Raw genomic sequence first — 69,965 nt, 5'->3', positions numbered from 1 at the left:
GGCTCATTCTAATTGGAAGGGTAGAGCATATTTTCCTCGTTTCCCAGTCTTTTAACATGCAGCTGTTCACACACAGTAACCAGCACCTCTCGTCTCTCCGGCTGCAGCTCCTTCGGTGGCGCCTCAGTTGATCAAGGTGTCAGCCGTGTCTCCCTCCACCCTCGAAGTGACCTGGGACATGCCGCCCCTGGAGACCCAGAATGGACTCATCCAAGGCTACAAGGTGAGAAACAAGCACAAACACACAGGGAACAAATACAACATGTCTGCCAGGGGAAAGGCAAAGTGAGACTCAAACACACACTTAAATAAACGCTTAAAATAAGTGTCTACATCAAGCCTGCTGAAGGAGGGTTAATGCTGCTGTGTCTTCAAGTATCTAAGAGACAAGAAAAAAAGAATTACATATGAAAGAAAATCTGAAAATTCCTTAATGGTTTCAGTATGATTTCTTTGTCCGTCCTCCATCTCTTACTCTAGGCACTTCAGACGCAAGGTTATCTGTCCTTGAGACACTGGTGTGTGTCAGAGTTAAGGACAGAAATGTTAAAGAAAGGAGTGTAATATTTGCAGAGCAAAGGAATGAGACGTAAAAGTGGTTCCCCTAGAATCCAGATCAGAGAAGAAGATGGAGGGATGGTGTTTAAACTGCCGGATGGGCGGGTTTAGGTTTGAGGAGCAGGTTGTAAAGCACTGGAGGGGGGTAAGAGATTAAGATGAAAGAACAAGAGCAAAGAAAGAATAATAAATGAATTTAGAGGTTGTGACTTCTTTTACTGTTTGATGAATAGCTCAGACAACAGGATGGTAACACACAAAGAGGAAAGGCGACAGCTTGGCTGGTTCTACCTGTGATTCTTAGGAGGTTTTGATTTCAGAACAAATTGTCTCTCTGTTTTGTTGAATTCTTGTCTTTGTTGGGTTAATCTGGGTTTTTTAAGCTCCTGTTGGATATTTCTGCTTTTGGTTCAGTCAGTATTCTGCACAACTGTCTCTCCTGCTCTCAGTCTCTGATCAACAACCTGATCTTCATGGCTCCTGTGCTCCCTCATGATGCAAGTTTTTTGTTTTTCTTTGTTCAGTGCCAGATTCTCTTTGTTCCTCCTTTCTGTCTGGTGGATTTTTTACCCACCATGCCAAGTCAGCTTCTGCACATTTTTCCTTGGCAGTGAGCTTGTTTAGTTTTGTGCTTATCAAAGATTAGTGGTTGTACCACCTGCCAGTCTTCATTCTGGCTCTGATGCATTCAGGGCCTAAACCTCTGAACCATATATAATGATAATACACAGCTGTGTTTAGTCTTCAGGTACCATTTAACCTTTGTTGTGAGAGGCACCAAGTTGTTAAATGCCTGGTCTATCATTTGCACCAGAACAGTGCTAGAACCAAGAAAAAGTCTTACGGTTGTAGTTTCTTCTTGTGCAAAGCAGGGTGAACATGTTATTGGGCCATATTTTAACCCTTGGTAAGCCAGTACCCAGAACAATCAAATAATCAAACAAATGTGTATGAGTGGTGCTATAGAAAACTTGCCTTTCCAGGTTTATTTTTTTTACATACTCATATTCATTAAATTTGTTAGTTATTACAATTTTATAGTTTATAGAAAAGCTCACTTTTCTCAGTAACACAGTGTTTATTTATGTTAGTTATGCAGCTATTCTGTTATAATTGCAGCTAAAGAAGACACATTTAAGATTAGGATATTATATCAGACACATAAAAAACATTTTTATTATGTAAATGTGAGACTAATGAGAAGTATGTTGAATTCCTTCTTAAAGTTTATTTTCAAAAGGTGCCTTGTCTGATAAATGAACTTTGATCACTTCTTCTAATTTATTTGATATTCATATAGATACTGAGCTTTCATACCGACCTATGTTGATTTCAGATAGCTTTTTTCTTTAAGAAGTACAATCTTGATTTGAAATCTGAGTCATAATTACTGAGGTTATTCTATGACAAAATAACGTTAATTTTGTTTACATACATGCATGTACTGTATGTAAACAAAAATACATACATGTATGTAAACAAAATTGACTTTACTTTGTCATAAAATAACCTCAGTTATTATGACTCAAATTTCAAATCTAGATTGTACTTCTTAAAGAAAAAAAGCTATCTGAAATCAACGTAGGTTGGTATGAAAGTTCAGTTGCCACTTTTGCTAAATCTCAAAGGTTCACTATTATGTAAAATTCACTTTTTGAACATTTCTGTACTCATCTCCTGCTTCTAGGAACAGTCCAAGAGCTTTTTTTTGGTTTCTGCAAAGCACCCTGTTTCAAAAGCCTCTAAATTGTTGCGTCACAATTTTCTTACCTAGCAGATCCAAGCAATGTCCAGCCCCTCATCTGGCAACACAAGTGGAGCTCCACCCACTTCATTACAATACAACACTGGTTGTTCTGCTGGATTTATGCTGCTGCACAATGGCTGTTGGATATGGAACATATTTTGCTGTTGGCTGCAATACAGAGCAGGTGTCCAGTCACATAGAACAAAGCTGTGTGGCTTCATTTTATGTTTTGTTTGCAATGTCCCTTGTGATGTTGCCAGAGAAAGTTGTAGTTTGTGCAGATCAGTTTAGGAAGGAGTTCTTTGAAAACTACTAACAAGATTTACCAAAAGACTTGGTAGCAGGTTTTGTTCCTGCTGTTCATCACAAATGTGCAGATGATGGCATACATAATGGTTTCTTTTGTATTGTTGTTCAGGATGAACATGATTTGTCATTTAGCACAAGCTAACACTGAATGATAGCTTCTGCTAGATCCACTAGTCATCTCCATTTAATGTTGGAATTGTAGTAAACTGAAAGGGATAGTTTATATTGAGAAGATGCAATTTGTGACAGTATGTCAGGCACTCAGACATACTGACATTGTCTGTGTTTTTTTTTGTTGTTGTTGTTGTTTTACATATAGAGGTAATTGCTTCTCCTCTAACCCTGCAAAGGTAATTTTTTTTAAAAAAAAGGTTGCATTTGCGGAAAAAGATATTTTTGTGGTGAGTTATTGTGCTTCCGCATTAGCAGGAGCTAATGAAAACAGTGAGTTGAGAGGACTTGGCCAGCAGCAGCTAATTTGCATAATCATGATGTAGCTTTAAACAACGCATTCCGCAAAACAAGCAGAACTGATTGAGTGAAATCTCAATATCCGAGAATGATTTTGTATATTAAATGTAATGAGCATGTGTGGTATACCTCAAAGACCTATCCTATAGCAAGAATAAATAAGATTAATGTCTTGATATTTATCTGTCTGGAAAGAGTTAAAAGGCAGCTTGTAAGGCTTTGGGACTCCAGTGAACCACACATGGAGAAAACATGGAACAATATTGGCCCTTTTCCATTAGTGGGCAGCTTAAAAAAGTACATGAAACTAACACAGCAATTCAGAAACAGACCATCACACAATATTCAAAATGATTTTTTTTTTCTTTTTGATCATCTGAAACATGTTCAGTGACAAAAATACAAAAACAGTGAAAGTCTTTTTGGGAAGACTACTAAATCAATTCTCAACAGTTGAAAAATTTAAATAACATTTTTATACAGTAAAAATAATCATCTATGATAGATAAAAAGTTTGTTTTTAATTGTCCTGAAAATTCCAACTACAAAGTCTGATTCTTTGAACAACAATGGAGGAAATTACAAAGTGAGTTCAACTTTTATTTTGCAGTTCTCACTAAATACAGCAAGGCATATCATTCTGTTTAAATGGAACTTCCCCCTGTGAGCTGAAGGTAATATATACTATGATTTTTAGCTGATTGTATCAATGAGTTATTGTGTATTTCATTACAGTAAGAACTCCTAGAAGAAAAGATACGGTCAAATGCTGCCCTCAAGTGCTGCTCAGAAGCTGCTACCTTCAGCTTTGAAAGCACTAAATATGGATTATGGTGCTCCATAGTGCTATATATTCTGAATAACAAGAAAATTGATCCATTTGTATACCTCTCTGCTGCAGTTTTATTTCCCAACTGCAAGATAGTGCGTTCACCCAAAAATATATTTCAACGTCAGTTTTTATGACAAATTAAAAAATGTAGAGCATTTATTAAATATACCAGTCTTATTTTGCTATTTGAAAAGTTATTGGCATATTAGCAAAGTATCAGATCTTATCTACAACTGAGTGAACACTTTATTCAGGTGTTCTCAGACAACAAATACATCTTGTATTAATTATTACACTGTGCTGTTCAGCACATCATTATGATTATATGTGCATGTTTGTTTTTGTGGTTTCTTGGTACTCTATTCTTTGTGTACGCCTTTCTGAACCATTCTCTTTAACAGAAGACTGGCTCTGGATCAGTCTCTATAAACACCACAATATTACCTTCTGACTGCAGATCAGACAATAATGAGTTTGTTGTTCCTGTATCGTTTATCTGTTTAAAAAAAAGGTGCTAAAGTGTTCAAAGACAAAATTGACTCAACACATAAAGGCAGGCTTCAGAAAAGTTACATGAGTCAAAGAAAATCTTCAGTGACACCAAAACTACCAGAAATATATTTAGATCTATTTTTCTTGTCATTAAGGTGGAAAGTATATGCTTTTTATCATAATTTTCAACAAATATTAATCTAAAAACATACAACAGTTGTATCTTTTTCATTATTTGAAACCCAAAAAACATAAATAATTTGTTGGTTTCTTAAAAATGACCAAAAATGTTCCTAAAGCAGATGTCATCCCCCGAGCTCTCACATCAATAGTTCATTGATTTGATCAAAGATTTCCTGCAGTGCTGAGGCATCTTCTGCTGTTTTTTGGTTTAGCTAAGTAGGACGGATGGCCGCTCCAAGATGGCTGCCATATTTCCTGCGCCCGAGCACCCAATGCGAGATCTACTTTTTGTTATGTCTGTTTAGTACCTATTCTAGATACTCTCCTGTTTAGTCGTACTCCTAGCGTTGTGTTGTCACCCTGTGGATTTTATACCATAAGGAAAGGATGAAGGGTCTCTGAGATCTATCAGGGCAGTGTAAACACAATAACAAATGTAAATGTTTTATCACTTAATATATAGTTAGTTGTTCCTCTTCAAGTTTCCAGATGATGGATTGAGTTGAGCTGTGTTCTATGTTTAAAGCTTTGGATATTCTGGGTGTGCCGTGGTGGCGTACAGGATAGCGCGACCCATGTTTGGAGGCCTTGAGTCCTTGATGCGGCCGTCGCGGGTTCGACTCCTGGACCCGACGATATTTGCCGCATGTCTTCCCCCCTTTCCTGTCAGCCTACTTTCATATAAGGGACACTAGAGCCTACAAAAGACCCCCTGAAGGGGTAAAAGAAAAAAAGCTTTGGATATTCTCTTACAACTTTCTCTGACCTGCTGTGTTTCTTCATGCTGTTCATTCACTGAAGTTCTTTAAGTAACCTTCACTGTACAGTTGGATTTGTCCTTAAAACTAGATTACACACAGATTTACAATTTATGTGAATTTTAAAGGACTTGGTTGCACTGGGTTATATTTAAAGTTTTCAGTTTGAATGAGGCTGAATACAAGGTTTTTATGGAATGGCAACAGTATGAATCTTTTGTTCACTGTGTACCAGATTCATTACTGGGAAAGAGACAACCAGAACCAGACTGAGAAGATGAAGGTGATTTTTGTCCCAGATACCCGGGTTCACCTCACAAACCTGACCAGCTACACACCATATATGGTCACACTGACTGCCTTTAACACTGCTGGGGATGGACCTCCCAGTGACCCCCGTGGGACCCGGACTCTGCAGTCTGGTAGGAAGTTCGTTACAACTCAGTTCCCTGAAAACTAAACCATCAGGCAGCGTGTCTTCTGATCTCCTTGGTCTGTTTGTTCCGCAGCGCCCAGCCAGCCGAGCTACCTGACCTTCTCTGAAGTGATGGGGGGGAGCGTCAACGTGTCCTGGGGAGCTCCACTCACTCCCAATGGACAAGTGGAAGGCTACCGGGTCATCTATCAGCCCACCGCTCCTGTACAAGGTATGCACAAACACAGACACTCACTCACTAAAGGGCATGTCTGCTGTTACAAAGTGCTTTCTCCTCAAAAATCTGCAGGAGTGAGTAAAGTGGTGACAGTTGATGTGAAAGGGAGCTGGCAGCGATGGCTAAAAGTTCGAGACCTGATCAAAGGAGCAACATATATGTTTGGGGTTCAAGCTCTCACAGTCAGCTACGGATCAGCAGTGGAAGCAAACATCACAGCTCAACCTGTGAAAGGTGGGCAGAGCTGACAGAAATCTCTACATGTTGTCACTTTAGACTTTGCTTCAACTCAAATGATTTTATTTAGAGTATTAAACATTCAAAGTGTCTTTTGGTGTTTTGTTTAGCAAAGATTTAGATATCCCCAGCTGAAAATTAAAAAAGAAATTAAGATTTGATTTGACCTTCTAAAGTATTTCTTTTTAGCAAAATACAGGTATGAAGTTTACATACAAGTAACCTTTAAATACAGGTCCCAGTTTATACAGTTAAGCCCAAAATTATTCATACCCTCAACAGATTGTATTTTAAATTTATTTTTACTTAACTAAGAAGCTTGTCTAACAGAGGATAATGGGACTATTGTTACATCTCTGCTCTCAGTTTTTATTTTTATTTTTTACGTTTTTTATACCCATCTAAATATTCAATGGAAAATTTGTCATTTGCATTTCAGCAGTCACAACTGCTGAAAGGCTTTTTTTCTATTCCTCTGGTTTAATTCCTTTACGGTTGAAGACCTCCTTGCCATCACCCTAAACGTTAGCTTCCTCCTTGGATTCTTCTTCAGATTCAAATCTGGACTCTCCCAAAAGTTTTCATTACTTCACACAAGAAATTAAGTATAATTGGATATTTGACATCGAGAGAAGCCAGTTATAGTGGCTCAGGCATCTGGTTAGGATGCCTCCTGGATGGCTCCTTGGTGAGGTGTTCCGGGCACAACCCACTGGTAGGAGGCCCCGGGGAAGACCCAGGACACGCTGGAGGGACTATGTTTCTCGACTGGCCTGGGAACGCCTCGGGATTCCCCCGGAGGAGCTGGAACAAGTGGCTGGGGAGAGCCTTCTTAGGCTGCTACCCCCGTGACCAGACCCCGGATAAGCGGAAGAAGATGGATGGATGGATATTTGACCACTCTTCTTGGTAGAAATGGTCGCTCATTTAAACTGGTCCCTGCACTGCTCCTTGTTTTCAGCATTCCTTACAAATTTCCAACAAGCTTTTTGCCAGTACAATTAATAATTCACTATATTTATATACTGGCAGTTTACAACAAATGTCATCTCAAGGCATTTTACAAAATATTATTTCAATTCAATCACACTTACATTCCAATTGATCCTAGGTATCAAACAGTGCAGTATGCTCAATTAATCACTCAATGTGTTAAAAGGTTTCTATCTAAGGAAACCCAGGATAATGTATTGAATTGTATTGAACCAAACATGAAGTACCAACCTCTACCCCTTCCCCTCCTGACACAAATGGAAACAAAAATGGAAATTAATACTTATTGTTATTATCAAGCCAGTTTTTTTTATCGAACCAATACTGATATGTTAAAAAATGACTAATACCAGTCGATACTGATGTTAGTGCCAATGTATTGTGCATTGCTAATAAATTATAGGTAGGATTAAACTAATTTCTGTGGGTTGATTCCCAGGAAAACAACACAAATCAGTACCATGTCTACATGTGAATGTGTTCCTCTGATACTGAAGGGTCCCCGGGGCCGCCGGTGGAAATGTCCATCACCAAGACATCCTCTGCCCTCACTATCCACTGGTCAGAGGGAGACATGGGTGCAACTCCTGTTACTGGTTACGTTGTGGAGGCGCGTCCCTCAGGTGAGCTCTGTTACTCATTGCTCCGACCTTTGTACTGTCTGTACTGATTATTTTACTTACTCACACTAAACTGTTCTGAGTGCAAGTCTCTGCATTGTGCAAAATCAAGTCAGGCACAATTAAATACCAGTGTGTGTGCGTGTCTGTGTGTGGGGGTGGGCGTGCGTGGGCATGTGTGTCATACAGGAAAGGAAACAGCTTCAGCACTCTGCAGGAGAGCAATTGTAGTCTTTGATTTAATTTTTCTTCTGCTAACAATGAATAAGCCTCTTTATTAAAAGTCGTAACAGCAATTACTGTCTCCACCACAATATTTTACCCATCTAAAATGTGTCCTTCTTACTCACAGCTACTAATTATATCCATCCACTTGTGTTAATGAAACTTGTATTCCTGTAGACGAGGGAGTCTGGGATTCCTTCATCCGACTCCTCCCTCCAGCCAGCAGGTCCATCTCCGTGCCACTGGAGCGTCTGAGGTCAGGGGTCAGCTATGAGTTCAGAGTCATTGCTGTGAATCGCTATGGTTACGGACAGCCAAGCGCACCCTCCGTGGCTCTTGCTGGTAAACACACACAGATGTGCAAACCACTGGAGATAAAGCTGGGGAAGTTTAGACAGTAGTTTAGACATATTGTCTGCCTGATGGATGCAACATAGAGGAGGAAGATACTGAGGTGATTGGGCTTTTGCTGCCACCTAAAGGCAGAACTGCTTCAGCTACAGCCTGTGTAAAAGGTCAAACATAAATCTAAACTCAGATACTTATCAGTTAGCTTTAAACATTTTTTTAGCACTTCTAATGAACAGATCAGAGGAACAGACACTTAGAGCTGTCTTTATTTTCAAAGGATTTGCTGCAACATTTTACTTTTCGTATTCTAAATGCACAATATGCTGAATGAGTGTAAAATTAAAAAACACTACTGTGCTGTTAAACGGGCAATGTTATGTAAAATCAGTGACTTTTTTAAGCTTTACATCAGGTTATAATGTTTTTCCTTCATTAAAAACATACCGGAAGTGTTGTCTTCTTTCATCTATGTTTAAGAAATCCTTCAGTCTCCCATGGCAACCATTCAACTATGTATGCAGTTGAATGGAATAGTACCTCCTCAAAGAGCAGACCTCCCTGCAACTTCCTCCTTCAGACTAGCTAGCAGCAATTAGTAAACACCAGATGGAACTGTGCATCTGCAAAGTCTGATTTCATTTGGCAAAACCTTTGTTAGAGGGTTAATAGAGGAGCCATGTTGTGATGAGTTCCTGAGTTTCAGAAAGAGCAGGAGTTTTTAAAGAGACAAAGATCCAATTTCAAGGCGTTAAATTATGAAGTTGAATTTCTTTTAAGTCATATTTGATATGCATAGCATTTTTATAACAAGTGAAGGCAGCATAGTTCTTTGATTGTGCCATGAAATGGCACTATGCCTGGAAAATACACAATACTGCCCTTTTAAAAAATGTTCCCCCTGACATTTTCTTTTTTTTTTCTTTTTTGTCGCACTAATGTGTTTCAGACCATTAAGCAAATTTTAATGTCAGAAAAGGACATTTAGAGTAAATAGAAAATACCTATTTATGCTGGAGCAGCAAAAGCCCTGATGTTGGTATCCATTGCTATTAAAGTGGTTTGGAGTCACTTGGATCTTTAATGTAAGTATATTATTAGCACAATGATCTGTTTGAATAATTTGGGGAAAAAAAAAAACATCATTGTGTTTTTTTTGTTTGTTTGTTTGTTTGTTTGTTTGTTTTTTACAAATCACAAAGCATCTTCTGCTATGATGTTTGGACAGTCAATGACATAGCAGTCCAAACAATGTTTGGACTGCTATGTCCAAACAATGGACATAAGAAAATAGAAAGAAAATTTGTATTTTCTTGTGCTCAAAAGAAAATACAAATTGACAGAATTGATGAGAAATTATCTGAAATGTTTTTGCAATCATCATATATTATGGAGAGTGGTATTTAAATAATTTCTTGAGTGTGGCTGGGGAATTTTCCATCTTTATTTTACCCCAGGAGGTATAGCTTTTTATTTTTTGTCTGTTTTACAGATGACCAAGTTGGTTTATACGGAGCCCTTTAGGGGACATGGGGAATTTTTTTTCTTTTGCTTTCCCTCGCAATAATGTACTGATCAGTTCACGCGGCATAACTGAATACTGTAAGCCGTTCTTACGGTGGCCATTGTACTTTTTGCTATAAGGCTTTCGCGAGGTTTTTCCATGCATATTAATATCTTGTTGTGAAATATCTGAAGTTGTATATCTTTTTCTTTAGGATAGAAATGCACCACAAACCGAATATGAACAGAAACTTTCTGTAAGAAGGAAAGAAGTAAAAATTACATCCAAACTATTTGGACTATTTCTGTCTCCTTGTGTTGGTAATCTGGATAGTTTAAAGCAGGGGTGCTCAAGTCCAATCCTCGAGAGCTACCATTCTTACTCCAACAGACCGAGATCGGCTCTGAACAGGCCTGGTAATGAGCCATTCATTTGATTCAGGTTTGTTGGAGCAGGGAATCATCTGAAAGCTGCAGGGTGGCGGCTGTCGAGGAGTGAACCTGAGCAGCCCTGCTTTAAAGGGATGATTTCATGTGCAGTTCCATCTGAACCTTACACAGACAGACATAAACATGCAGTGAATAAATCGATTTTCAATCACTTTTTTACACCAAAGAGTTTAGAATAAACACTGAGGCTCTTTAAATGTATATACGTTTGAAATTTTAAATTGACATTTGTGACTGTATACAAAATAGACCAGCAAATATTGCAGCATGCATATTGTTAAATTCACTTTTGTAGCACTATATGTTCAATAGAATCAAGAATAAACCCGACATGTTTAATGTCCTAATCCATCTCTCTGCATGCAGCGCTGTCGGAGCGTCCTTTTTATGAAGAGTGGTGGTTCCTGCTGGTGATGGCTCTGGTGGGCCTCATCCTCATCCTGGTCCTGGTCTTTACTCTGCTCTTGCATGGACACAGCACCAAGTACAAGGCCTGTGGTACAGGTCTGTGCTTCTCTTATTCAACCCTTCAGTCTTTCAGGTGCCACAATTGTATAGATGATGTTTCTCCATTTATTTTTATTCTTCAGACAAAAACGTTTCAGCTTAAATAGCATCATTTATCTTTACCTGAACATAGAGATTCAGAATAGTCTGTTTTTATGACACTGAAAAGTTGAGACACTTTTGGGGCACCTATCCACGTGTTTGTTTGTAAAACTGCCTCCAGCCGCTTGTTGAGCTGAGAGGTGTAACCTTGTTCCTTCACTCTGATGAATCGGGACAGAGCCCACTCCCAAGTGTCTGACTGGATTTTTCTTTTCCTCACTTTAATTTATTATTCTCAAATGGTTTTATTTTAGTACAGAAATCTACTCAGCTTTTTGTAGTTGCGGCACTAGCTACATCATTTGCACTTTTAATATTTAATTTTCCTTTTAAGAGATCAATAAGGTATTTTGAATTGAACCAAAGCCAAATAAATGATGAAGATCAGTTGAACCTAACTCCATTTGCTTCATTTCTCCAATACTGAGCTTTAGAGATTTCGTTTCTGTTCCATCCTCCTCTTTGAAAAGGTGGAAAGCTGACTTTTGCTCCTCCTCTAGTCTTATTTGTCACAGCTCCTGTTATTTTAACATATTTAATTGCTGTACTATGTTAATATATTCATTATAATTACTATATTTAACTGTAAATTTAGCCACTTCTGAAAATCAACACACATTTCCCTGTTCCAGAATGCCATTTGGCTCTTTGCTGCACCACATTTATAGCCCTAAGAAATAGAAAGGCATGGATTATTGATTAACATCTAATCAACATAAATAGCTTGATAATTAAACTAATAGATGCACAAAATGACTTAACTTGAATTTTCTTAGTATTGTTAGGGTGCCACTTGTGAATTATTTCTTTATGTTGAAATTTTTGATTGATTAATTGACTTTCCGACATAATAGCAGATGAGAGTAAATTATCATAATTATTGCATTTGCTTAACAGAAAGAAGAAAAGTTTTCTCCTTAATCGTCCTCCGCCTTAAAAGGATCCATGTTTAGTTGTAACAATAGACTAATTGAGAAATATTTATTTTAGATGTAAAAGCAATACAGCAATAATACTGTAGGCTGTTTAGTTTCTATAATTTTTAATAAAATTTGTCAAACAGATGATTACATTATGTGATAAGAAATCATGACTGGGGGATTTATTCAACTTTTTTTTTATTCTGTTTACTTTTGTTGGAATGAGTCTGCTCACAGATAATCTGTGAAAAGATTGATCTCCTCCACCTCCTCCCTGAGCTGCTGTTGCTACAGGAAGGCCTTAGTGCTGTCAGTCAATGCTGCTAATGCATTCATGACATTCCCTGAGAGCTGCAGCATAGCAAAGAGCAAGGGGGATGAGCAGCGCTATATGAGATTGTGACTGACTGCGTTAAGCCCCTCCTCCTGCCTCTGATTGGTTATTTCTAGTTAGCACTGGGAGCACTGAAAGGAGGCAGAGGAGCTTGATTTTTTTCTCACTGATTTTCTGTCTCATACCATACTGTCAGGACATGGTGACAGTTTCAACACATATGTAAAAAAAATAGCTGAGTAGTGGAGGTAGAATTAAAAAAAACAAGATGTCCTGCTGTATAGTAACAGTAATCTACTGGACCAGCTTCTTCAAACGTCCTTCTCCTTTTTTCTATTTCCGCAGGAAAGCACATTACTCCAGGGGAGGAGTCTGTAACCCTCGACAACGGTGGTTTTACTTCTCTGGAGCTAAACAGCAGAACACTCAACACCAAGAACTCCTTCCTCAAAAAGAATGGGACCAGGTTAGCTCTCCCAGAGGATTACACAGCACTAATCCTCATTGGACGAAAAGTAACAGTTTCATCATCCAAATTTGTGTCCAGATCTCCACCCAGGCCCAGTCCAGGTGGACTCCACTATTCTGATGAAGATATCTGTAACAACTATAATGGAGCCGTGCTCACTGAAAGCACCACACTCACAGAGAAACCCACTGAGGTCTCTGAATCAGAGGTATCTGTGTTTTCTAGTCTGTCTTTATGGATGTGGCTTCCCAATGTTTGCCTCAGTTTAAGTTCCTCCTGTTTCTGTTTGGTGTAACTTCATCTCAGTTTGTGTCACAATTTTACACCCGTGTGTCTGACTTATGAAGATCAGTTGGTCAGTGTAGAATTCCACCTCCATGTGTGATCACTAGTTTTATCTACAGGTTGTGTGGGTTAATGCCTCAGAGTTTATGTTTCTACTGTTGTTAGGAAAGGATCAAACTAATACCTGTATAGTGAGAAAGATTAATCCTTCACATTGTGCCTCAATCAGTTTCAGTTCTGGACAGAGTTCATGAAGCTGAATCCATAATTTGATATAAAATATTCTAACAAGTCTTGAAAAGCAGGGCATTTATTTTTTCAGTTTGGGAAAATATTTGGTTTTTCCGACTTTATTCCAAATTCTGTTCTCTAAATTCATTTATCTATCCATCCCTTTACCCTGAATTTGTCAAACCATTTGTCCATCTATTTTTCTACTTTCTTTTCATCCTTCCTTCCTTTTCTTGCTTTTTTTTTCTGGCTTACATCAACTGTTAATGTATCTGCCATAAATTCACTTGTCATTTGTGTTCATACTTTCAAAGTGACCAAAACACAAATTAACTGAAAATTCTGGAACCACTGTCACATGTCACCAAACAATTGTGATTGATTTGATCCTTGCAATTCAGAAGCATGTTACATTTGGAAGAAGAAAATCTGTCTGATATTGTCTGAGGTGTACAGTCAAAAAAAGTGACAAGTATTTTCAGTCTTCAGTTTGTGTAACATGTCTCCTGTCAAAAAAGCTAAAAAGAGAAACATAGATTCATGACTGATCTAACTTATTATGGTCCTCAAAGGGTTAGCCTGCAAAACAACATAAAGCTCTGCTAACAGGCTCTGACTCGTACAAAGCTTTTAGTCCATCAGAGGAAGCTGAAAAGAGCCAGGTTAATCTCAGTGGATATAGATGCTCTAAGAAGGCTTTTTAAGATATTTGTTGTGGTATTACATCGCTGTGCTGTAACTTTGGTTTTATAGAATAGAATAGAATAGATTAGAATAGGTCTCTGATCGTTGTATATAATAAAATGAAATTCCAGATAAAAAGGACTACAAAGAATAACAAAGAAATCTAAACATTACTATATTAGACAAATACAGCATAATGAAAATAGTGTGTATGTACTGATTATATTGCATCTTTTACAAATACTGTATGTATCATATTACACAGGTCTCACACTTTAGTACCTAGTGAATTTGTGTCTTACAAAAATAGTCACATGCCTGGAACCTTGACATGCCATAAACTTTCACTTATTTTGCTTGAGATGTACAGTTGAAACCAGAAGTTTACATCCACAGAATACATTCATTTACATTCATGTACATACATTTACATTCACACATGCACCATTTTGTTTCTGAAGCTAAACCACTTTGTCTGAATGCTTTGCGCCATTGTTAATTTGGAAATCCAATTTTTATCTTCCGGACTGATGTCTTTAAATGTTTCCATCCAAATGTAATGATGCTCATTATGTCCAGATCAGGACATGACTCCAAAAATGGAAGTTACTGTTCTTGTGTGCATTTTCAAACTGCAATATGGTTTTTTAATGTTTCTTTTGAAGTCATAATTTCCTCCTCACTGAGTGGCCTCACAGACCATGTTGGTGCAGAACTCCAAGTTTGGTCTCATGTGACTAGAGAACATTCTCCCACATTGTTTGCTGTGTCCCAATATGACTTGTGGCCAGTAACATATTAATGTAATCCAGTTATTTTTTTCAAGTAAAATAAGGAACTACAGTTTTTAAAAAAAAGTCATCAAATTACTGTTACTCCACGCAAGCAGACTGTGATTTTGTTTGTGATCCTGTCATGACAATCATGTCTTTGCGTCGTCACTGGTCATGGTAACAGACCAAAGCGTAAATCAGCAGCAAACAGTACAGAGTGCAGCAGAACAATGTAGTGTTTAATGCTTGGAAGCGCCGTCATTAGCTCAGCTCAGTGATGAAAACATTAGCATGCGCTGTTCGCTCTGTGTGGGAAGAAAACTTATCTCTAGTGAAAACTCTACTTCAGATTTGAACAGTAAGCTGCAGAAACCCCCAGACCCTCTGACTGACTTGACCAATGCAGCTACCACATTGATTCCACCGGGCAAACCTCTGACAGCCCCTCTCCTGCTAAACAGGTGAAAAGATGGAAATGGTACTAATTCAGAGGACAGTCAGGAGACATCGATTTAAATTATATTATATTATCATTATTTTGAATGAAAGAATGCAAACACAAAAATAATTGTGCTTTGTATGGTTAGGAAGAAATATAGTTTAACAGTAGAGAGACATGATTTTCTTCATGGAATGTGCAGAAAAAATTCTTCAAATCAGACTTGCATTTCATGACATTTTTTGTGGTGAAATGTATATGAAGTTACAAGCCAAACAAAAACAAGTAACTAAATAAAGTAATTAAAGTAACTAAATACTTTTAAAATAAATAATCAGTAAAGTATTAACTAGATTATTTTCTTGGGGAAGTAATCAGTAATTAGTTTTGAATTACTACTTCAGGTAAGTTGACCAACACTCCTTGTGCCAAACCTCAATCTTAACTTCTGCTGTTACAATCCATCCTCCCCCCAGTGGGTGAAATTGATGCTGACTTTCTAAATGGACTGAATAACTTCTTTGGGAGGTTCGAGGCACTGAGCAGTACCCCGGCAAAGAAAACTGTTCCCCACCAGGAAGAGGAGGCACTCTGCCTGGACACAGCCGATGTGTTGAAGACTCTGAAAAGAGTCAACCCACGGAAGGCCCCAGGCCCCGACAACATACCTGGGCGGGTGTTCAGGGAATGCGCAGGTCAGCTGGCTGGTGTCCTAACAGACATTTTTAACACCTCACTGGACCAAGCCACAGTGCCAGCCTGTCTCAAAACTGCCTCCATCATTCCGGTGCCAAAGAAACCTCAAGTCACCTCTTTCAACGATTACCGGCCTGTGGCACTGACTCCCATCATGATGAAGTGCTTTGAAAGGCTGGTAAAAGAACACATCGTCTCCAGACTCCCCTCCACATTCGACCCGTTCCAGTTTGCCTACCGCCGAAACCACTCCACTGAGGACGCCATCTCCTCCACCCTACACCTGAGCCTGGCTCACCTGGAAGAGAAGAACACTCATGTGCGGATGTTGTTCCTGGACTTCAGCTCAGCGTTCAACACAATCATCCCACAGCATCTGGCAGAAAAACTGGGACACCTGGGCTTCAGCACCCCCCTGTGAAACTGGCTGCTAGACTTCCTCACCGACAGACCTCAGTCAGTCCGGATCGGACAACACACCTCCGATGTCATCACCCTCAGCACAGGCTCCTCTCAGGGCTGAGTCCTGAGCCCTCTGCTGTTCACTCTGATGACACACGACTGCGCCCCCAGGTTCTCCACCAACCACATCGTGAAGTTCGCGGACGACACAACGGTGGTGGGCCTCATCAGAGACGACAACGACCTGGACTACAGAGAGGAGGTGGAGCAGCTGGTGGACTGGTGCAGAGACAACAGCCTGATCCTGAACGTTGACAAGACGAAGTAGATGATCGTCAACTTCAGGAAGAACCGGCCCAGCCACGCTCCAATGCTCATCAACAGCTCGGCTGTGGAGGTGGTCAGCAGCACCAAATTCTTGGGGGTGCACATCACAAACGACTTCACCTGGACTGTGAACACCGCGTCTCTGGTCAAGAGGGCACAGAAGCGCTTGTATTTCCTGCGGAGGATGAGAAGAGCACACCTGCCCCCGCCCATCCTGAAGACGTTCTACAGATGCACCATAGAGATCATTCTGACCAGCTGCCTCTCTGTGTGGTGTGGAGGCTGCAGCGCCTCCGACTGGAAGAACGTGAGGAGAGTGGTGCGGACAGCAGAGAGGATCATTGGGGCCCCCCTTCCCTCCATTCAGGACATTTCATCCCAGCGCTGCGTGTCCCGAGGCCGAAACATCATCAGTGACCCCTCACACCCCCACCATGGACTGTTCGCCCTGCTGCCCTCTGGAAAGAGGTTCCGCAGCATCCGGTGCAGGTCCACCAGGTTCCAAAATAGCTTTTTCCCACTTGCCATCAGACTGCTGAACTCTTAACTGGACTGCACTCAAAATTCTGGTCTCCACTTCATACCTTGCAAATGTACAGAGCTAAGTAACTCCATTTTACTGTCAGTCCTGCACTTTATATTTTATATTCATATTTATATTCATATTTTATACTGTATTTTATTTTATTCTGGAGTAACCTCACAACATTGGAACCTCAAAACACTGTCCTGAGCCGTATGCAACGAAATTTCATTCTGTATACACCCTGTGCATGCAAAATGACAATAAAGTCAGTCTACGTCTAAGTCTAAGTCTCTTTCTTTCAATCCTGACTTTATTCTATCCATCTTGCATGAAGGCCAGAATTGCAGAATGAACAATCATTCTGTAAACGATAATTCACCTGAGCTGTGGATGTAAAGATATGATAGAAAACTTTACCAGTTTGAAATATAGGCTCAAGTTGACTGCATTGCTTGGTGACAAGGGTCAATTAGAATGTATGTATGATTGGATTGAGGTGACATGTTGTGAATTGCCACTAGTTGTATAAATAAACCACTTATGTAACTTTTTGTTGTTTTATTTTATTTTATTTTATTTATTTTTTTATCTTTTTTATACGTTTTAAACTCAGATAGTTGTCCTGGATGTTATCTACAGATGTTAGATGAAAGAGTGATCCCACTTTTAATTCTTTATATTAACTTCAAAATTAAGCACAACTTTGTGTTGGTTTGTCACACAGAATCTCTGTATAATACAATGAAGTTTGTTGTGGTAATGTAATAAAAAGTAGTTAAACAGAGACTTCATGCTTTATGTTGAAAGTCTGTTTGAAGAGACAGACTGAGATGATTGAGATCAACATGTTTATGACTTTGAAGGGACAAAAGTTTCTTCTTCATTTTTAGATTTTAACAGCAGCTTGTAACCATTATTTGGACAAAAGTTTTCTGAGTTGGTTTGCCTTTGTTTTAATTAGCCTCTAGCGCCCTCCAGAGGGCAGCAGCTCAGACGTGTTGAGAGGGAGTTTATTCTTCACTTTTTCTTTGAGCCAATGATCCGCTCAACTTATTTGGAAGCCTGCTTTTTATAGAGATTCAAATATGTTTTAAAATAGCAAGAAAATATAAAAGAATAGTATTTTTTCTGTACCAGTAATTTAGTTTTCCTGTCTTACTCTTGTTCCTGTAATAACTGGTAAGTTGAAAAGCATCCTGTTGTTTGTGTGCAGTTAACGGACAGCGACTACGAGGATGAACAGCCTAAGCACTCCTTTGTCAACCACTACATGAGCGACCCCACCTACTACAACTCCTGGAAGCGGCAGCCCAAGGGCCTCAAAGGGACAGGGAGTCCTTTTGCCTACGAGGAGTGTGCCACCGCTGACACGGAGCCCTACTATCAGACGGTGGTGACGCAGCACAGCACAGGGGGAGCTTACACACCCACAGGGCAGCCCGCGCACACACACATCAACCCCAGCGCCAACCCGCCGGGGTCACGCACTCCTGTGACCGGGTTTTCTTCCTTCGTTTGACTCTAGAGACAGCATTTGCACAAAGATGCACAAACACACACACACACACACGCACTCATATGGAAGAAAGGGGTGCTGCCATGTGTTTGGGCTGAAGGAACTGGGAACAAAGGAGCCGTCACGCCCCAAAGAACTAATCTCACACTCCTTACTCGCCTTCGTCTCTGCTCATGAAGACCCTGTGTTCAGTGTGTGCTCTTTTTCTGAGTGTGCTTAAACGCACCATTACCATCCTCATTTTCCACAAATTCTCACCAGCTTATTTAACCAGGTACTCCTGTCTACTCCAGAGACTCTCCACAGAGAGCTGTAACGACTGTATTTATGTGTTGAGCCCATTAATGTCTTGCTAAGACCCCCCTGGAGCTGGAGGAAGCTGGAACTTCTGCACAAAACTTCTCGTCTGTTTTCTGTACCTACACTTAAGTGCATAAGTCCCCACTTAACGCACTTTCTGATGGGCTATTTCAGCATCTCCAGCTGAGAGACGGGAACTTAAAGGCTGTGGGGGAAAAAAACTGCACACAAGTTTTTTCACAGACTGGTTCATGCACACAAACACAGCGCTGCCAGCTTTCAGATACCACAGCAGACAAGAGAAGAAAGGAGAAAAATGTTTGATAATCACAGCTTTTTGAATCTGAAATGGACAGAGAGTGAGCATGAGCAGATGTTTTTCAGCACTTACCTGAAATGTCAGAGTGTTGAGCAGTTTGGGAGAGCGATGTTTGAATTGGAATACAGTACTTTAAAATATGTTCACATTTTATCACATTGCAACCTCAAAATTCAGCTTGTATTATTAGGATTTTATATGATAGACTATTACAAAGTGGTGCATACTTGGAAAGTTGGAAAAAAAATGATAATTTGCAAACTTCCCAAAGAAAAACAAAGTGTGCTACACGTTTGTATTCAGTCTCCTTGCATCAGAACTTTTGTTGCAGCCACAGCTGCACAACTTGCAAATCTACAGATTAAATGTTTGCCAATTTTTATTTGCAAAACAGCTGCTGCTCAGACAGGATGGAGAGCAGATGTGAACATCCTTTTCAAGTCTTGGATTAAATTTACATGTGGACTTTGACTGAGCCATTCATGATCAGACATGATCATTTGTTGTAGCTCTGGATGTTTGCTTAGAGAGGTGTGGTTGGAAGTCTAACCCTTTCTTTGCTATCCTGTTTATGCTGGAGAAGCACCCCAAAAGAATAATGCTGCCACCATCCTGTGGGTGCATTCAGGTTGATGTGCAGTTTTAGTTGTCTTATAAGGTTGAAACTCCAATGAAGTTTCAACCTATATTCAGTTGAATTCACTACAAAGACACAATAATGTTCAAACAGGTAAACTTCCCCCCAAATATTTACTTATTTGGATTTGATGTCTGCAACATGTCCGAATGAAGTTGAGACATTGTTTTACACAATAACATCCCAACATCACTGGAATTGGGTTTATATAAACATTATATTTACAATTTACTTTACATGTAAATTGTGGGATCCTCTGACTAGAGTAACATCATCCACAGGTTTGCTTTGGTCTCTATGCCAGTTCTATTTTTAGTTGGGGGACTGAACAGAGCTCTGTGAGTTTTTCAGAAATTGGGATCATTATGTAACCCAAACCTGCTTTAAACTCCTCCACAGCTTCTCCATGACCTGTCAGCTGGGTTCTTTGGTGTTCATACATTTATACTGACAAGAAAATACTCCCAGGTGGACTACATTTACTAAGTATTTGACACTGGATTGTATTTATGGGTATCAGAGTGAAGAGGGTTAATAAAAAAAAACAGCACACCATAATTCAATTATTTTTGTTAAAATTTTTTACATCATTTACCTTTTTTTGTACTACTCTATGTTCGTCCAACCCCTAACCTCCTACCTCTGGAGTTTGTGGTTTTAAATGGTAAAATGTTAAAAAAGTTAAAGACATTAATACTTTTACAAGGTATATGAAAAATTAGTTTGTTTTATTTTTTTTTTGTTTTTCTTTTTAACTCTGTACTTCCTGTCCTCCTTTTACTGCAGCTTCCTAAGTAATGCTTGCACTGTGCTGAAGCCCCAAACATTTCATCTTCATTTTGCCCAGATGTTATTTTGTTTGTCCAGGTCTTGAGTGCGACACACGTGCCTACAAGCTAACGTGTGAAACAGCTCTGTGCTCACTAAGCCTGCGCTAATATCTGTGAAGTTCACTGCACAGCAAAGTGTGCCATAGTGTGTGTGTTTGTGTTTTAAGATGGATTTTGTACATTTAAGCCCTTTTTACTTCTGTGTTTTATGTAGTTCTGATGTTTATTTAGTTTGATTCAAGCAGCAAAAGAACACAGCAGGAAGTGTATTGGCTGAAGGAGGGAAAACAGGTCTGATTTCACATTTTTTAAAAATCCAGAAGAATGGACAGAGAAGGGAGCAAGTTTACAGATTCTTCAAAGAAGCATTGTTCAGATTTGAATGGTAGAGCTCCCACAGGCTGAACCTTGGTTTAACTTTCAGGTGACTGATGCTCTCTGATCTGTTTCTCAACATGTAAACAAAATTCATCTGTAAGTTTTTGCGTCTGATTGATTTAAAGGTTCTCTGGCCAAGCAGCAGTGTTTCTCACTCTGACATGCTTATTTTCAGCCTCATACAGTGTGAATAAATGGTCATTGTATAACAGCGTGTTAGTGAGTATGTGAAAAGGAAGTGCACATTATTACACAGGCAGAATTACAGATGTGGCCCAAGCCCAAGATATCGAAGTAAAACTGTTTGTTCTGAAAAGTTAAAGGAGTAAAAGAGGAAAGATATATCAGAAAGAAACGTTGAGTAGGTAACTGAATTATTAAACAATGAGGCAAAAGCTAATTACACTTAAAAAAGTTGCATTTATCACCATGCTGAGTTTTAATCTCAGAGTTAAAACTGTAATCACTACTTTAATTACACAAGAATAACAAAAACATGCATCTAAACTTAAAATTGAAGTACTAAAATGAAAAGTGCTTAAGTTATTGTTTGATAGTCTATAACATGAAACTTTTCATCTATAATAAACAGTAAATATAAACCAGTGAAAATGCTACCCTGCATTCATTACTTTCACAGCAGCTAAATTAAATGAAGTTTCCAGATTTACTGGCATTGATTAGCTATTCCTAAGTGACCGAAAGGTGGAACTTAATTATTGAAACCTCTGACATGAAGAACTTCTTTCTCTTTGCATTTAAATTAAGTGTAGTCTTCTTGAACTTTAAGGAGCTCTCAACACTTTATATGTGTCTCCCACATCTGGCAAGAGATTATTTTAGCCTGAAGGATTTTAAATCAATTTTTCCAACCAAGAAAAAAATACTTTGTTGTATTTTTCTCTTTTTTTCAGCACTCAACAAATTCTTTTCAGAACTCCAGAACTACCATCATCACTCTAAAGGTTCTGCTGGTCACTTTTACTTTTTTTCATCTTTAATGTATCCTGGAAGTGAAAGCAATCTGAGCTAACCGAGTGAAAACACAGCATGCAGTGTGTTTGTAGACAAAGACTGATCAGCAGAGCTTTTTACCAGGACCCTCTGTGTTTTTCTGCTGATGCCTGTCCCTAGACAACAGGAGGAGAGATTACTTAAACCTAAGAGTAACCCTACGACATGAACACTGTAATCTAAGAGACTACTGGGATTTTAGATGGCTCTGTTGCAACGTCTCTGACTCCAACTGGACAAACTGGAAGTTTGACTGCAGGCATCTTCCACCCACATAGTTGATTTGGAAAAAGAAACAGCAATAAGTGGTGGAGATGAAGAGTTGCTGCTTTGAAGCCTTAATAGAGGTGACAGGTGTTGCTCTTCAAACCAGTTTGGGGTGTGTGTTTGGGATTATTGTCCTGTTAGACACCAAATTGTGCCAAAGTTCCCATTATCTAGCTGTACTGAGGTGAAGTAGAGTTCCATCCACTTTGTGCAGTGTACCAGAAAAACACTGTGCCTCAATAAACCCAATGTAGAATTTGCTGGACTATGGATGATGGCCATGGTGTTGGAGCAGCTTCCAGGTCATGGCTGTCTTGTATTGGTGTTGAACCACTTTCCTTTAATGAAAGGAAAGAGGAATGGAAAACTGGCTATCAATGAATCAGGGGTTCTGCTGCAATGGGAGTAAGTGAAACTGATTAAATAAATATGGAAGAGCTTTGATGGAGCATTGTCTGGAGATGAAGAGATGACATAACACACAAGGATCAGGTATAGGCCATAACTAAACTGACCATGACTAAACATCTAAGTGCCAATGAGTGCAACACAAAAAAATAACCATGCACACACACACACTAATACCAAAGAGCAAATTAGACTGTGGGTGGAATAGAACAAAACCACAAGATGAAAACAGAATCCTTCAACTCATGGCAGTATGGCATTGATGCCAATAAGTAGATGTGATTGTCAGATTGTATCTGTAAATTAGATATTTTTCTGTGCAACTGAAGCCAAATCTTAAATTTTTCAAACATTTGCAATCTCTTTTAGTATATTCAAGAGAAATGCATAATACTTAAATATGCCTGCATTTTTACTTCCAAATGGCACTCAGTTATGCAACAGAGAGGCAGATAATAAGAAATCCTACTATCCAATAAAACTGATTATGGAAACAATGTACATGGTTTTCTGCTGTGTCTGAGCTGGACTGACTTGGAACAGGAGGAGAAGTTTGTCCACTGATCAAACATGAAGTGGGTAACAAGGATCTAATCTGCTCAGGCAGAGTTAATCCCTCACAAATTAATTTCAGCAACTTTGCCCCTAAACATAGACAGGAAAACACCTGACATTTAAATTACTGATTAGCATGACGGCCTATTGACACTGATTAAACCCCTGAGTATAAGTGCAAACAAAGGGAGAGCACTCAGAGACGACATTATTCTGGCAGATGTCACACATTCTAACTTGTTAAAATTGGTAAAAGCTTTTTCAATCTGGAGAGACTCAGACAGAAAAAAGAACAGCGATTAAAAAGGTTTATTGACATGCATGAATTTAAAGTTATTTGGCACTCGGGCCCCGGCTGACAACATTGAGCTGTGAATTGCAATAAGCTCGGATGAGCATTCCCGATGTAGGTTAGGAATGTCATACCCCGGGACCCGACACTGGTGGTGGAAGTCGGTGAAGGATGGGAGCCTGAAAGCCGGGAGAGTGGAGGTGGTGTCCTCAACAATTAGTGACAACTTTTGCAAAGATCTGTAGGTGCTTAAGCCATGGGCAGAAAGCTCAGGGTGGTTCAGAATTGTCTAGAAACTGGCTGCATTGCTTTGATAGACTTAAACCTTTTTGTTTTTGTCTTTTTTGTAGCAAATATCTCAATTATATTTAGCTCTTTTATGAGAAGAGTTTGAAGCGGGAGGGACTAAGTACTACAACTAGCTGACAGCTCAGTGAGTGGGAGCTGAGAGCAGAGAGAGAGAGAAAAACAAAAATGTATGCTTTTATTTCTTACCATCTTCAACATAGAGTCTCTAAAACCACACACACAAATCTGAATATTTTTCTATACAAACTGTGGTGTTTTGAGCATTAAGTTTAAATTATACTTCCCAGATCTTCATTATTTCTACTCATAGATTCTCAGCCATCGAGGACATGGCAAAACCAAAAAAGATTTAAGCGTAAAGCAACTTAAGTTATGATTTAAATAACACATAACTTGCATGAGAGCCACTGCAACAAAATTAATATTTATGAGGAATTTTATCAAGTGGAGTTACTCATTACAACTTCTTTTTATTTACAGCCTTAATTTTTTTATAAAGGTGTACCAGAGGTTCTGTGCCACTGAACCAAGCTCATAAGCATTTAAATTTTAGTTTGATCTTTATGGGTCTCTATAGTTTGCTTACTGAGAAAAACACATGTTTGAGCATTACTAGACATTTTTGGTCTTGCAGCTTGAACACATTAAAAACTTTTTAAACCACATTTTACGTTATATTTCACTGTATATTTCACTGCTGACCCCCTAAATTTGCTCTTAAAAAATGTCCCTGTTCAGAGTCCCCTCTAATAATGAAATGGGATTTCCTCCCTTGGCTTAAGCATGGAATATGCTGCAGTTTACTAGCAATGAGTTTTAGAGATTATTTTTAACCTCATTTATAATCATTTACAAAATGTGTGATGGCAAGATAAATTTGGGTCAGCCTCTGACTTTGTTTACTTAGCTCTATCATCATTCCAGGTACACCCTCTGCATTGGTCCCATGGAATATATTTGTTCAAATCATAGGTTGAATTTTGCACAACTTTTCACTGCGAAACCTTGACACTGGGTGGGTGTATGTTTTGGTGATTAGACTTTCACATCAAAAACCAGTAAACAAAAACACAGTATTCTAGATATTTTAAAATCAAAATCTTTAAATTTAATTTTTGTGTTGAGAAACAAATTAGTAGAAATTTGTTTCTCTCTTCATATTTAAATGACAAAAATTGAAAATCAGAAGCAAAGATGCACTTTTTTTCTGGGCATTTATTCTGGTGTAATAATCTACACCTTAATTAGAATATGCTTCGCCCCAAGACATCACTGCCTTTAACAATCTGGGAGACATTTTGAAATCATGTAAAAATATGACTTAAAAAAAAGACTTTTATGTTTGTTTTTGATTTTTTTTTTTTTGTTAGAAGAATACCTTACAAAAGGTATTTTGTAACAAAATTCTGTACTCTTTTTTTACTCTGAGGTATAAAACGATTACAATTTAAAAAATTCCCTTTCTATTTAGCTTACTATATTTATATTTCTAGTCATTTTGAATTTTGGATACAGAAATTTTGAATACAGATAGACAAAAAATCTAGTTTTTCAGTTTAAAAGGAATATTAAATAATGTATTATTATTATTTTATTATTATTATTATTACATGTCTATATCATATATGTAATAATGCACTGACGCCATTGTCACAAGACCTGAATTTATCTGAAGGTTTTTTAATAACTTTTTTCAGTTTACTGTTTGCTGTCCTGTGGCTCCTTGACACCAGGCGTCGCTGTAGGGCGCTGACATGTGAGAGGAAGCTGTTCTGAGAGCTTGCTTGGTCCCCGGAAACAGTATTGGGATAATAACGGGCTTGTTTTTACGTTTGCCTCTAATTTAGCTGCTTTCCAGCTCCGCTTATCGACCTAACACCGCAGTATTGCTGTCGACTGATTAAAATCTGCAGCGCAGGAACAGCTACGAACTCTAACTAACGGCAGCCGCTCGGAGCTGAAGCGATCCAAGTGTGTGTGTGTGGAGGTCTGAACACGTCGTGAGTTGTGGCATCCCTTTACCCCCTCTTTGTGGTGTTGTGAGTTTTCCTGTGCTCCGTCTCGTCAACGTTTTGTCCTGCTCATTTTTTCATTATATATTTGCACCTTTGTTATGTGCTGTCGGTCCTGTAGGAGATAGAAGACAGCCTTTATAAAGGGGAAAAGGGATGTAGGAGGGGTATATTGGGTGTGCTTGCTTCATTCATTTTACAACTGTTTAAAACATGGAACTGATCTACTCGCAAGAATTATAGGATATGACTTAAACCTGGAGGAACCATCGTTTTGTGCTCCATCTGAATCACGTTTAAAGAAATGTGGCTTTTAAAGATGGCAATAGATGAAGTTAGTTTTAAAATGAATGCCATTATTGACGTTAGTCAAAACAATACGTGATAACTGTTAATCTCTAATCAAAATCGAAGCGAATATTGTCTTTTTTTTTAGAGAAATAAATACATTTTGATAGGTCCTTGTTTAATCCAAATGTTAGCTCTGGTCTCCATGGCAGCCTGTCCTTCATGTTTTAATTGTATTTACTTTACCTGATTCAGTTGACCTCATAATCTCTTCGGCATGCGATGTTGTTTTTTATTTCAAAAGGGACAATGTACATAACATAATATGCCACAGTTAGCCAAAAAGACTAGTTTTCATCTGTACTCCCTCAAGCTACAATCAATATAAATATTACAATGCAATACAGACAACAAGTTTCTTCCAAAACAGGAGAATAATAATGATAAATTAAAAGCATTTTTATCTAAATGACTATATCAAGTTACATAATTAAAAAGCCATAAAGCACAAAAGTTCAACAATACATTAAAACAAATAAAATAAAAATGAGTCAGATGATCAGTGCCTGCACATTTGTTTACCCAAGAGCCATTCTTTAGTAGCAAATGATTTTAAAGACTGTTTGGTATTTAATTCCAGTCGTGAAAAGCTCTCACTCAAAATGAGTTCTGACCAAATGTACTCTGTCTAAGAAGTACAGCAAAGCTCTGATGGTCCTCACAGACAACGATGTGACAAGCTCTTCAAATGAAGGAGGTGCAAGACCATACACACAAAAAAAGACCAAACGGAGATGTGCAAATATGGTCATATTTTCCCAACTCAACAAATTATGTTTCGTTAAAATATTGCAATGATGGTATCCTACAGGCTTTTTAATCTAAGATTTTAAATGTCTGTTTATAAAGTACCTCAATAGGCTGTAGTAAATGGGTCATCCTGCTCCTAGCTTGAATCAGTGCATTCATGAATATTTTTGTAACCAAGTTAGTTAAACCGTATCTTGCACATGTACCTAAAATATGCTAAATTAAACTTAACTGTTTTTGTTATTTTCTTAACATAAGATTTTAATTTTAAATTAGTATCAAAGACAATCCCAAAATATTTAAATTGTTTGACCAATGTGATCTTCTCTCTGCATGTCTGGGTCAGGTGTAATTTGTGGTCTTTCAGTAAAATACATGCTAACTGTTTTAGAAACATTTAATTGAAGACGGGCATGCTGAAGCATAGCATCAGTAAGTCTCCAAGCAATTTGTTTTTATTTTTACTATGTACATAGATGACAGTAACATTGGCATACAATTGGATATCTACACTGTCACAAGCTGATGGGAGTTCATTAAAGATTAAGCTGCATAACAGTGGTCCAAGTATTGACCTATGTGGGCCCCTATTAAGTGAGTTTGCAGTTATAAGTATCTAGCTAGGTAATTACTTAAATGTATTATGTTCAGTCTGTCAGATAAAAACTAATCAATTTAATTGTGGTCGGTGAAAAGCTAAATTTTGATAATGCAGAAATAAGGACTTTATGATTTACTGTGTCAAATGTAAATCATTTGACACAGTAAATCTCCTTAAATCTTAAAAACAAAACCCCAACAATACTACCTGTATTTGAAGATGTTCTAATTTTCTCTATGTAGCCGTTATGAATGTTTGGGATGAAAGCCAAAATACATCATATGTAAGGAAAATGGGCTATTATTAAGATATCCATTTTGTAGCTACTTTTGAAATTGTGGGTAGGACCGATATGGGTCTGTAATTTTGAATATCTATGGTCTTACCAGATTTAAAGATGGGTGTAATAATTGCCGATTTTCATGCAATGGGAACGGTACCACTCAAAATTGAAGAATTTATCAACTTAAAGAGTAATGGGTACTTATTATTGCTCAAAGCTCAGAACTTTGGGCATCTGAGAGGACATATCATATATACATCTTTAACTGAAGCAAATCCATTACCGGTACTTTTAGCACTCTAGATTTCTTTTAGGGAAAAAAAATGGGTAGATCATTTTTAATAGGTATAGGATTAAACAGAACAAGAGTGAAACTATGAGCAATTAACAATACTGAATGCAGAAAATAACTGTTCAAGGCCTCTACCATTTCACCAGGGTCCTATAGCAGTTTTCCTACCACTTGAAGTTTTAACCGTTTGAGAATTTAAAATGTGTGCCTGTTGGTTTCTTGTGTTGCTCCCACAAAATTTTAGAAACACATCTGGCCTTTCTAATAATATAAATAAAAACAGTTAGCTTTTGCCTTTTGAAGTGCTTTCACTTCTTTGTTTCTTAAAGTAACAAATATTTTTTGCCATGAATTAATTTTGATTTCAGGGCCTTTTTAAGGGCTGCATCTATTGATTTCATTAAGGTCAAAATACCTGTATTAATCCATGACGCTCTACTTCTGTTTCTATGTCTATTCCTTACATTTGTTAGACACAGACTTTTTATATATATATATATATATATATATATATATAGGTAGACTTTTTTTCATGCACATGGTGCTGCATGGTAGAGTAATGTAGCACAATAAAAAAGGTCCTGGCTTCAAATCTCAAAACTCTCCGTCTCTACTGCTCCATAGAGAGCAGTGTTTGGTTCTCTCCCAAACACAGACATAAGTCGTGCGTTAGGCGTATTAGAATTTCAGAATTCACTATTGTTTGTTAGTGTATGTGCACATGTGTACATTCTTATTTGTCCTGTATGTTTCTTTGATGGACTGATGTGGTTTACCCTTCCCCTTGAGTTTAAGTGTATGTAATTTTGTTGAGTTTTAGCATATTAAAGTTAGTTCAAAATTTAATCTGATCTTTTTAATGTTAGAAAAACACACAACCTAACTACATTATGTTTGTTTATTTTACAGTTCAGAAGACTGGTGAAACAGCAGAAGTTTGAAGACAGACTAAGGAAGGTGACGTCTTCATTCATCAAAGTTTAGATAGGAGCTTCAATCAGCTCCTTCATGCAAAACCCATAATGTGTGACATTACTGCAGAGTTAGCTTTGGCGGATGTGAAGGAAGAAGTTTCTTCAGAGCCACGCCCAGAACCTTTGTTCTTAATCCTGCCCCCACCGCCACCTTTCTCTCTGGTCCCAGGAGAACTCACCATGCCCTGGCCAAAATGGCTTAAAGCTTTTGAACACTACGCTCAAGCATTCAGTGAAAAAGCATTTGGTGATAGAGATATGGAGGACTCCAGTAAGCTGGTGCTTTTACGAAGTTTCCTGGGCCAAGAGGGACAGAACGTCTATTCAACTCTGATCAGGAATCAGGCTACGTATGCTATTGCTATTTCAGAACTCACTGCTCATTTTAGCTCTGATTATTCCACTCAGGCGCACCGCCTTAAGTTCCACCAAAGGGTTCAGATGCCTGGAGAGACTGTAGATGAGTTTGTTACAGCCCTAAAAAATCTGCTGAGGCTTTGTCAGTATGGAAGGTACAAGAACAAACTTCTACTAGATCAGCTGATTGAGAAAACAAACAATCTGCAGCTCAGAGAGAAGCTTCTGATGAGGAAAGACCGTCTAACCTTGGCCAAGGCTCTGACTATTGCTAAAGAGGCAGAACCTTCTTCAAGTGGTTCTCAGGAGTTGGATTTTGATGAAGTGAGTGTGGATATTGGAGAGGATTTAGAGACTCCTGTTCAAATTAAGCGCAAAAGAGGAAGACCTCGGATCGGGGAAGAAAAGGTTAAATTTAAGGCACCTGTGGCGGAACCTCAACAGAAGCTCAAAAGAGGAAGGCCTCGACTTGGGGAGAAAAAGGTTACATTAGAACATCTTGTGACTGAGCATCAACAAAAGCGCAAACGAGGAAGACCCCGGCTTGGTGAGAAAAAGGTCATGTCAGAACTACTTGTGACTGAAGCCCAAAGAAAATCTGACAAAATCAAAAATCAGAACTCTCACAGCAATGATATGATGTGTTATAGTGGTAGTGAAGGTAGAACCCAGGCTTGTGATGAACTAGATAATGCTATCACCTCATCACCTCAGATGATGGAAGATGAAAAAAGCAACCAGTCAAGTTGCTGTGCCGAAGACAATGATGACAGTAAAGATGAAGACTTCTTCCCTCCTTCAACTAAGGGAAAAGACCTTTGCTGTTCCATCTGCATCAACAAGTATTTCAAAACAGTGGACAAGCTCAACAGACACATGAGGACACACACTGGTGAGAAACCATTCAAATGTCTTCTCTGCGATCTCACATTCAGTCAGTCTTACCACATGACCAGACACATGAGGAACCAGCATGCTGCGGGCCCATATATTTGCCCCACCTGTGGGATAAGCCTGGAAAGCCTGGCAGAGTTATTTAAACACAAGAAGACGCACAAGCCACAAATCCTTTACTGCCCTGACTGTAACGAAATCTTCTTAAACAATGAAGATCTTCGTAATCATGTGAAGTCACACAAGAAAGACCTGTCTTCCCAAACAGAGGGAGAAAGCAGTCAACAACAACCTCAATGCATTGAAGTGAAAACTGAAACTGAATTATCCGATATTTCTGCAGAAGCTTGTGAAGCTGCTGAGAGCCATTGCCTGACTAAGGGTGTCAACTCAGATACTAACTCTGAAAAAGTTGTACTAAAGAAAACTAGAGACAATTCTTGTCCCATTTGTGTTGGGAGGCGCTTCAAAGGCCCAAACAAACTTGCTAGACACATGAGGACCCACACAAAGGAAAAACCTTTCAGTTGCCCCGTCTGCAACAAGACGTTCAGCCAGTCCTATCACATGACACGTCATGTGAGAATTCAGCATGGTCTAGGGCAGTACATCTGCCCTCACTGCGGGAAGAGTTTCACCACCTGGCTAGAACTAAAAATACACAAAAGGACTCATGCTCACATTGATCTTTTTTGCCTGGCATGTAATAAGCAGTTCAAAGAGAAGGGTGCACTAGAAAAGCATCTTAAACTACACAAAGCGGTTGAGCCCAGCCCTCGAAGCCTCATCTGTGGTGATTGCGGCAAAGAATTTGGCCGCTCGTATCATTTGAAGAGGCACATCATGTCTCATCGTAAAGCTGCAAAGTCTGACTTTTACACATGCCCTGACTGCAAGCAAATCTTTTATTTCCCTGAAGACCTCAACAAACACCTCGAAGATCATGTGAAGGAAAACAGTGGGACGTGTCCCAAATGCAACGAGAGGTTCGGCAGTGCGGAGGAACTCGAGACCCACATGCAGGTTCATCGGAAGTCTTTTCCTTGTGGTACCTGTGGGAAGAAGTTCAAAGTGGAGTATGCACTGAAGAAACACGAGGAGAGTCACCAGCATGATCAGTATTACTGTTCATTGTGTCAGAAACACTTCATGAAGCTGTCTCATTATAAGAGACACGTACAGGTCCACGACAGACGAGAATCCAGATGTCCACACTGCAACGACGTCTTTCTAAAGCTTACAGCTTTCAAATATCACCTTCGGACGCACACTCTGGAAAGGCCGTACCAGTGCAGTTGCTGCATTGAGACCTTCGAGCAGGAGGAGGAATTGGAGCAGCACTGCCTCAAACACAGGAAGTTTAAGAAAGAGAGGCCTTATTCATGCACACGCTGTGACCTGGCTTACTCAACTTTGGTGGAACTGACTGAGCACATGATCTCTCACGAGGGAGAGCAGCCACAGACCTGTCCCTTTTGTGGCAAAACCTTCCTGAACAAGAACAAGCTGGAGCGGCACATAAGTATCCATACCGGCGAGAGGCCCCACCTGTGCTCCATCTGCGGTAACGGTTTCCCTTCGGCCGCCAGTCTCAAGCTGCACGTCTTCATTCACACCGGGGAGAAACCCTTCAAGTGCCTGCAGTGCAGCAAGAGCTTCAGCTCCTCCAGCGGCTTGCGTCTCCACAGCAGGCAGCACATGGATGAGCGGCCCAGCTATGAGTGTCCAGAGTGCGGCAGGACGTACGGCCGCCTGACAGAGCTGAAGATGCACCAGCGCTACCACACCGGGGATAAACCGTACGCATGCACCTGCTGTAGCAAACGCTTTATTAGCAAAGACAAGCTGAACGTTCATATGAGAACGCACACGGGAGAGAGACCCTTTTCCTGCCCTCACTGTGGGCAAACCTTTACACAAACTGGGGACAGAAACAGACACATCAGTAAATATCACCCTATGATCTAATCAATCTGCAGGATTGCAGGATAATTTTAAAATGTTAAAATTAACATTTTAATTTTCCTGTGAAAATTACATTAGTAGTTTTGCATGCTTGTAGGTATACTTTTAGGACTGTAGTTGGATTCACTGTCATATTATTTGAGAACGTGCAAGAATCCAAATTGTATTGGAAGCATGTCTTCAATAAACGTAGTGTGTGTCCACAGGTAATCCTAAACACAAGAACTGACTGATGTAGAGCTTGATAATTGAAAGGTGCTCTGCTTTTCTGAAGCAATAAACTAGTCACTGACTAACTAGTTTATCTCAACTTATTTTATAAACATTTTATAATGAAACAGTTGTTCAAGAAAATGTTTTTCAAACATTTAAGATGCAAAAATCCTAACAGATAACTGTTGGTAAATATTAAAATATTGAAGAATAATGATCCTCTTGTGCTAATTAAAGCCTAAGGACAAATTGTTCAGTACAAGATTTCAAACCTATTGTGATGGAGGGCTATAGGTAAATTAGATTCCATAGATGTAATGAGAAAATGTTTTATTTCAGGCATTAGAATCTTTATACTTAACTTGGACTTGGAAAACATGACTTATAAACATATCTGATGGAGCTACAACTACACCCAGAACATATATATATATATATAAATATATATATACATCATACAAAAGTTATTTGTTTAGTAAGCATGTCATCTAGTGACTGTAATAAAACACTACATTGAACAATCTAGAAGGAACTTAAGGAACTGGAGAAACTGGGCAGACGATCAAATGGAGGGAAATTGCATTTATTTTTCTTGTTGATTTTGTTTCCAACATTTTATGTTAATTTTGCTTCCTTTAACATTTTAAATTTGCTTGTGGGGTTGCTATTTCAGCAAGTATTTTATTACTGTTTTAAGATGTCATGAAAATAAAACTCTTAATTCACACAAACATCATCTTGTGTTGAGGTCATGTTTTGTAAAAGATAAGTATTTTTGGACACTTTGGATCATTTTTTAGTAATATTATTTTGAACTATCACTACTTGATTAAAATTTGTGGATGCTTTCAGTAATGAAAAACATGTTTTAACCAAAATCCACCATACACAGACCTACAGTTTATTATAGAGATCTCTTTTTATACACCAGCTTTCTACTGTGCCTTTTATGCCATTTATTGATCTAACATGGGTGCCCAAAGTCAGTTCTCAAGGGCTGGCATCCTGCGTGTTTAAGTTCTCTCCATGGTTTCACACACCTGGATCTAATGATGCTCATTAGAAGGCCTAAGAAGAACATTGACTTGCTGAAAAGATTATTACCACCAGGGAGAGAACTAAAACATGCAGGATGCTGGCCCTCGAGGACCGACTTTGGGCACCCCTGAGAAGATGCAGTAAAACATATTATCATGACCTTCTAAGTTCCAAAACCAAAATATTGTCCTAGATAAGCCATGGATGGCAACAGGTGGTTTGGTTCTCGAACACATGTCCAACTTGTTCTTCTAAAAGAATAGAACTATATATTTTTATGTAGTTAAGAGATAACTACAAATCTAATTAAACTTTAATGAAAACAAAAGTTGGCTTAATCTGATGTTTCAATTTCAAAAAGAGGTAAAAAAAAAAAAATCAATCTCCTGTCCTGACTCCCGTTTCCTGCCCCGGTGTGTTCTTAATCTCTTAAAATAATGGAAGGGTCTCAATGGTACAAAAGTAATCTAAATTAAATTTAATTATTTAATTTCCCCATAGGATTAATAAATGATTTTTTTAATTTGAATTGGATTAAACAATTCCAAAATTAAAAATGACTTTAAAATGTTTATTCTAAACTGTCTAAAGTATATTTTAACTGTCCAAAGACAAACTAAATCAACAGAACTTTTAATTTACAAAGTCTTATACTATGTCACTGGCCGGCCCATGCCCTTTTTTAGAGATGTGCCGATCAATCGGCCACCAATCATAATTGGCCGATTTCCATGAAAAAGTGTATGATCGATGATCTCCAATCACTGACTGTTGTTGCCGATCACCAAAACCGATCACCTGCATCTGACTTTGCAGCCTGCGTGTGCTGTGACCTTGCCTGGCATGTAATAAGCACAATCGGAATTGGCTGAAAAAACCTGATCGGAGCATCCCTACTTTTGATTTATTAATTATTGTAATTATTAGTTTAATAAATTTTGTAATGGAAAAATTGACTTTGAAATGCACTTTATTCTGCTGAAATGTATTTTATGATTGTGTGTTTTTTATTTTAGTCTATAATATACCAGTATTTGCCCATAACTTAATATTTTTCTGTCTTATGACATCATTGTTATATGTTAAAATTATGCCATTGTAAGTTTTTTGATCACCACTTAAGTCACACTTTTATGAAATACTGTTTTACTCTTGCTTGAGTAATTTTTTGAATGGCATCTTTTTACTTTTAACTTATGTTGACATGTTGCTACTTTTTCTTAAGGAAAATTTGGGAACTCTACGCAGTTCTGACACCAGGTAAAAAGTCTTTATGCTTTGAAAAATAAGGATAATTATAAATAAATCAAATCCATTCAAGATGAAAAGCGAGAGTAAAAGTGTGCCGTTTGGCTTAGCGCCACCTCGTGTGAATTTAGTGAGGAGAAATGTAATTGTTGATTCTAAACAAGTAATTTTACGATGATCAGTCATATTGTGTAGTTTTCCTAACAGTATTAACATGTTTTATGTATACCATCACACAATAAAGGGGAGCCTTCTGTACAACTGCCTTGTTTTTTTGTCATCATAATGTGAGGAAGCCATCGTCTGTGAAATCTCACTGTTTAGATCCCGATTTAATGAGAAACAGCTTAGTAAAGCCATGGCAAAATGGATTTTAAAAAATTATACCACTGGTTCTCAAGCTTTGCTGCAAGTAGATCTGGTGATATCTGGGTGACCTTTAGTAATGCTTAAAGAAAATGTTACCAACTATTTACAATGTAAATATGAAGCATATCAACTGTAATGCAGATTCAATAGGTCCAAGAAACCAACAGGACTTCTTGATCTTTTGTTCAAAACCGGTCATGTGTTAAGTGCAGTGGAGAATTAAGATCATCCCGGAAGGTGACCTGAGAACCAGCTACATGTGCAGTAATGTATTCCATTTATCTTGAAAATTATAAGACAGATTTTGGAAAAAAAAACATCACATCAAACTCTACCATAAACATAAAAAAAACATAGACATAAACATAGGAAAAAAAACCCTGTAGGCTTTATAAACTATTGTACCCAGAGACCAGGATGGTTAGCTACACAAGCTGAAGGTGATGTCTTACTTCTCTTCATTTTGTGTGCTTAGTTCAATCATCCCTTTATAAATTTGAGTAATCAAATTATTAAAATACTACAAAATTAAAACAGGTTTTTATGTTTTTACTTTATTGAATACAAACTGCCTGAGATCGGAAATACGAGATTCCTCATTTATTTCAAGTTGAATTTGCCTTTTGTATCAACCACTCCGACCCAGGCTGCACCGTGCATCAGCAGCAGTCATAAAAATAAAACTTAATTCACACAAACAATATCCTGTGTTGAGGTCATGTTTTGTAAATGATAAGTATTTTTGGCTTGATGATACTGGATCATTTTTTAGTAATATTACTAAAAAATATTAGTAATTTTCTAATTGGTTGAAATTTTCTAATTGGTTGAAATTGTCCTGAATTTCAACCAGAAAACAGAATCACAGTTCAGTAGACATTTTAACACCCAAACCGGTAGGTGGCAGCACTCAAATTAGTTCTCGGAACGGTTAGTGCTCCCGGAAAAACAACGTTAGCTTCAAAGATCACGAACATTTTCTGCTCTTTTTGCTTATGATGCCGAGTTTCTGTCTAATGTATGTATTTAAGCTGTCCTGGTAATGTGAAGGATTATTATCTAATCACTTACCGTATCTCTTAATTTAAAGTTAACGCCTTTACCACGGCTTGCGGCTAGTTTATGTTGTGTTCGTGGCTAAAGATAGTTTAGGGTTCAGCTTAGCCTTCAATTTGTTGTTGCAATTTGCAGCACGGACTGCAAATTGCTATGCTGTTAACAGGTAACTGGCATTGCTTAATAAGGTAACTGTTGAAGCAGCAGTGAACTTTTAACCGGGAAAATCAGAAGTTTGACGCTTGGAATGGCTGCTTTAGGATTTATTCCTGCCATCGACCATGATGCTTTTAGTTTCGGAACGGAACAAAAGTCCACCAACAAAAGTTCCAAAATAAGTGGAGAAGAAGTCAGGAGGTTCTATGAAGACTTAATTAAAGATGACAAAACCCAGAAGGACCAGTCACTGAGAGCAACCCACGGGAACAATCGTGACAGGGGCTCTGATAGAAGAATGAGGAGGAGAATCAGGACTGGACGAGTGCAGCAGGTTCGACCCGAGTCTGTGGTCCAAATGGAGGTAAGACGTGAAAGAGAAGACAACCAAAGAAGACAGTCTGAGAGATCAGAGAGAGCCCAGGAGCTGCAGGGGCTCAGGCTGCTGCGCTGCGCTCATCAGGGGGACATTCCAGGACTCAAGGAGCTGATCTCAAAAGGAGTGGACATTAATTTCCAGGTAGCAACACCCAGAAGTGTTGTTTCTTTTCAGCTTGATTTAATGTAATTTATCAGTTTGCGTTTTGTCCTGTAGGACTCCTATCTGTGGACAGCTGTGATGTGTGCCAGCTGGTCAGGACAGAAAGCTGCAGTGAGACTGCTGCTGATGCACGGTGCAGCCTGGGTCGGAGTGGTTGATACAAGAGGCAAGGATGCTCAAGATCTGGCATCAGAAGGTATATTCGTTTGTCTGTGCTAACCAGTCAGTGTTCATAATAATTTGGTTTGTATATTTTTTCTGAATATCTTTACTCACCCCCTTTCTTCACAGCTGGCCATGATGACGTCCTGAAAGAGTTATTAAGTTTTGGAAAAAGCCCAGAGAGAGAGACACATTCTCATTACAGGTTAGAACATGTAATTACAACTGAAGAAATCACTCCATTGGCACAAATAACTCACAGTCGGCGTACAAAAACTAAGATACCCATGTAAAAACGGAAAATGCATTCATCTCAATGTGTTTTGTGAAAAGGTGATGTTGCTTATCAAAAGTAAGTTTGTTTTTTCCAATATCTAAATAAACTCTTTTACTGGATGCAGAAGTAACAGATCAAAGTATTTGTGTAAGTTAATATGAACATAATGTGGATACAAAACAAGCATATGTGAAGCTAAAACACTTCTTTGTTTGGACTTTTTACCTAAGATATAGTGGCTCATACCACTTTCACTTTATTATAATACATCCTAAGCTCTTAAGTTGCTTTTTATATTAACAGCATTTCATATTTTTACAATTTATAGACAACTACTACTCAGTGGTAGTTGTTATTGTGTCTTGTCTCTATGCTGTAACTGCGAAGTAATTTCCCTGCTGGGATGAATAAAGTACTTCTATTCTATTCTATTCTATATCCACAGACTTCAATTCATTTTATTTGAATTTCATTTTTTTACATTAACTTAAATTATGAGGTAATATTTGGATTTGCCCTCACCTACTCCTGGTGAAAAGCTAGAGATTATTTTTTAATTTAAGATATTTCTAATTGTGGCTATTTCTTTTGAATCAGTTATATACATCTAAATGCAATTTAATTAGTGAATGGAGTCGAGCTGTATGAACTTAATGAAAACTAGATGCACTTCAGACAGGTCATGAAGAAAAAGTTTAAAGCAGGGCTGTTATAAAACAATATCCCAAGTATTAAACTTGTTCAAACCTTCATATTGCAATAGAACAAAGAATATGGGACAACTGCAGACCTGCATCACACAAATGTGTGCACACTTTTTTTTTACTGCTGTTTGTAGAAAAAAACAACTTGACCACCATGTGTCCATGTCCTTCCCCAAAGCAGCTGGGTGCAGCTTTCTGGATGTAACATGATAAAGTTCCTGGGCAGCTTTGAAGTTTTGGAGATCAAATATTTGAAGCAATATTTAAAGCCTAAAAATGTGACTTAATTTATGCATGTCTAGTGTCCGATATCAACTATACTAAACTATATTTTAAAAAATCTTAAAGCAAATGGTCCATAGTAATAACACTACATCTGTTTTTTAAGATACAGCTATTCGTAAACTGCCCGCTCTGTTGCACATTTGTCAAAATACAAGAATACAAACTAAAAAAACCATCCAAATTTCTATATTGTATGCACATTGTATTAAAAGAAGAATTCACTCTTATTTCACGAGAATTTACAACCAAATCCATGGTGCTGTATTCACTGAGTTAAGACAGTCAGATATTTTTGGCATGTCTGCTCTGACATGTTTTCTTAATGTTTTCAGTTTGCTCCAGCCTCAGTGGTGCGATGTGTGCCGTTGTGAGTACGGAGGCAGCCACTCGTCGCATCTTTCCTCTACTCTGCATCAGTTCAGTCTGCGCCGTCCTCAGCCCACGCCTTACTACTGCCTCCCCCCGTCCAGCAACAGCTACAGGATGATGGTTCGCTGCGGCTGGAAACCGGGTACAGGTCTGGGCCCAGAGGCAGACGGCGCTAAGCAGCCTGTATCCACCGTATTAAAAAGAGACCAGAAAGGTCTGGGATTTGGACCAATAAAAAGACCTAAAGTGACTCACTTCAAAGCTGGTGATGCTGATGCCGTAAAAAACCAACAGCAAATGAAAGAAAAAAAGGGACTGAGAGGACAGAAGAAGGATGAGATCAAGAGAAAAGAGCAAGAAGATAAAAACTGGGAGAGAGATTTTCGTGCTTCGTTTTATCAGTAACACCTGGCCATGCTGTCCTGCTGGTGCTCTCTCTGTGGACTTGTCTAAAACTTTTCACACTGCAGCACACTGGTTGCTGCAGTGTGACCTTACCTCAGTTTTGGCCAACATGTTTTCTACAGTTTGTGCAATGATGCAGCAACTATCAGATGTTATTTCTTTTATTTTTTTCTGATTCATTCTCACTTTTGGGATTTGCTGTTGACTTTCTGAAACTGTTTCAAAAAACAATTAGTATTTATGTTGTAACTATATCAAAAGAAAGTAAAAATGCATTTTTAATGTAAAAAGCAGTGGGCATATATTTTTGATAAAAATGTTAATTTATTTTCATTGTTTTCTTGTTTCTTGAAAATCCCGTCAGTGATAACAGAAGTTTAACATCACTAACCAGGCCAGTGGCTCTCTTTAGGCCTTTTTGCAGTGCAGCACCCCGCCTGGCCCTTCTTGGTTAATTATTGCTATTGTAACAGTGAAAAAACAATTGGCCCTTATTTAAGATCTATTTTTATGTTATGAGGCTGAAAACTGTACAAGTAACATCCTATATAAGAAACTGTAGCCATCATGTTTTTAAAAAACATTTTATGTTTTCATTTTAAATCTAAAAATAGGAATAAAAAATATTATTTAAAAATTGTAACAGATTTTCTGTAGTAGATGTTAAAAAAAATTAAGATGCCTTTTTTTTGAAAAGTCAGGTAAAAATATATGTGGCTCTAAATCTGTCTTTGTTTTTTGTTTTTTTCTTTCTGCTGGACTGAAGAAAAAAGTCTTTGGATTGTAAACGTTGCAAATTCCTGTTCTAGAAATTGTTCTGGGGCCCATGGTGCAGGGAATTTTGGGCTTCTTTTCCAATGTGAAGAAGTGAAAAATTGCCAACATGATCATGTCCAGCATTAGTACTGTAACCGTTATGTGAAGCCAACAAGCACTGAATTAAATAAAAACATGTTATTCTAGAAATATGTTAGTTTGCTAAAGAACATATTGACTGGCCTAAAGAGAAGTTACTAATCTTAACTCATATGGACTAATGAAACCAGGATTATTTGTTTTATCTAAAGGCCAAATGATTTATCCCTAACCCGAGCAGTTACTAAGCTCTCTCTACTGCAACTCCAGCTACCTTTTCACCTAATTTAACACACCCAGACATGTGACTCGCATGTTTGTTCTCCACTGCTTTGTCAGCTTGATATTATCGCCCTTTGCCACAGAATTGTAAAACACTCATAAACCTTTACTGTTTACCCCTCCAAACGTGAATGTCATATTTACTTGATCTTGCTTTTACAATTGTTTAGTCAACCAAAAATTTACAATTTCATATGGAAGGATTAGCATCAGGGGGTCAGGGGGGGTGTCCTGCCCCAAGTGGAGGAGTTTAAGTATCTCGGGATCTTGTTCACGAATGGGGGAAGAAGGGAGCGGGAGATCGACAGGCGGATTGGCGCAGCGTCTGCTGTCAAGCGGGCGCTGTACCGGTCCGTCGTGGTGAAGAGAGAGCTGAGCCAAAAAGCGAAGCTCTCGATTTACCGGTCGATCTACGTTCCCACCCTCATCTATGGTCATGAGCTTTGGGTCATGACCGAAAGAACGAGATCGCAGATACAAGCGGCCGAAATGGGTTTCCTCCGTAGGGTGGCTGGGCTCTCCCTTAGAGATAGGGTGAGAAGCTCAGTCATCCGGGAGGGACTCAGAGTAGAGCCACTGCTCCTTCACATCGAGAGGAGCCAGTTGAGGTGGCTTGGGCATCTGGTCAGGATGCCTCCTGGACGCCTCCCTGGTGAGGTGTTCCGGGCACGTCCCACCGGGAGGAGGCCCCGGGGAAGACCCAGGACACGCTGGAGAGACTATGTCTCTCGGCTGGCCTGGGAACGCCTCGGGATTCCCCCGGAAGAGCTAGAAGAAGTGGCTGGGGAGAGGGAAGTCTGGGCCTCCCTTCTGAAGCTGCTACCCCCGCGACCCGACCTTGGATAAGCGGAAGAAGATGGATGGATGGATGGATGGAGGATTAGCATAAATATTTTTTACAAACAGGTTTTTTGTTAACCACATATCCACTTTCCTCTGGAGGACAGTGGATATGTAGGATATGTAGTAATATGTAGGATATGTAGTAATCTTCATATATGATCTAAAGTTTTTCTTTGATTAACAAATCCCCTCTGGTTTAGATCGATCAGGTAAGGAGTTCTCTAACCACCCATCTGTCTACGATTACCGACAGTTTATAGTCTGGGTTAAGAACAATGTTAAAGGAGTCGTTTCCACATTCTTGTCAACCATTTCCCACTTTTGGATCACCAGGGAAATGACTTTCCACTAGGAAGGCTGCAATTCATCCTCTTATTTAAAATGAATTATTAGAATTATTTAAAGTAATGGTGGAGGAAATTGTTATTTTAGGCACTAAAAGGGTTTTAAATTTGGTTTGTAAAACAGCTTGGTTGAAGATTTCTGCAGATAAACAACCTTACGTTTAACAAACAGAATATGTACCGTACTTTCTGGAAGGCATGTCTGTAGCTTTAGTAAATGACATTTGGGATTTTTTTTCATAATGTTTTGTCAGTATTGCTTATGAGGAGTTAAACATGGACAAAGATTTAATTTATGTGGACCCAATATTTTATAGAAGGTAACAGTTTGGAAATAATATAATATTGAAAAATTGTGCTCTTCCATCAATCAATACAATTCTAAAGAATATTGGTGGAGAAATTATCTTAATAACTTTCTCTTTAATAAGTTCATACTTTGACAAATGTATTTTCTATTTGATCAATATGATTTCAATAAGAAAGTCTGGGTAAACTCAGGTGAGGATGAGAAACAGAAATCCGCCTTTGTACTATGTAAAAAACCAAAAGATGATGTTCCAAAATATTCAACTGAAATATTGCTGTTCATTAACATTAACAAAAAATAGTCTTACATGCTCTTTGTCAAATCAAACTGCTACAAACAACTGCATACATAGGCTTAGCCTTGCGTGATATACAGTCAGACAGCCTGTTGTTTTCAGTTGTCCACGTCTGCTGAGCTGAGGGAGCGTTTCTGTAGCTTTAGTTTGATTGGCTCCAGAGGTCCCATCAGGCCCTCAGGGTGCATCCTCAGAGGGATCTTGGGAAATAAAGAAAAGAAGTCAAGTAGGCCCTTTTCTATTTTTCTGTAGTATGTACTTTCACATTTCTTACTGTATATTTTTGAAAGAAAACTACTTTTGTAATAATACCTCAGTTTCGTCACAGACCAGGAAGCTGTAGTTCTGCAAAACTTTCACCAAGGCCAGTTTGATCATTACCAGAGCAAATCGCATCCCCAGACAGTTCCGTGGTCCGATCCCAAATGGCAGGTAAGTGTACGGGTTGATGCTCTGTTTGTTCTCCTTACTAAATCTTAAAAAACAGCACAAAAAGAGAATGATTCATAAAGTAGTGTGACACTTTTAACTGCTTGGCTGTGTGTTTTATCATTTTATCATTAGGAATGTACAAACCCATGGTGGCAAATGTTGGTCAATAATGACATATAATGCTGGACTCTTCTCATTATGTGTTGATTTATATTTGATGTCTTTTTTTTGGTATGTTTTATTGTTTCTTACCTATTTTTTATGTCTTTTTATATTCACATACTTGATGTGAATATCAAGTATGGGATTTATTCATGTCTCCATCAGGGACTTGAATAAATCTGAAATCTGAAATCAAATAAAACTCAAAAGTATGATTGTGTGTTTTTTGTTATTGTCCTAAACAAATTTCATAAATTCCCAAGTTGATCCTTGAGAATTTGTGAAATTTGATTTGTTTGTTTTTATTTTTAAGCAATTAAACTCTAAATTAATAAATACTGGGCCTACAGTCCAGTGCCTTGTCAATAGATAAGAGAGAACTTAGAAAAGTTTTAAATTGCAGGTGCAGATGTTTGCTTTCTAGCAATTTGTGACAAGGGCATTTTTATTTTCACTACAGTATTTACTGGGAGCTTTATTATTTTTTCCGCCAGCACGAAGTCACTGTTAATCAAGCTGGGAAATGACTATTTACTGCTAATCTTTTCAACGCTAGTAACCCCAGGCCTCTAACACATGACAGTGTAAACAACGAGATCACTTTGAAAAACTTTTGTATTGACTTTAATTATCTTTTATCTCTTATATGCATTGATTATGACTGTTTACTAATTGTGGGAGATTTCAAAGATTAACAAGCTGTCAATATACTTGAAAATTCTGGTCTAATTCAGCTTGTTAAACAACACAATCGATGATACAAGCTGGCTAATTAAATAAACTTATTTTAGTGATTGTTGAATTTTGAAAAGAAAAATCTAAGATAAGTTTTGACAGGCAAAAAAATTGATTTTAATCACCATCAAGTCAATTTCTATGGGATATTATATGAAATCTTGGCAAACAGAAGACTAACTGAAGGATGCTGTCAGCAATGACATTGCCTTGATGTGGTACTTGGTTTCCTCCACTTTCATAATCTTAAGAATCTACCTTACAATTTTCTGTCATGCTCAGGTAAAATCATTTGACAGAAAACTATTAAAATGCTGAAAAAGTCCAAATTACTGAAAATCCTTTGTTTTGTTAAATAAGACTTCTTAAAATTACTACAAGATATGGAAACAAATAAGGGGTTTAAAACCTTCTACACCACTGCAGCAAGGTCTAACGTGACTAAAAGTACTCAGTAAGAGTTTACAGTGTAAATCTCAGCACTGGTCAGCTCACCGCTCTGGTTTGAACTCCTCTGGATCTGGCCACAACTCTGGGTCACGGTGCAGAGCATAAACTGGAATCATAACAATCATGTTCTTGGGGATTGTGATTCCTTTGATCTTCACAGTTTCTTTAGTCATTCTCTCCAGACGTGCAGCTGGAGGGTAGAGCCTGCAAAAACACAGAGGTTTTTTACCTTAAATTCCTTTACAAAACACAAAAATAAAACATGTTACCTCAAACACTCATCCACCACACTGCTGAGGTACCCCATCTGCATCAGACTTTCATACTGGATGGGACCCTGAGGAATTAAAACATGGCATTTTTTATTTATTTTTTATGCATTGTAATCTTTGATGGTTTGCCAGAAATGTTGGTTGTACCTTCTCTGGAAAGGTTGAGTCTATTTCCTGCTGCAGATGTTTCATCACTTCAGGATTCCTTGCCAATGTGTATGCTAAGAAACTAAGAGTGGTGGCACTAGTTTCATACCCAGCAAAGATAAGCATTGTGACTTGGGATAGGATCTCATGATCATTAAGACCTATTGGAATGGATAAGAGGGGAATCAGTTAAAGGTACATTAACACTGGTGATGATATTGTGTAAGAATCAAGTTTGTATCTAAGAGTATAATTAAATCCTTGTATAATTACTGTACCTTGATTCTCCATTACTTTTTTGAGATTTTTTGTTTGATAGTTGATAAAATACTGAAGAATATCTGCCATATTCTAAAAATGGATCAGAAAGTACAAACACATAATTTTATGTTACCAAAATAAATAGTTTAAAGTTTCAGGATTTATTTTTAAATATTTGTTGACAATCTGTGAAAAACAATTGAGCTCCTCTGCTTTCTACCAGTGATTCCAGAGCTAGCTAGAAATAACTAATCAGAGCTAGGAGGAGGCTCTTAGTGCTGCTAATCACCCTTCATGTTGTTCTGCTCATCCCCCTACCATCCTTTCTCTTTGCTACTCTGCGGTTAACAGAGCCTGTTGTGAATGTTAAGGCTAGTTAGCATGTCCACCAATGATAGCAGATAAACGGTTTTCCTGTCACAGTAAGTTGTTTTTCTGCCTTTACATGAAAAACACTAAGACCCTCCTCCTGGCTCTGATTGGTTGTTTTTGACTGGGAGTTGTGCATTTCTACAGATGGAAATAGTAATTCATGCAGGAGGGGGAGGAGATCAATCTTTTCACAGATCTGTCTCATAGCATATAGTCATGACATTGTAACAGTTTAAAGAAGTTACATACTGTAGCTTTAACTGAACATAGTTCATTAAATGGACATATCAGACAAAATCCACCTTTTCAGCCCTTAAATAAATTTTTTCAGTGCTGTAAGTGCCTAGGAGTACAAAAAAAAAAGTAATTTAATCTCTCCGGTGCTGCGTAGATATCTTTATATTCTTTTTAGGTTATATCTTCCAGTCTTTTCATTTTTCTCTATTGCCTATAACATTTTTGTGGCTATGACGTCACCACATTTGCTGTAAAACTGCTAAACATGGTCATGACTTCTGGCTAATCAATTTTGTGAATCCGCCATTTTTTTTATCCCAGTGATTTTGTGGTCCAAGTTGAAATATGCGGAAGTTGCAAAGTAAATAAGTCAAAACGTTTGGCTCTAGTGTGTATTCCTTATATTGTCCACCCTGCATCAGAGGCTCTTCACAGTGTCTGGTTAAAGTCTGTGGAGCTACAATAACGAGGAATTCAGACCAAAGCAATGCAGTCCTACTTTATGTAGACCATAAGTGAGTGATTTACATGTGAAAAGGAAGGATTTAAAGCATAATATATCCACTTTAAACAATCTACAGGTACATTTGTGAACATTCAGGACTAGCACCAGTGTGTTTTTGACAAACCTTTCTTGCGCTCTCATTCCGTTCTGCTCTTATTTTCTCCAAAACTGTTCTAAAGAAAGAAGTAGAGGACTTGGGGAATAGTGAAACTCCAAGGAGCTCCAGCAGAGGAAGAAAGAAAGGAAAAAACCCTGAGGGAGCATGGGAAACACACGGTTTTAATGCTGGATAATGCAGTTTTAATGGACAAAAAGGTGAAATCAAACAGCAATACCTTGAAACAAGAAAAGAGGCACAGGAAATCTAAAAAGCTTCGAAGCATGTGTAATGAAGGGATTTGAAGGCTCGTTGATTGAGTCCAGGTCCACACTAAATACACAGCTCCCCATCACATCCATGCTGTAGGGTCCAAAAATGCTAGAATACACACCAGATACAGCCACGTGGTTCAGGTTACCAGCCTGTATGTAAATGTGTTCAACACTAGGAGATTGCATGCAGTTTGGCACCTCAAATACAAAACATAATGCAAAAAAATTTCAATATAATGGAAATGTGACAGAAATGATAACCAGAACATCATCAATAAATATTTCAGTAATGTAAAATCCAAATATCTAAAGTAAAGGCTTATAGCCATGTCCAAATTAGAGTGTCTGACATAATCTAATGATTAAATGCATCAATATTGTCTTATTTATTGTACTTTCAAGATTTTTGGTTATTGAAGGTAAATTCCAGTTATCTGTTTTGTCTCAGTTATCTTCACAACAATCCATCCAATTTGCAGTAATAACCCCAAATCATGTCCCGCAGGGGAAGCAGCTACTGTTACAGTTGTTCTCCTGTGTTTTAAGCTAAATTGTTCTTAAAAATATATACATATGTTTATTGTACACTAAACAATAAATATATATAGAGATGAAACTTTTCTGTCATATAATTTGCTCTGGGTTACTTACTCTTTTATAATAATAACTTTATTGTTTTCCACCTTAGATTGTAAGCCAACAACCATCTTATGGGAATGATGCTGCATTATATTGAACATCTAAAGGCAGAAGAGGAGAGAATATTCATACAGTGAGTGAAGATGTTTGTATGCGTACATTTCCAACCAGATGTTTATGTTTCCATACATTATGGACATGAACATCACACAAATATTGGGCTCTTTATGATTTGAACATTTGCTGTTCTTTTTTGGGTGCACTGATAAAACACCAAATAAATGTAAGTTATTTTTTATAATTCATACATGGACAGGGATATATATAAATATTTCAGATATCAATATCTAAAAGTCGTGGGGAAATCACAAGCTTCTAACAGATTTGTATGTTTTTCAGCTGATGTGATAAATGTAAAAAAAAAAGTTTTTGAGTCATGTATTTTGTATTTTTTTTAGAAAGTAAATTCTATCTGTGCCTGCATCAATCTGCATGTTTGCTTTCAATTAAGGAGTTCGCTGTTCTCCACCAATCAGCATTGGTTGTACAGAGGGGTTCCCGGACAATAAACTGGCATGTGTTGCTTCTTTCCCTGCTACCAGGAGCCTTTTTTACACAGAAAAGCTCACTTTATAGTGGACAGTGAGACTAGTGTCCCAATTGTTTTCAGTTCATGAATGGCTTGAGTCTGGGTGGTTATTGGATTGTTCCTCATCATCCTGAAGTTTTTTTTTTCTTTTTCATCTATGGGGGGTAGTTGGAGGAACTTCCATGTGTTATTTCCAACAAGAAGCAAGGCCAGAAAGCCCAAAGCCCATGTTTGTTGGCTTCAAAAAGCGTGGAGGAGCTTAGGCGTATTTAAATGTTTTTGAAAATGTGTGAGTGACACTAACTCCACAATGCACTATGTTTATATTTGTACGCCCAATGATTGCTTTTGAAAAACGATAAAGTTGCATAATATACAATTATTCACTTTAAACCAGAAGTGTTTATTCCATAACTGAGAGTCCAAATTTAATATGATGTCAGTTTTATGAGCTTATGTAAACCTCTGACCTGAACTGTCCTACCTCTTTTATATGCCCAGAGGTGAATGAAGGAGTAACTTGGTTACGAATTCGTCTCCACTGATCATCTTCAGCAATGTTCACTGCATCATAGAGGTCCCCATTCAGGCGGAAGTTCTAACAAAAATAAAACAGGTTTATTTGTGATTTTAGGCTCAATGAAAAACTATAAGACCAAAAACCTGAAACTGCTTTTAATATTAGAGAAGAGAGACGGGAGTTCAAACACTTGTTCCTTTCGCTGTTTATCTTGTGTGTCCTTACTCTTCGGTTGGTAAAGTATGTGAAGCACTCCTTAACAAGGATGATTTTGAGCATTTCAGGATCCATCACAGCCAGCATGGGCCTCCTGAGCTCATACAAACTGAAGAATAATACGCATCACACATGTATCATTAACTGCTGGGCAGTTTGACATAAAACCTTGGAGATTTCTGACTTCCCAAATATTAATGTTTAGGAAATACAGAGACAATACTAAAGTAGATTTAGTGGTTGTAAATAAAAAAAAAAGTTTGGACCCACCCCCATACTCTTCCATACTTTTTAGCACATTCATTGTCATCCAAGTAGTACACCTGAAAAACAAAACATCTTTTTAGTAATTTCTACTTACTATCAGACTTAAATGTAGATGGTGAAAACATAAAACACCCCTTATTTATTCATGTCATACTATATAATTACCAGGTTATGCCTCCCAACTGTCCCCCAATACATGGTTGGCTTGGGTCCCCTGACTCCCAACTTCTCAAACACTCCATATGTCCAGTGGCCATACCTGGACAGGATGCAGTACAGCAAGTGTAACTTATTTTCATGGCAATAACATTTTTATGCGTTTCTTTTGAAGAGTATTGATATTCAGAGTGAGCACAACGTATTTGATCACAAAAATACTTACAAAACAAATATGGAGATAAATGATATCAAGAGAAACCATGTTTCAGAGGAGAAGAAAGGAAAAAAGTCCATGACTGATGTGGCCGATCCAAAGTCTGTTGAGCTCAGGTTGTTGTTTTTTATTGTACTTTGAATTCGACTGCAGGCAGCAATCATCTATTGGTGCCCGCAGTCCGTTAAGGGAGGGTTTATTCCCTCCCTTCAGAGTTACGTAACTGGTCACCCTCTGGCCTCATTTGGCTCTCCAGAAAAACAATAAAAGCAGTTTCTGCTTCTCATAAATCCAATAACATGACTGGGCATGTCTGAATGAGTACAGCAGAAAACTAGAAATCCTAAAAACAAACTGAGGAAAAATGGCATTAAAAACAGATTTTCTCTTTTTTTCCAGGATATACACAGTGAAACTGTTGAAAGTGGCCCTCATAATTTAGATTGTATTCGGAGATCTCACAAAAGACACAATAAAGTAAATAATAGCATGTATTGTAATATAACTTTGAAGTAGTAGACATTCTCCAATGGAGCAGTAATGATTCAAGCCTGAGATGTATATAGGATACGACATTCTCATGAGAGGAGATTAGTAATATTACCTTGACAATATTCCCTTGACACACCTCGCTACTATTGGTTTAACTTTCACACACTTCATCTTGCGCAACAGATCAGTGCAGCAGGAGATAAAAGGTACAGGTGGTGACATTCGGTGTCACAGAGACAGATACTTCCACTGAGAGGACAGATGGGTTACTTCTTGTACTTCTCCGCTGAGACATGGACTCTGCTGGTTGCCTTTGTCACACTCCTCCTTGTGTGAGTGTTAATGAATGAGTATTGATCTATTTATTTCTTTCAGTTATTTGATTCTGAAACTGACATTTGTTCTATTCTCTTCCGCTCAGAATTGACTGCTTTTGTCTTTACTTCACACATAATTTTTCAGCCTTATTTATCCACAGGTATGCCTACTGGCCTTATGGAACTTTCAAGAAATTAGGTATCTCTGGTCCTAAACCTGTCCCATTTTTTGGGACAATGCTGAATTATCGAAGGGTATGTATAACACTTTTTAAACCGCACTTATAGTATAAAAAGTAGATCATGTTAACATCTTAATCAAAGATATTACATTGTGGATCTTCTTCAGAAGTCCTTGCAGCCTTTGTATTTTTATTTTTATTTTTTGAAAATCTAAAAGGATAAATGCTGATTTACATGTCCTTATTGCTCATTATTGTTTCACGCTTGGGTAAAATGCTGTAATTGTATTGGTAGTAATGAGTATTAACCTGTTCTACAATCATTGTCCAATTACTTTTATTGGGTAATAAAGGACAGTCATTTCCCTTATTCAGCTAAAGAAAACAAGTTGAAAGCTGTTCACCCTGTATGTCCTGTCCTAATAAAGAAAAAACAAACACTTTAAAAATCAGACATTGTTAGTCTGCTTGATGTGATCCAGATTTATGCCCAACAATCCTAATAAAACGTTTCTGCCACATTTAGACATCTTTAGAAGTCTGAGCATAGTCATGTTGTAATCCTGTTTAAACCCACACTAATGCAATTTATCAAGATGAAAGATAAACTGTTTCTGTTTTCCCTTTGCAACTAAGAGATGAGTCTCCTGATTATGTTGTCGAGCCACATCTGACTGTTGTAAACTGCTTGAAATTTCAAGATGTAAAAACTATCAACTCACAATTCAGTGTAAAAGTCTAAGTATTTTAATTTCTTCTGTAAGCTAAACTATAGAAGATCCTGTTAATCTGTGCAACAGAGATTTGGTTCTGGTTCAGATTTTCAGGAATATCATCCATCTGAACTCTTCTGATAGACTGTCTAACTAAAGATATGAGTAAATAATTTTTTATATTAACATAAATATAATACAATTTATTCTCGCACATACATTTCTTAAATAAGATTTTATTTTGAATTATCCAAGTGACCCTAAGAATACTGTTAATTGAATGAGAGTTTTAATAAACAACATTGACTAATGTAAAAAAAAAAGAAACTTGAAAACTCGTATGAAAAGTGAAACTCAGAAAAGGGAAGTAGTTTAGGAATCACAATGTGAAGTTTCTGTTATTGTGCAACATACAGGACTAATGTTCCAGTGTGAATGCCAGGAGTTTAGTTCCATGAAATAGTTCTATATTATATTTTACATCTTTATTTTAAATGCAGCTATTTTATGTAATTTTTTTATATATGCAGTGTTCTATGTAGTTTTTCTTGTTTAGTTTGCAAATGAAGGCTAAAGGGAAAAGTTCTGGCAGAAATAATCAAACTAAAAGTGCAACTTGAACTAAATTCCACGTAAACTCACTTCTTGCTGGTTCTTCTTGTTACTTCCCTGATTGTTCCTGGTTCCTGTGATTTTGTTTTTTAGTTCTGCTCTGGCTCCCTGTGGTCCTTGTGAATGTTGTATGCTTTTGCTCTTCATTATTTATTTCTAAACTGCTCCCTGTCTCTGTCTCACTGGAACTGGGTGATCCTCACCACTACACATGATCACATAGTCTAGGTAGATTAGTCCAATACAGACAGATATGCAGTTCAGTTTAACTCTAATTTATAAAATATATATTTTTTAAATTTATTGAATCAGAATTATGTAAATTAGCTTCTATGAGCAACATTCAATAAGATGATCCATTATTTATTAATTCATTTAGCTGAAAATTGTATAAAATGTGTTCTCTAAATTATCTTATATTTCTGATGTAACATTATTTTTGTAATTAGGGGTTCTTCAACTTCGATCAAGAGTGCTATAGGAAATATGGGAAAATATGGGGGTGAGTTTTCATGTTGTAACTGTCATTGAAGAATAGACACAATAAACCAATGATTTGTTTCAGCTTAAACTGTTTGTTTCATTCTAATCTTTCAGTATTTACGATGGCCGCCAGCCCGTGTTGTGTGTTGCAGATCCTGAAATCATAAAGGCCATTCTGGTTAAGGAATGCTACTCTTTCTTCACCAACCGCAGAGTATGCAGTTACTGCTCTACAATCCATATGAAGTCATAGTGATTTGCTTTTCATTTAGTTCTCACCAGCTGCCGTTTTATTATGTTAGAATTTCCGTCTGAATGGGCCCCTGTATGATGCTGTATCCATTGCTGAAGATGACCAATGGAAAAGGATCCGTAGTGTCCTGTCTCCTTCCTTCACCTCTGGGAGACTGAAGGAGGTGAGCTTCTCCACCTTCTCTACATCTTTCAACTTTTACAGCAATTTGACATGAACATACTGCTTCCTCCAAATATATTGGCACTGCTGGTAAAAAGGAATAAAAAGCTTTGAAATGAATTCACCTTTTATTAGAAATAGCATGCTCACATCGAAAAGAAACACAAAAAAGTGGAGTGCGTTTTTTCTGTGGAGAAACCCAAAGAAACATGCAATTAGTATACAACTCTGATAAATTCTATAGACTAAATTTAATGGAGAATATTGTTTTGATATCTTAGATTTATTTAGTAAGCAGAATGTCTAAGCCTTTTTAATTAGTACTCCTTCTCTCCTTTTGGTATTAGTATTGCATGACACACTGAAGCAAGCCAGTTGTTTATCTATATATGTCAGGAAATGGCAACAAGATCAAAGCAATCTCATTTACTAGACAGGAAAACTAGTAGAACAACTGGAGAAAGTAAACCATGAGAGGACTCGGGATTCTGGGTGATTTGCTCGGATCAGCTGATCAAAATGATCAGCTTCAAAACCAGATCCTTTTTAAGTACAAATATATTTACAGTCAATGCAATCCAATCCCATAAACAGATTGAAATTCAATCACATACATTGCAGTTCGATTCGGATATAAAACGATGTAATCAAGTATTATTTATTATATCAAATGGCTGAAAGTTTTCAAAGGAAACCCAACAGACTGTTATGAGTCTCTGACTTTGCAGCAATCCCTGAATAAACATATTGCAACAGCAAATTGCATCTTGACGTTACATACATGCTCAAGTTATCAGGATTTAGTCTAATATATTTTGAACTTTAATTTCAAACCAGAACATTTTCCATTTTTATTTGTGTGTGGTAATGTTTTTTTTTGTCTCTATGTGTGCATTAGATGTTTGAAGTCATGAAGAGTCATTCTGCTAACCTGATCCGCAGCATGAAGAAAAAGGCAGACAAGGGAGAAGCATTAGAACTGAAGGAGTAGGACGTTTTATAAAGTTGTTCCACAAGATGCTTAAATTCACCTCTATCAATGCCAAAACATTTTAAACATATTTGTGTTTGTTTACAGATTCTTTGGATCATACAGCATGGACGTCGTAACCAGTACAGCCTTCAGTGTAGATATAGATTCACTGAACAACCCTTCAGAACCATTTGTGACAAACATCAAGAAGATGCTGAAGTTTGACTTTTTAAACCCCCTCTTCCTTGCTGTTGGTAAAGTATAAAGAAAGAACAAACACAAGGTTAATGATATGTGGCTCCAATAACAGTCCAATTCATTCCTCAATCCTTAGAAGACATGGAAACTGGATGTTTTATATTAGTTTACAAGTTCATGGTTTAGTTATTCATAATAATAAAGAATTCTGTCACTTAAAAAAAAAACAGAACCTTTAGGTTCATGTGCATCATTTACTCTTTCAGCTTTATGCTTTTAAATAGAATATAATTTTGTTAAATCTCAATCTATTAATGTTGTAACAGACAAAATAGTTCCTGACCTTCCTTGTCCAGTAGTATTATAATTGTTGTTACTTTAATTTCAGCTTTCTTCCCCTTCCTCGGCCCCATATTTGAAAAGTTAGAATTTTCTTTTTTCCCCAAATCTGTGACCGACTTCTTTTATGCTTCTCTGGAGAAGATTAAGTCAAACCGTGAAACCAGCCAGCAGAAGGTACAGTCAGATATGATGTTTTTTTTTTCACTTTTTTTTTTTCTTGTTATATCAGCAGGCCTAGAAATGGGATCTGATCTGCTCTTATTTACTTGCAGAGTCGAGTAGATTTTCTCCAACTAATGATTGATTCTCAAAAGAACAATGGGTTGCAAACGGACAAAAGTGAGACGTACTTCAAACACTCACAATATCACACAGCTACACATCTTACTATTATGAACCATGTTGTATTTTCTGCAGGATTAAGTGACCATGAGATCCTTTCCCAATCCATGATTTTCATTTTTGCTGGTTATGAAACAAGCAGCAGTTCTCTCTCTTTCTTGGCTTACAATCTGGCCACGAACCCAGAGGTCATGAGAAAGCTCCAGGAGGAGATTGATTCCACCTTCCCCAACAAGGTACATATGCCAAATATAGAATATGTAAAGCATTTAGGTCTTTAAAAATCAGGTATTTAACTGGAATAAGTGCCTGATGAGCCATCTAACAAATGCTGATTTAAAACTAAAAGTTGCCCATTTTTAAATAGATTTTTTTAGTGCACCAGCTTGGTATGATTTAACTTTTGAATGATATCCTAACTTATTCAGACTGGCCTATAGAACTGCAGTATGACCTGGTAAACAGCCTGCTTGTGTTTGTGTAGGCTCCTGTTCAGTATCAGCCTCTGATGGAGATGGACTACTTGGACAGTGTCATCAATGAGTCTCTCCGCTTGTTCCCCATTGCCGCACGTTTGGAGCGTGTGGCCAAAGCATCTGTGGAGATAAATGGCCTTGTGATTCCAAAAGACATGGTTATCCTGGTCCCCACATGGCCCCTGCACCGGGACCCTGAGATATGGCCAGAACCAGAGAAATTCAAACCTGAGAGGTAAGAAGGAATGAACAACTACCACTAAATAAGGAAGAAAAATGCACATTGCTGCGTATCATCTGCAGAAGTCTGCTGCTAGTATGAATACTTTTGGTTACATATTTATGTGTATATTGTATTTTTTGCATCAGATTCAGCAAGAAAAACAAGGAGGACATTGATCCATACACATACATGCCTTTTGGGTTAGGGCCAAGGAACTGCATTGGGATGAGGTTTGCTCTAGTGGTGATGAAACTGGCAGTGGTGGAGATCCTGCAGCAGTACAGCTTCTCTGTGTGTAGAGAGACTGAGGTGAGATTACAGATTAACTCTGCATATTGCTCCTCTTTCAGGCTACATGAGGAAGCTTATGGGTAGGTTTTTAGTGTTACGTAACAATATGACACTTATTTTTGTCCATCCAAAGTTTGAAGACTCTGCTTAACACTGAGCTTTGCACAGTAATTCATACTGATCTTCATTTCATTGTCTCTTGTTCTTTTACTATAAGGTTTCTCTAGACTAGTATAGCTTTTTTCTTTTCTTTTTTTTTACAATGTTTGAATTAAATGGCCAAGCTGTTCTTTGCATTGCTTATTCAGTTCACACATTTTTCTCTCTGCACATTGAATTTCCTACCAGATCCCATTTGAGATGGATGTCCAGGGTTTGCTGGCACCCAAAAGACCCATCCAGCTGAAGCTGATCCCTCGCTCCTAACCTTCCAGCTGAAGAAATATTTTTAAATCAAATTGTGAAGTTTATTTTCTGAAATTTATATTCCCTTCCCATAAATGAATTTGTTGTATAATGATACATCTTATATAGCGCTTATAATACAACTTAATCAATGAGCTTTATTTTCTGTCCCTGTTTTTCTATATGTAATAATGTGTATTTGGATATATATGATTTTTCCAGCTTATGAAATATATCTAAATCAAATTGTAATGTTTATTTGGTGAAGTTTACATTCCTTTCCTATAACTGAATTTTTCAGTTAAGCCTATAGCATTGTAAGTCCCTTTTTCTTTATATGCTGAACTGAGAGAAAAATATTTTTAAACTGTGTTGCCAATAAACAGTGTACAGATGTACTATAGACTGATCACAGTAAAATACCACTGCATTGTGCTGCTTTAGAACACAGCACAATGCCACAGATGTTGCAATTGGCAAACTGACTGGAGGAATGTCAACTAGAGCTATTGCTTGTGAATTTAATGCTCATTCCTCTACCACAAGTTCACACATTCCTGTCCAAAGGCATTTCAGAGAATTCAACTGGCCACACAATTGCAGACCACATGTATCCACACCAGCCCAAGACCTTCACATCCAACATGTTCACCTCCAAGATCATCTGACATCAGCCACCCGGATAGCTGCACAAGCTGCCAGGTTATCAGCTTGACTGTATCTGACTTGAGTGGGAAAATTCTCATATTTGATAGCCTCCTGGGTCTGGACAGACGGCAGACAGCATGTGTGGCATTGTGTTGGTCAATGGTTTGCTGATGTCAATCTTGTGAACATCAACAAACCTTTGCTGCACAGTCATGTTGGAAGAGGAAGTAGCCAGCTCCAAACTGTTCCCACAAAGCTGGGAGAGTGGAATTGTCTAAAATGTCTTGGTATATGTAGTTCCTTTCACTGGAACTAAGGGGCCAAGCCCAGCTCCTGAAATTCATTGGAATTCACTGAGCTCCTGAGATTTACCCATTCTTTCACAAATGTAAAAACAGTCTGCATCCCTAGGTGCTTAATTTTATACACATCTGGCCCTGGAACCAATGGGAACACTTATGATTTTTAATGAGTAAGCAAATACTTTTGGCAATATAGTGTATATATAGTTTAGTTTAAAAATATTTTATTTATCCCTGAGTTCAGGATTTCTGTTTAATTATGCCTACTCACAAATCTTGTGAGAGACTCATGCAGCTTTATTATCTTAACTTTGTCATAGTTTAATAAAGACTGGAATATGTTTCAAATCTGTGTTTTTTTATATAGTTTTGAGGTTACATCAGGTTAGTTTAATGACATCCCCAACTTCTCAAATGGCCACAGTGTGGCCATATACCTGGACCTGATGCAGTACAGCAAGTGTAACTTATTTTCATGGCAATAACATTTTTGATGCATATATTTTGAAGAGTATTGATATTCAGAGTGAGCACAACTTATTTGATCACAAAAATACTTACAAAACAAATATGGAGATAAATGAGATAAGAAGAAACCATGTTTCAGTTAAAAAAAAACCCAAAAGGTCCATGACTGATATGGCATATCCAAATCTGTTGAGCTTGGGGGGGGTTGTACTTTGAATTCAACTGTGGGCACCGATCATCTATTCCCTCCCTTAAGAGTTACATAACTGGTCACTCTCTGGCATCATTTGATTTTCCAGGAAAAACAATAAAAGCAGTTTCTGCTACTCATAAATCCAATAGCATGACTGGGCATGTCTGAATGAGTACAGTAGAAAACTAGAAATCTTAAAAACAAACTGAGAAAAAGTGGCATTAAAAACAGATTTTCTGCTTTTCTCCAGCATATACACAGTAAAACTGTTGAAAGTGGCCCTCATAATTTAGATTGTATTCAGAGATTTCACAAAAGACAAAACAAAGGCACATGTAGACAGACAGACAGTAACCCAACCTCCATTATTATTATTATTATTATTATAGTCAACCCCACCTCTCGCCAAAAACGTTTGCTGGAGATAGGCACCAGCAGCCCTCCCGATGCCACTAGGGACAAGGGTGTACAGAAAATGGATGGATGGATTATTATAGTCAGAGTTCTGACTACAGACGCTCTCAGTGAGTGTCAGCTTGAAACATTCTCAAAGTTCGCAGATCGAACTGGAAAACCGTTTGGGCAAACCTACCAACCTCGCTACTATTGGTTTAACTTTCACACACTTCATCTTGCGCAACAGATCAGTGCAGCAGGAGATAAAAGGTACAGGTGGTGACATTCGGTGTCACAGAGACAGATACTTCCACTGAGAGGACAGATGGGTTACTTCTTGTACTTCTCCGCTGAGACATGGACTCTGCTGGTTGCCTTTGTCACACTCCTCCTTGTGTGAGTGTTAATGAGTATTGATCTATTTATTTCTTTCAGTTATTTGATTCTGAAACTGACATTTGTTCTATTCTCTTCCGCTCAGAAATGACTACTTCTGTCTTTACTTCACACATAATTTTTCAGCCTTATTTATCCACAGGTATGCCTACTGGCCTTATGGAACTTTCAAGAAATTAGGTATCTCTGGTCCTAAACCTGTCCCATTTTTTGGGACAATGCTGAATTATCGAAGGGTATGTATAACACTTTTTAAACCGCACTTATAGTATAAAAAGTAGATCATGTTAACATCTTAATCAAAGATATTACATTGTGGATCTTCTTCAGAAGTCCTTGCAGCCTTTGTATTTTTATTTTTAGAAAATCTAAAAGGATAAATGCTGATTTAAATGTACAAGATTTCTACACTTTGTGAACCTCTAAACATTCTCAACTACATGTCCTTATTGCTCATTATTGTTTCACGCTTGGGTAAAATGTTGTAATTGTATTGGTAGTTATGAGAGTATTAACCTGTTCTACAATCATTGTCCAATTACCCTGTATGTCCTGTCCTAATAAAAAAAAAAAAAAAAAAAAAACACTTTAAAAATCAGACATTGTTAGTCTGCTTGATGTGATCCAAATTTATGCCTAACAATCCTAATAAAACGTTTCTGCCACATTTAGACATCTTTAGAAGTCTGAGCATAGTCATGTTGTAATCCTGTTTAAACCCACACTAATGCAATTTATCAAGATGAAAGATAAACTGTTTCTGTTTTCCCTTTGCAACTAAGAGATGAGCGTTGGTTTGCGGTCCAAAATCAGACAAGTCCAGCCATTATAGAGCTCTAAACTTTTCTTTATATCCGTCCTTTGCACATTACATGACAAACATTCCAAACAAGAGGGAGCCACCCCTCTGATTCAAACCACCTGGCTTTTAAAGCATGGCCAGGACTAATTAAGGGGCGGAGACAACAATTACATTTCCAGGTAAACAAAAGAACAAACATTTGTGCTAAACAATATTCCTAAACAAATATTCACAGAATTACAACTAACAATTTAACACAAACAAAAATAAGCTGGGACCAAACAAAAAATAAAACATCTCTCCTTCTCAAAGAATGGACCTTCTCAGTAAGGTAAATTGGAAACACCAGGTCCTAGGCATCACTGCTCATGGGCGCGCCTCCATGGCAGCACATGACCTCAAAGGAAAGAGAGGATGATCAAAACAAAATATTAAATAAAGCAACAATACAGGAAGCACAAAAAAACAACAACACCTGTTGAGGGGGGGGGGGTAAATCCCTCACACTTCTCTCCCCTTCAGGAGACTCGCTGTGGTTCACAGCGAGACAAAAAGTCTGCAACTGTGTTCTCTTTTCCTGGAATGTAGCCCATCTTAAATCGATAAGGTTGAAGAGACAGGAACAATCGTGTTATGCGACTGTTTGTGTCTTTCATGACTTCCAACCATTTCAGTGCCCGATGGTCAGTCTCAAGAGTGAACTCTCGCCCCAAAAGATAATATCTGAGAGAGTCAATTGTCCATTTGATAGCCAGACACTCCAGTTCCACTGCCGAATATCTGGTCTCTCGCGGAAACAACTTCCTACTAATGTAGGCAACTGGTTTCTTCTCTGCTTCTCCCTGCAAAAGAACCCCACCAATTCCCCTGGCAGATGCATCGGTCTGAACTGTGAAGGGTAAAGTGAAGTTTGGGCTCTGTAGTACAGGTTCTTGACACAGTGCCTGCTTCAAATCCTGGAAGGCCCTCTCCTGTTCTCCCCACACAATTTTTACCTTTGATGTCCCAGTGAGGTCAGAAAGAGGAGCTGCTCTAGCAGAAAAGTTTTTAATAAATCGACGGTACCAACCTTACTGCCCAGTCTCTCTCAGGCCACTGGTATGCCATTGCTAACCTTTCAAAGGTTGTTAGGTATTGTTCAATGTCATCTCCCTCCTCAAACTTTGGAATATCAGATTGAGTCCATGCTCTTTGTACTGGCTCACCTCTAGATTGATGCCAAGAAGCTGGTCTGCCATCTGCTTCTGATGAGGGGCCTGCTTGAGCTTCAGCTTTCTGCTGCTTCTCCAGATCATCTCTTAGATTGTTAATTTCAACCTGCATCTGGTGCCATCTCCTTTCTTGCTTACACTCTTCTTTGTCCCATCTGTCAACAAAGTCACTCTGGAACTGGAGACATCTTTCCAACATGGCAGAAATACTGTTCATGTCCACAGACGTAGTTTCAACACTGCACTGCAAAGTCGGCTGGCCTGTAGCTCCATCCTGCTCTGCATCCTCCACTGGAGCTGCGTCTGCCACTTTGAGGCCTTTTGTCTGCTGCTTTGGACCCATAATTAGCTCTTATCCGGACATCAGCGTCGCATCCCACTCCTGACACCACAATGTTGGTTTGCGGTCCAAAATCAGACAAGTCCAGCCATTATAGAGCTCTAAACTTTTCTTTATATCCGTCCTTTGCACATTACATGACAAACATTCCAAACAAGAGGGAGCCACCCCTCTGATTCAAACCACCTGGCTTTTAAAGCATGGCCAGGACTAATTAAGGGGCGGAGACAACAATTACATTTCCAGGTAAACAAAAGAACAAACATTTGTGCTAAACAATATTCCTCTTGCTTTTATTGTAGAGGAGCACCTGACCTGCAACAGTTGCTTGAAATTTCAAGATGTAAAAACAATCTACAAATTATGGTGATCACATTTCACCATAACTTGCTCTTTCACTCAAAATTCAGTGTAAAAAAATTATAATCTGTATAATCTGTGCATATAGCTCCCATATTTAGTATATTTATACACAATATCTATATCTCTTGCTATAACCCCTTATAGTCCATACATACATAGTCTTGTACATCTGTAAATAAATATTTATATCTCGTAGAGCACTTCTGGATAGATGAAAACTACATCTCGTTGCTTGTACTTGTGACAGTGCAATGACAATAAAGTTGAATTCTATTCTATTCTATTCTAAAAGGATTATAAAGGATTTCACACTTTATAATGTGTGAAAGCTAATCTAAATTGTAGCAGATCCCGTTAGTTGATCTCTGTAACAGAGGTTTGGTTCTGGTTCAGATTTTCAACAATATTCTCTGTTCCACCAAATCCACTGATGAATCTTGACTACAAGCACATATTGAAAAAGGTAGAAAGAGAAAATAATTTTTTCCTCACTTTTTAGAGTGGTATGGTCACAGAGTAGTAACATATTTTACAATCACACAGATTTCTTAAATTCGATTTTATTTTGTATTTTGTCCATTTATCCAAGAGTTTTTTTCCACAACAGATTCTAAGACTATTGTCAAATGAATGACAGTTTTAATAAATGACATTGAATAAAATTCAGTTAATAAAAACATGTCTACCCAAGTGAAAAGAGAAATTCAGAAAAATTAATTAATTCAGTGAAATTTCTTTCATTGTTCAGCATACATGATTCTATTGTTCCAGTGTGAATGCCAGAAGTTTAGTTATTTTAAATAGTTTTTATTTCATTGTTGGCCTCTTTACCAGGTAAAGGTTTCCCCTACCCCTCCACAAAGTCTTTCATCTCACTTTAACACTTCCTTCCCCATTATTCTACTCTCCACCCATCACCCCTCAACTGGTCACCTCTACAGTAAACATCACCATAGAAACCAGCTGGTGAGACTCCACCCTGGCAAGGCTGAGGCCCCGCTGGTGTGAACTCCTGTGCTATCCAGCTCTGTGCAGTTTTCCTTCATATCGAAACATACTGCATTGTTCTGGTGCCAAAGATGCACCGTCCCTGTGACTCCAAGGACTACAGGTGCTGTAGGTGGTGTTGACCACCCACATCAGACTGTGGACTATCTGATGATCCAGATAGTCCACATTTCTGCCAGCTCTAGATTGTCCAGTCCAGACAGTCTACATGTGGACAGCCAGTCCAAAGTCCATGAACTGTGAACTGGCAGACAACAGTTTGTGCACCTGCGACACTGTTGTCAGCAGCATAGGGGCCCCACAAGGGGCTGTCTTTTATCCTCTATGAAACTGACTTCAGTTATTGTACTTGTGTCGCTGTCTTTTACAGAAGTTCTCAGATGACTCAGCTGGAAGTTGTATTAGTGAAGATGATGAGTACAGGGCTGCTGTGGGCAACTTTGTCACATAGTGTGGGCTGAATCACCTGCAGCTCAATGTGATAAAGACCAAGGTACTGGTGGTGGATCTGAGGAGGAGCACCAGGATGCCTGTGACCCCAGTTTCCATCCAGGGGTTAGGGTGGACATTGTGGAGCATTATAAATATCTTGGATTCCACATTGATAATAAACTGGACTGGATCAAGAACACCAAAGCTATATACAGGAAGGGCCAAAGTTGCCTCTACTTCCTGTGCAGAGGCATCTTCATCCTTGTGTTGTGAAGGCTGAGATCTTTAATCATCTGCTGGACTTTGCTCAGGATGTTAAATGGGTCTGTGGTTGCCAGTGCCATCCTGTATGTTGTGGTGTGCTGAACCAGCAGGCTGAGGGTGGAGGATACCAATAGACTGAACAGATTGATAAGCAAGGCTAGTGACGTTGCTGCACTGAAGTGAAGCTGGACGTCCTGACAGTGGTGTCAGAGAGAAGGACTCTGTCCAAGATACAGGTCATCTTGGACAACAAGTCTCATCCACTTCATGTTGACCGGCTACAGAAGCACCAGAGACTGATAGCACCAAAATGTTCCACAGAACACGATTCCTGCTGGGTGCCTTCAGATTATACATTGAATGTAGCTATTTTAAATAAATATTTTCTTACAGTATGTGTAATGTTCTATTTAGTTCTATTAGCTATTCATTAGTTTGCTAATGAAAGCTTAGGGGATAAAAATATCAGCAGGAATAATTTAAATGAAAATGCAACTTGAAATAATTTCCTCATAAACTCGGGGTTTTGATAGTTTAAATGGTCACGAGGGTAGATTTTATGGTTCTAACAGATGGGACTTGATTTCTAATAAAATTGTTACCTTGGAATTATTTTTATTGGATTATCATTAGCTTATTTATGTTACAACAACATTTCAATGACACTCTAAAGATTTAATGATGAATGTGAACAGGTCCAATTAACGAAGCTATATTTCAGTGTAGTGGAATGTATCAGATTTAAATTGATTTAAAATGAACTGTAGCCAGATATGCAGTTCAGTTTAAATCACATTTAGAAAATGTATTTTTTTTTAATATATTGAGTCACAATAATGTAATTTAGCTTCTATGAACAACATTCTTTAAGATGACCCATTAATATATTAACTCATTCTGCTGAAAATTGTATAAAATGTGTTCTCTAAATTATCTTATATTTCTGATGTAACATTATTTTTGTAATTAGGGGTTCTTCAACTTCGATCAAGAGTGCTATAGGAAATATGGGAAAATATGGGGGTGAGTTTTCATGTTGTAACTGTCATTGAAGAATAGACACAATAAACCAATGATTTTTTTCAGCTTAAACTGTTTGTTTCATTCTAATCTTTCAGTATTTACGATGGCCGCCAGCCCGTGTTGTGTGTTGCAGATCCTGAAATCATAAAGGCCATTCTGGTTAAGGAATGCTACTCTTTCTTCACCAACCGCAGAGTATGCAGTTACTGCTCTACATATGAAGTCATAGTGATTTATATTTCATTTAGTTCTCATCAGCTGCTGTTTTATTATGCCAAAAGAATTTTCATCTAGATGGGCCCCTGTATGATTCCCTGTTCAATGCTGAAGATGACCAATGGAAAAGGATCCGTAGTGTCTTGTCTCCTTCCTTCACCTCTGGGAGACTGAAGGAGGTGAGCTTCTCCACCTTCTCTACATCTTTCAACTTTTACAGCAATTTGACATGAACATACTGCTTCCTCCAAATATATTGGCACTGCTGGTAAAAAGGAATAAAAAGCTTTGAAATAAATTCACCGTTTGTTACAAATAGCATGCTCACATCCTAAAGACACACAAAAAAAGTGGAGTGCGTTTTTTCTGTGGAGAAACCCAAAGAAACATGCAATTAGTATACAACTCTGATAAATTCTATAGACTAAATTTAATGGAGAATATTGTTTTGATACCTTAGATTTATTTAGTAAGCAGAATGTCTAAGCCTTTTTAATTAGTAAGACATTTTTCTCGTGTGCTCTATTGCATGACACACTGAAGTAAGTCAGTGTGTCATGCAATACACACTGACTTATTTTCTGGTTGTCAGGAAATGACAACCAGAAAATAGTCACATTGCAAAACTTACATTCTGTCTACATCCTTTTTTGGGAGGGACACCATGGGGGAAAAAGCAAATGAAGAGGTGTGGAGTTTGGTTTTCATGACTGGGCCTCGAACTTTAACTTTGTTGTGCTATGATTCAGGGAAAGCTAGTTATCTGGCAACAGAAACTGCAGGTGAATTTGAAGTGAAATAAAGAACAAGTTTATGGGTATGGAGATAAGCAATTCATTTCCACTGTTAAGCATGGAGGGAGGAGATGTGGTGCTGTGGGCTGATTTATTTTGAGTGGATTCTGTAAACCTAGTTGGTGGTCATAGCACCAAGAACACTTTGCAGTTCCAGAAAATTCAAGATGATAATCTGGTGAACTCTTTTCACAGCTATTTTCACCCTTTTCACTCTTTTTTTTCAAAGCAATCTCATTTCCTAGACAGGAAAACTAGTAGAACAACTGGAGAAAGTAAACCATGAGAGGACTCGGGATTCTGGGTGATTTGCTCAGATTTCAGTTTATCTGTGTCGTGCTGAGCCACGACAAATATTGTCTCTAGGCAGCTTCAAAACCAGATTCTTTTTAAATAGAAATATATTTGCAGTCAATGCAATCCAATCCCATAAACAGATTGAAATTCAATCACATACATTGCAGTTTGATTCGGATATAAAACGATGTAATCAAGTATTATTTATTATGCCAAATGGCTGAAAGTTTTCAAAGGAAACCCAACAGACTGTTATGAGTCTCTGACTTTGCAGCAATCCCTGAATAAACATATTGCAACAGCAAATTGCATCTTGACGTTGCATACATGCTCAAGTTATCAGGATTTAGTCTAATATATTTTGAACTTTAATTTCAAACCAGAACATTTTCCATTTTTATTTGTGTGTGGTAATGTTTTTTTTGTCTCTATGTGTGCATTAGATGTTTGAAGTCATGAAGAGTCATTCTGCTAACCTGATCCGCAGCATGAAGAAAAAGGCAGACAAGGGAGAAGCATTAGAACTGAAGGAGTAGGACGTTTTATAAAGTTGTTCCACAAGATGCTTAAATTCACCTCTATCAATGCCAAAACATTTTAAACATATTTGTGTTTGTTTACAGATTCTTTGGATCATACAGCATGGACGTCGTAACCAGTACAGCCTTCAGTGTAGATATAGATTCACTGAACAACCCTTCAGACCCATTTGTGACAAACATCAAGAAGATGCTGAAGTTTGACTTTTTAAACCCCCTCTTCCTTGCTGTTGGTAAAGTATAAAGAAAGAACAAACACAAGGTTAATGATATGTGGCTCCAATAACAGTCCAATTCATTCCTCAATCCTTAGAAGACATGGAAACTGGATGTTTTATATTAGTTTACAAGTTCATGGTTTAGTTATTCATAATAATAAAGAATTCTGTCACTTTAAAAAAAAACAGAACCTTTAGGTTCATGTGCATCATTTACTCTTTCAGCTTTATGCTTTTAAATAGAATATAATTTTGTTAAATCTCAATCTATTAATGTTGTAACAGACAAAATAGTTCCTGACCTTCCTTGTCCAGTAGTATTATAATTGTTGTTACTTTAATTTCAGCTTTCTTCCCCTTCCTCGGCCCCATATTTGAAAAGTTAGAATTTTCTTTTTTCCCCAAATCTGTGACCGACTTCTTTTTTGCTTCTCTGGAGAAGATTAAGTCAAACCGTGAAACCAGCCAGCAGAAGGTACAGTCAGATATGATGGGATTTTTTTCCCGCATTTCAGTCTCTTATTATCAGCAGGCTTAGAAATGGGATCTGATCTGCTCTTATTTACTTGCAGAGTCGAGTAGATTTTCTCCAACTAATGATTGATTCTCAAAAGAACAATGGGTTGCAAACGGACAAAAGTGAGACGTACTTCAAACACTCACAATATCACACAGCTACACATCTTACTATTATGAACCATGTTGTATTTTCTGCAGGATTAAGTGACCATGAGATCCTTTCTCAATCCATGATTTTCATTTTTGCTGGTTATGAAACAAGCAGCAGTTCTCTCTCTTTCTTGGCTTACAATCTGGCCACGAACCCAGAGGTCATGAGAAAGCTCCAGGAGGAGATTGATTCCACCTTCCCCAACAAGGTACATATGCCAAATATAGAATATGTAAAGCATTTAGGTCTTTAAAAATCAGGTATTTAACTTGTATAATTTTTTTTTTCCATATTTGTTGAAACTGTCATTATGTCGTGACAGTATGGGATGAGACAGATAATCTTTGTAAAACATTGTGCTCCTTTGCCTTCTCCCCATGCTCACAGTTCCATCAACAAACAACCAATTCGTGCCAGGAGGCGGGTCTAAGAGCTGTTAAGCACCCTCTGTGTGGCGCTGCTCAAACCCTCCAGCCCTCCAACTCCCCTCCTTGCTCTCTATTATACTGCAGCTAGCATAGCTTGTTGTGAATTATTGGGCTAATTACCATGGCCACCGATGACAGTGGATAAATGGTATTCCTGGAACAATTAATTGTTTCCCTGCCATTACCACATTGGCCAGCAAGTACGTTAGGATGATTGACAGCGCAAAGACACTGCTGGTTCTGATTGGTTGTTTTTGGTCAGGAGTGGTGCATTTCTTCAGATGGCAGTAGCAGCTCAGAGAGGAGGTGGAAGAGATTGATCTTTTCACAGATTATCTTTAGAGAAACTTTTTAGGTCAGAGACCTTGTCAGTGTAAAATTTTATCAGCTCCTCTAAAGTAAAGTAGAGGCACCAATATTTTAAAGCTTCTAAAATAGTATTCATACTAATGTAGTTTGTGGTAATTAGTGCCTCTATTTCCACTTTGTTTTTTGCCCAACAAAGCAATAACATTCTCAGTCACACGGTGGCACCAAACACAAATCAGATAAAAAACAAAGCATGAGATCATGAGCTGCAGTGGAAAGCCAACAACTAAGCTTTTGGGAAAGACACGGAAGAGATTTGCTAGTTTTATTGTGTGAATACTTTATGTTTTATATTGTGCCAAACAAATAATACAATGTAGCAGAAACGAAAAAAAAACAGTTCCTTTTTTACTTTCTGCTACACACAATGATTATATGCTAAATCTTTAACTGTAATCTGCACTTAATCTAAGTAGGAATACCATTTTCCCTTCAATAGCTGACACAAAGCTTTAATATTGCAAACATTATAGAGGTGTGAGATCCTGCTCTCAAATTCAAACTGTAAGCTCTTTATATCTGGCATTTCAATTCTGTCATAAACTCTGTGAGCAAATTCAAGTACTTGTCTGGACATATGGATGAGAAACTGCAAACTTTAGTATCTGCTTCATCACACTAATATCGATCCAATACCAGTGCTCACATTTTTATAGCACAGAGTGGGTATTTAGCTCAGCTAAAGGTAGTATAGATACCACCCTTAGCTATTTATAATAAAGTTAGTATTCATACTACATTAATATGATTACTAAATAATATATATATATACTGTATATATACTGTATATATACAGAGTATATATATAGATATATATATATTCCAATAGAGAGAGAGACAGATAAAGAAAGAAAGAAAGAAAGAGATAGAGAGTGGAGAGAGAGAGAGAATGTAATGTATGATCCGATAATGTATGAATACATTATCCATACATTAATATGAATAATTGTACACAAATGTGAATAAGCTATCTTCTGAGTTCCTCCACAAGGTAAAAGAGGCCTGGGAGCAGGAATTTATTTGGATAAATCCCTGAATGAAAAAAGTCTGAATGAAAATGATGAAAAAGAACTATTATTATTATCATTGTCTTTTTGGCAATACACCTGTCACTAAAAATGTTATTATTCTATCTGAACCACCTGATGAGCTACCCATTAAACAAAATGCTGATTTAAAACTAAAAGTTGCCCATTTTTAAATAGATTTTTTTAGTGCACCAGCTTGGTATGATTTAACTTTTGAATGATATCCTAACTTATTCAGACTGGCCTATAGAACTGCAGTATGACCTGGTAAACAGCCTGCTTGTGTTTGTGTAGGCTCCTGTTCAGTATCAGCCTCTGATGGAGATGGACTACTTGGACAGTGTCATCAATGAGTCTCTCCGCTTGTTCCCCATTGCCGCACGTTTGGAGCGTGTGGCCAAAGCATCTGTGGAGATAAATGGCCTTGTGATTCCAAAAGACATGGTTATCCTGGTCCCCACATGGCCCCTGCACCGGGACCCTGAGATATGGCCAGAACCAGAGAAATTCAAACCTGAGAGGTAAGAAGGAATGAACAACTACCACTAAATAAGGAAGAAAAATGCACATTGCTGCGTATCATCTGCAGAAGTCTGCTGCTAGTATGAATACTTTTGGTTACATATTTATGTGTATATTGTATTTTTTGCATCAGATTCAGCAAGAAAAACAAGGAGGACATTGATCCATACACATACATGCCTTTTGGGTTAGGGCCAAGGAACTGCATTGGGATGAGGTTTGCTCTAGTGGTGATGAAACTGGCAGTGGTGGAGATCCTGCAGCAGTACAGCTTCTCTGTGTGTAGAGAGACTGAGGTGAGATTACAGATTAACTCTGCATATTGCTCCTCTTTCAGGCTGCATGAGGAAGCTTATGGGTAGGGTTTTAGTGTTATGTAACAATATGACACTTATTTTTGTCCATCCAAAGTTTGAAGACTCTGCTTAACACTGAGCTTTGCACAGTAATTCATACTGATCTTCATTTCATTGTCTCTTGTTCTTTTACTATAAGGTTTCTCTAGACTAGTATAGCTTTTTTTCTTTTCTTTTTTTTACAATGTTTGAATTAAATGGCCAAGCTGTTCTTTGCATTGCTTATTCAGTTCACACATTTTTCTCTCTGCACATTGAATTTCCTACCAGATCCCATTTGAGATGGATGTCCAGGGTTTGCTGGCACCCAAAAGACCCATCCAGCTGAAGCTGATCCCTCGATCCTAACCTTCCAGCTGAAGAAATATTTTTAAATCAAATTGTGAAGTTTATTTTGGGAAGTTTATGTAACTTTCCTATAGATTAAAGTTTTGTATAATAATATATCAAACTGATATAGCAATTTTTAGAGTATGCTAACAAGACTAAATGAATTATCTTTAATGCCTGTCCCTATTTCTTTATATGTCATGATGTATATTGTTGAGTGGACTCAAAAGCACCAGATATGGGAATTTGAGTTGATAACAAGACAAACCAGCAAATAGTGACTGACAATGAATAACTTAAATACTCAGAGGTTTAATACTGGAACAAAGGAACTGGGCTGATTGCTAAAGGGTTGCAGGTGTGAGTGAAGGGAGCAGGAGTCCGTCTGAGGAGAGGGAGAGAGACATGGCACAGGGGGCGAGGTAGAGTACACAGGGGACTAGATAAACAAAAGACACAAAGATTTAAAAGAAAAAGGACATAAACTAGACTCAGTAAGGAAGAACTGAAGTGGAAATGGAAAAGATGTAGAAGTAATAAAAACGACTACAGAAAAAAAAAAGACAAAAGACAAAACCAAACTCAAACAACCCCAGATCTTAACACTATATCCTGTACCACCGGATAAATGACATGCAATGTTTATAGACACATGCAATTTTACTCTCTTGACTTAATCATTGTTTAATAAAGATATTGTAGAATATGTTTTCATAGCTGTTTTTTTTTCATATTTATGGTTTCATCAAGATTTATTGTACAACCTATGAAAAACTAGTTCAGTTTTATTATGTCCTTATAAAAACCTTTCTCTTGCTGGTTGATTTATGTAGCTGTAAAACTCTTTTAGTAAATTTAAAATGTATTTTATGCATACGATGCCACCTTTCTAGAACTGTCAACAAGAAAGCATTGGAAAATTCCCTTTTAGGTTTTATCATATTGATGGGCAGTCACAAGGTCACTCCTGGTCCAGTCCGTCCTCTGCAGTTTAACACACTGCTGTATGCTCTAAAGAGGATACAAAGGTGCTACACCTGCGGATTATTAACAGATCAAATGAATTTACTTGGGAGCACAGGGGTTGCTACCTTTCCTCTAAGTATTATTTGGAAAAAATAAGACCATACTTAATTCATGAAATACAGCATTTTCATGTTGATTTCATTTTTGTTGTATGAATTAGAGTCTGTATGTTGCTGTGCATGAAAT

The 69,965-nt window shown here is 37.9% G+C and overlaps 6 protein-coding genes across 10 annotated transcripts in view; 5 read left to right on the top strand and 1 right to left on the bottom strand.

Annotated features, from left to right (window-relative positions):
- The window catches only part of LOC102237391 (protein sidekick-1), a 487,074-nt gene extending 465,504 nt beyond the window's left edge, over positions 1-21,570 (top strand). Inside the window, exons 36-45 of the mRNA XM_023333436.1 lie at positions 108-223; positions 5,586-5,772; positions 5,860-5,997; positions 6,076-6,237; positions 7,731-7,856; positions 8,256-8,420; positions 10,746-10,883; positions 12,588-12,708; positions 12,790-12,919; positions 18,288-21,570. Of these exons, the coding sequence (XP_023189204.1) occupies positions 108-223; positions 5,586-5,772; positions 5,860-5,997; positions 6,076-6,237; positions 7,731-7,856; positions 8,256-8,420; positions 10,746-10,883; positions 12,588-12,708; positions 12,790-12,919; positions 18,288-18,593 (1,589 nt within the window). The 3' untranslated portion in view covers positions 18,594-21,570. The remainder of the gene's footprint in view (positions 1-107; positions 224-5,585; positions 5,773-5,859; positions 5,998-6,075; positions 6,238-7,730; positions 7,857-8,255; positions 8,421-10,745; positions 10,884-12,587; positions 12,709-12,789; positions 12,920-18,287) is intronic.
- Positions 21,571-25,665: 4,095 nt separating this feature from the next.
- On the top strand, positions 25,666-35,118 carry LOC111608706 (zinc finger protein 585A-like). Of its 2 annotated transcripts, none has more exons than XM_023334566.1 (2): positions 25,666-25,886; positions 29,095-35,118. In XM_023334566.1, exon 2 carries the CDS (start codon positions 29,208-29,210, stop codon positions 32,376-32,378), a length of 3,171 nt encoding a protein of 1,056 aa, XP_023190334.1. In that variant the 5' UTR covers positions 25,666-25,886; positions 29,095-29,207; the 3' UTR covers positions 32,379-35,118. The 2 variants fall into 2 exon arrangements, with proteins under 2 accessions (XP_023190334.1, XP_023190333.1); XM_023334565.1 differs by having other exon boundaries at positions 25,666-25,899.
- A 1,054-nt stretch (positions 35,119-36,172) lies between these two features.
- gpank1 (G-patch domain and ankyrin repeats 1) lies at positions 36,173-40,164 on the top strand. Its single transcript, XM_014474428.2, has 4 exons — positions 36,173-36,975; positions 37,051-37,192; positions 37,288-37,363; positions 38,757-40,164. Exons 1-4 carry the CDS (start codon positions 36,547-36,549, stop codon positions 39,196-39,198), a joined length of 1,089 nt encoding a protein of 362 aa, XP_014329914.1. The 5' UTR covers positions 36,173-36,546; the 3' UTR covers positions 39,199-40,164.
- Positions 40,165-41,930: 1,766 nt separating this feature from the next.
- On the bottom strand, positions 41,931-48,815 carry LOC102237589 (cytochrome P450 3A40-like). 2 transcript variants are annotated; one of them, XM_023334097.1, is made up of 14 exons: positions 48,686-48,815; positions 48,469-48,562; positions 48,307-48,359; positions 48,046-48,145; positions 47,785-47,898; positions 46,724-46,812; positions 46,036-46,178; positions 45,825-45,952; positions 44,604-44,676; positions 44,326-44,486; positions 44,176-44,243; positions 43,952-44,110; positions 42,440-42,596; positions 41,931-42,327 (listed from the first exon to the last, which is right to left on the bottom strand). In XM_023334097.1, the coding sequence occupies exons 1-14, from the start codon at positions 48,754-48,756 to the stop codon at positions 42,226-42,228; spliced, it is 1,512 nt and encodes a 503-aa protein (XP_023189865.1). In that variant the 5' UTR covers positions 48,757-48,815; the 3' UTR covers positions 41,931-42,225. The 2 variants fall into 2 exon arrangements, with proteins under 2 accessions (XP_023189865.1, XP_023189864.1); XM_023334096.1 differs by having other exon boundaries at positions 42,440-42,602; positions 48,686-48,812.
- A 572-nt stretch (positions 48,816-49,387) lies between these two features.
- Positions 49,388-55,565, top strand: LOC102219031 (cytochrome P450 3A30). 2 transcript variants are annotated; one of them, XM_023334099.1, is made up of 13 exons: positions 49,388-49,500; positions 49,647-49,740; positions 51,442-51,494; positions 51,590-51,689; positions 51,778-51,891; positions 52,789-52,877; positions 52,969-53,117; positions 53,450-53,577; positions 53,676-53,742; positions 53,821-53,981; positions 54,230-54,456; positions 54,591-54,753; positions 55,084-55,161. In XM_023334099.1, exons 1-13 carry the CDS (start codon positions 49,430-49,432, stop codon positions 55,159-55,161), a joined length of 1,494 nt encoding a protein of 497 aa, XP_023189867.1. In that variant the 5' UTR covers positions 49,388-49,429. The 2 variants fall into 2 exon arrangements, with proteins under 2 accessions (XP_023189867.1, XP_023189866.1); XM_023334098.1 differs by having other exon boundaries at positions 49,430-49,500; positions 53,676-53,981; positions 55,084-55,565.
- Positions 55,566-57,427: 1,862 nt separating this feature from the next.
- On the top strand, positions 57,428-69,348 carry LOC111608645 (cytochrome P450 3A56-like). 2 transcript variants are annotated; one of them, XM_023334101.1, is made up of 13 exons: positions 57,473-57,543; positions 57,686-57,779; positions 62,934-62,986; positions 63,082-63,181; positions 63,268-63,381; positions 64,737-64,825; positions 64,917-65,065; positions 65,398-65,525; positions 65,623-65,689; positions 65,768-65,928; positions 67,840-68,066; positions 68,201-68,363; positions 68,694-69,348. In XM_023334101.1, exons 1-13 carry the CDS (start codon positions 57,473-57,475, stop codon positions 68,769-68,771), a joined length of 1,494 nt encoding a protein of 497 aa, XP_023189869.1. In that variant the 3' UTR covers positions 68,772-69,348. The 2 variants fall into 2 exon arrangements, with proteins under 2 accessions (XP_023189868.1, XP_023189869.1); XM_023334100.1 differs by having other exon boundaries at positions 57,428-57,543; positions 65,623-65,928.
- The last annotated feature ends 617 nt before the right edge of the window (positions 69,349-69,965 follow it).

This window comes from Xiphophorus maculatus, chromosome 5 (genome assembly GCF_002775205.1).
Source record: "Xiphophorus maculatus strain JP 163 A chromosome 5, X_maculatus-5.0-male, whole genome shotgun sequence".
Lineage (NCBI taxonomy): Eukaryota > Metazoa > Chordata > Actinopteri > Cyprinodontiformes > Poeciliidae > Xiphophorus > Xiphophorus maculatus.
Note: the sequence above shows the minus strand (reverse complement) of the source record. Positions and strands in the feature narration are given on the sequence as shown.

What these genes read in the sequence shown, in the direction of transcription:
- LOC111608706 (XM_023334566.1), top strand. Translation starts at nt 29,208, where the DNA reads ATGTGTGACATTACTGCAGAGTTAGCTTTGGCGGATGTGAAGGAAGAA.
- gpank1 (XM_014474428.2), top strand. Translation starts at nt 36,547, where the DNA reads ATGGCTGCTTTAGGATTTATTCCTGCCATCGACCATGATGCTTTTAGT. An exon ending in GAGTGGACATTAATTTCCAG is followed by an intron (nt 36,976 to 37,050) that starts GTAGCAACACCC and finishes TTTGTCCTGTAG; the next exon opens with GACTCCTATCTGTGGACAGC. An exon ending in TCAAGATCTGGCATCAGAAG is followed by an intron (nt 37,193 to 37,287) that starts GTATATTCGTTT and finishes CTTTCTTCACAG; the next exon opens with CTGGCCATGATGACGTCCTG.
- LOC102237589 (XM_023334096.1), bottom strand. Translation starts at nt 48,756, where the DNA reads ATGGACTTTTTTCCTTTCTTCTCCTCTGAAACATGGTTTCTCTTGATA. An exon ending in AAAGTTATTATTATAAAAGA is followed by an intron (nt 46,179 to 46,723) that starts GTAAGTAACCCA and finishes TGTGTATTCTAG; the next exon opens with CATTTTTGGACCCTACAGCA. An exon ending in GGAATGAGAGCGCAAGAAAG is followed by an intron (nt 44,677 to 45,824) that starts GTTTGTCAAAAA and finishes ATCCATTTTTAG; the next exon opens with AATATGGCAGATATTCTTCA.
- LOC102219031 (XM_023334098.1), top strand. Translation starts at nt 49,430, where the DNA reads ATGGGTTACTTCTTGTACTTCTCCGCTGAGACATGGACTCTGCTGGTT. An exon ending in AAATATGGGAAAATATGGGG is followed by an intron (nt 51,495 to 51,589) that starts GTGAGTTTTCAT and finishes CTAATCTTTCAG; the next exon opens with TATTTACGATGGCCGCCAGC. An exon ending in GAGAAATTCAAACCTGAGAG is followed by an intron (nt 54,457 to 54,590) that starts GTAAGAAGGAAT and finishes TTTTTGCATCAG; the next exon opens with ATTCAGCAAGAAAAACAAGG.
- LOC111608645 (XM_023334100.1), top strand. Translation starts at nt 57,473, where the DNA reads ATGGGTTACTTCTTGTACTTCTCCGCTGAGACATGGACTCTGCTGGTT. An exon ending in TTTGTCACACTCCTCCTTGT is followed by an intron (nt 57,544 to 57,685) that starts GTGAGTGTTAAT and finishes ATTTATCCACAG; the next exon opens with GTATGCCTACTGGCCTTATG. An exon ending in CTGTGTGTAGAGAGACTGAG is followed by an intron (nt 68,364 to 68,693) that starts GTGAGATTACAG and finishes ATTTCCTACCAG; the next exon opens with ATCCCATTTGAGATGGATGT.